Source organism: Nicotiana sylvestris, chromosome 8 (genome assembly GCF_000393655.2).
Source record: "Nicotiana sylvestris chromosome 8, ASM39365v2, whole genome shotgun sequence".
In the NCBI taxonomy this organism is placed as follows: Eukaryota; Viridiplantae; Streptophyta; class Magnoliopsida; order Solanales; family Solanaceae; genus Nicotiana; species Nicotiana sylvestris.
This window is the reverse complement of record NC_091064.1, coordinates 186486460-186558548: the sequence shown is the minus strand read 5'-3', so window position 1 is coordinate 186558548 and position 72089 is coordinate 186486460. Positions and strand designations below refer to the sequence as shown.

Genomic DNA, 72089 nt, shown 5'->3' with positions numbered 1-72089 from the left:
TAAAAGACAAGCCTTGAATTTCAAAAAGGCTACATATTTATCTTACAAATTAGAAGATTTATATCTTCAACATTTAAGAGGTTAGCAAGGCTTTTCATGAAAGCAATCTGAAGCTAACGAAATGCTTCTTAAAGCCAAGAGCATGAGCAGAAACATTTCATTTCAAACGAAAGCTTCATTTGAAGCAGTTTCGTCCAAATTTCAACAAATCAAAGCAAGATTTCGTTCCTCAATTTTAAAGCGCAGAAGCTTAATCCGATTTTTAGGTATTAAGTTCAATCCACGAAGGTTTTCAACGGAATATTATACGGAGTTTTTCCTACTCCAGGTATGTTAAGGCTATCCCTTCTATTCTTTTGGTATGATCCATACGATACGAGCAAAACGTGCAAATGCACAAATTCCATAAATGACTTTATTCATAGAAGTATTCTTGAATTTCCACGTGTCATAATATTTTATCATCTGTTCATGGGTCTCAAAAAAAATACGAAAGCTGAAAAGAGGTTACTTTATGATATTACTCAAAGGCAAAATGGTCTTATGACAATTCCGAAAGATTTTATTAACGTACTTTTCATGCATTGCATTCATGTATATTGACCCGTGACCAATATATATATATATATATATATATATATATGTATGTATGTATATTGGACATGAGAAAGGTTATGGCGTTATATATGTATCACCACATGATCAGCTGGTATACATAGATGATTTTGCCAACAGTGGCCAAAATAATATGATGGGATGCCTTCAAAGGCTGATGATATTATGAAACATGTACCTACGCACGACATGACATTCATACGCATATGCATGATACTATAATTATTTCGTGATTTACAAAGTTACTCAAACTTACAAGTTGAGTCATGTACTCTATATTTCTTCCATGTCTCTTATGTATTTGCTTATGTGCCTTACATACTCAGTACATTATTCGTACTGATGTCCCTTTTGCCTAGGGACACTGCGTTTCATGCCTGCAGGTCCCAATAGATAGGTCGAGAGGCCTCCAAGTAGGCTATCAGCTCAGCGGAAGATGTTGGTGCGCTCCATTTGCTTCGGAGTTGTTCGTTTGGTTAGTATGATTTAGACGTGTATTGTTTGATATGGTGGGACTTTGTCCCGACCTTTATGACATTTATGTACTCTTAGAGGCTTGTAGACATATGTCCTGTATGTGAAAGATTGTACGGCCTTGTCGGCCTATGTTTTCAGCTTATAAATGATCATGTTGGCCAATTAGGCCCATATGTCACGTGTATATGATGATGTAATAAGAAAGATACATTACGTTGGTTCGGTTGAGTAAGGTGTCGGGTGCCCATCACGGCCCATCGGCTTGGGTCGTGACAAAAGTGGTATCAGAGTCATTCTGTCCTAGGAAGTCTACAAGTCGTGTCTAGTAGAGTCTTGTTTATGAGCGTGTCGTGCACCACACTTGCAAGCGGGAGGCTACAGGGTATTTAAGATTGTCACTCTTTCTTCTTACTCTAGATCGTGTGGTAGAGCTCATTTATAGGAATTCAAAATACGAAATTCTATTTTATTCGTAATAAGACGATATCTGCATCCGGAAAGAAGGTTGGAAAGAGAGATGGTTGTGGAAGAGTTGAGTCAGAGGAATTGAATTTTTGTATAATGCCTACGATAAGTAAATGTGAGGTCTCTAGCAGATCATGAGTGTACTGAAAGATGTAAGTTTCCTGATAAGAAGCCTTAAGGCAAGAATGCCTATTCATCTTAATGGTGAAAGATAATGAGAGATTGAGAAGATAAATAAAAGTTTCAACAAGCAAAAGAAGCAAGATGAAGAAGGGTACGAGGCGCCTAGTTAATGAAGGTTAATAGTGTTTATAATTCAGGCAGGGGAACCTGAGCTTTTTGAGTTATATTCAGCAGTAACAAAGGTATGTACAATTGGTCACACCCATTCCAGTTATGCCCTGTGGGGGCTAACATGTATAATATAGAGAAGGACGGGATATCAAGATCCGGTTGGGGTTAGGGTAACCCAAATTGGTAAATGGATGGTTTGCGTTAGTTGACAATTTCGAAGGACATTGCAAAAAGTGCTAATAGATCTCCTTGTGAAACACCTAGATGGTGCATTTTAAAATAGTACCACTAGATATGAGTGCTACAAAGATAGGCGCTGAAAGGATGGGAAGGATAAATATTATCTTAGTATAACTCCTGCTAGTAAAGAGATAATGGTAGGCAACCCGAAGAGCCAGTGAATAAAGCAAAGGGAAGCTAAAAGCGAAAGAATGTCGAGTTGAAATTTTCAGGAAAAAAAAGGGGGATATGCAGAAATATTAGCAGAGTAAGGAGAAGAGAGATAAGGAAGTATTATGAATAAGGTGTGATACGTGGATGACAATGGTAGAGTGTTACAGAACCTATAGTCAAATGAAGAAAGAGACGAAAGGTGATGGGCCTTAAGAAAACAAAATAGTATAGGCCATACAGTCACATCCTCAATTCAGGGAATAAGTTCGTGACTCTAACAAGATTACCAGAAGGGAGAACTAAACCCTAGAATAATAGAAATCAGTATGGGCAGGTGAATAAGATAAACTAAACATGAATTAGGGACTTAGTGATTTGATAACGGTCGGCATCATGAGAATTTCATATCACGATCCGACAATAATAAAATGGACAACAAAAGAAGATTCATGGGAAATTCAGAGAATGGTCATTCAGGAAGACGTTTCCCTAAAGCAAGCAAGGGGAGCAAAGTTAAGCTTAAGAGAATATATGTGTCAGTTACACTATGGTCACCATTGTGAGTAAGGAATTTTGTTATCCTTGGCACATAAGGATTACCGCAAGGAGAGTAAGGGTCATCGATGATGTAAAAGGCCGTTAAAGATGAAAATGTGAAACATCTATAGACAGGTCGTCATAGCTCCAACTCTTAGTACTCCCCTAAAAGGGGGAATATGGGATGATAAAGGAAGAATGCGATAAAAAATGAGAAAGGGATGAGATTGCACTTATCCAAATGCTACGATTCCAGAACATTATGCAAACGCGACGTCAAGGAAAAGAAGTAAAGGTTCCTGCCCGAGATGTTATTGATAATTAATGAGCCAGTGCGAGACGTAAGCCAAGACCAAGGAAATAACCCAATAAATATTTCACAGAATATTGATATGAGAATGGGCCAATGAGTAGTTAGTAGTTGATTCAAAAAGAGCCTAGTTATGGCTAGTCAAGATGATACAGACAAGACAGCAGGTCGCGCAAGATAAAGATAGTAAAACCCAATATAGTGGATTTAGCCTCGCAGTTATGACATTGTAATACTTGAGAAATATTAAAATAGGAGTTGGGGTAGTTAAAGGTACCGTATGAGTGTTACGAAAATAAAAGAGTCCACTAGGAAGACAGTCAAAACTTCAGTTCAGAAACAGTTGTACGAGCAGATGAGTGTGGAGGTAAGTAACTAAGGATAATTACAAGTGAGCACGAACATCAAAAAAATTCTATCGGGAATACGATATAATAAGCTCATATCTTTACAAGAGTCAGAGGATCCTCCCTAAGTACTACAGTAAAGGACTAGCTGATGAAATGAGGAAGAAGGCTTCAACCTAAGCACAGTGACCTAAAGAGAAAATAGTCTTGTAATAACAGTTTCACAACAACATTGTACGTCCTCCATAAGAAAGAGGAATCTACCGTAGTTAGTGAACGGGAAGTAAAAATCAAAAGAAATATTCGAAGATCATATGAGTTGCACAAAAATTTCGGCATGCGTGAGAGCTAAGATAAGCTAAGTATGCACGCAACAAGGGGAAGAAAGATCAGGAAAGGTAATAGCTTACATTAAAAGAAAACTGAGAAGGAACGAAAGGAATTATTTGATCAATGATCCCAAGTTGGTGACGTTATGAACGCACTTAAGAGTTTGGATTTTTATATATGCAGCATATATGTTGACAATCATACAACTGTAAAAGATTTCGGTATAAGTTAAAAGAAACAATTGAGCCTAGGTTATAGACAAAGGAATGAATTGTTAAAAGATTGTATCATGGATATTCCGTAGCGTCCTTGGAGGGCTAAAGTAATAACTAATACCACAAGCCGCAGATTGGAAAATAACTTAAGCCAGCATAAAGGCCGATCGGAAGAAAAAGGAAATTAAAAGAGTTACATCAACAAAGTAAATCAGGAATCTGATTATTGAACCCAAAAGTTATATGAATCATGATTAAGAACATAGCAGAATCACTCTTAATATTAGAGGTGCAAGAGAGATAGCACAACAACTATGTTCTATAATGGCTCTATGATAAAGCCAGTTAGAAGGGTACCAGTCTCATAAGAAGTCAGTATGAAACTCTCACGGGATTGTGTATATACCAGAGGTGCAAGTATTATAATAGAACTTCAAGTTATGGACGTGGATTACACCTAGGTGAAAGGGATGTCATGAGAGAGATAGAAGATACGATGCGGAATTTTAAGGTAAGTAAGGTAAAGGTGAACAATGTACGAGATACTCAAAGGCAGAAGATCGTGAATAGTCCATACTTCGGATAGAAGCTATAAGCACGGGGATTCAATATCCAAGAATGATAGCGGCATCATCAGTGGCATATCTTCTAGTCAATGATTTCTAGGTATCGAGAGTTCTAGTTAAGAAAGTAAAGAAAAGTTAGAGACGATGTGATGTCTCGCTTGATGTTCTAAAATAATACAAGGAAATTCAAGCAAGTTGAAGAAAGATTACGAGTAGTATAAATAGATGGGTATAGGTCGCAAACTAAAGTATAGAAAAGCGACAAAATTTTATGACATGATGTAAAAACGAGAAAAGGCGAGTGAGAAGGTGACGAGAATGGATTAGTCCTCAGGATTAGGCCCATGAAAATAAGGGAGCTAATAGCTCCTCTATGTTATAGTAAGCTCAGTATAGCCTGAATGGACTCAAAGGAGTTACTCTTCATAAGTAGCATTTAGAAGAGATGGAATGCTGCCTAATAGTAGAATAAAAGTGTAATTATGATAGATAAAGAATTACATTTGGGCTTTCGATTGAGTAATAATTTGAATAAAGGGGATTCATGAATTGTACGGGATTAAAATATTCACGTAAGAGAATCACCTTGGGATGCTATAGAATACGGTTATTGAAGTACAATATCGCCGCTAAGTGGATCGGGAAAATTACTTCGAATATTCCTTGATGTAACGTAAGCCCTAAGGGCAAAGTATTACGTAAGAGGTTTCAAGTTAGCAGTGGTATATTGTAGATCAATATGGAGGTGAATCAACAATGGATGGACAAAAGTCACAAAGTATGAGATGAGATTAGGCCGTCATTCTAAAAATGAGTAGTAATGAGGAACATTAAGGGACTTAAATTTATACATATAGAATAAGCAACGAGAGTAAGCTGGGATTTAGTAGCAGACCTCAGCAACGATAAATTAAAGTAAGAGTTATGGAAGTAAATTCATACGGAGGGATAAACGGACTTATGCGATGAGATAAATATTCGTGAATTCAACAAAGTACCGAGCAAAGAACTTCAGTATACTCATAGATGCCCAAAAGGACATCTTATCAAGCTCTACATATGAACACACTTACAAGGTCAAAATAACACAGGTTGCATGATGAAAGGTAGCAACAGTTATGAGATTGGAAGGATTCCGACTACAAGTTGTCGTGTGGGAAGGAGGCCTAAGGGGGAATGCCCTGGACTTTGGTCTCAATCATAGAATAGTCGCCTAGATATAAAAGGAAGTTCTAAATTACTCAGAAGACATAAGTTATGAAAATGATAAGTGCATCAGTCAACATTTGAGGACGAATGTTCCAAGGGGGGAATAATGTTACGCCCCGCAGTATTACAATGATGTTACCCTCTACAGTAATATATTACGATGATGTTACGTCCTACAGTAATATAGTACAATGATGTTATGCCTTGTAGTATTACATTACGGTGACGTCACGCTTCGCAGTATTAAGTTACGATAATGTTGCACCTTGCAATATTGTACTTTGAATTTGTCGTAAGGTAATTGGCATCAGTCCAAGGAAAAGATTATTTGGGGATTATAAGGATTATAAGTGATGAGTAAATTCGTGAAGGTAAGAGGGTAAGTAATATCGAAGAAAATGAATTTTCGTCGAAGTTTGGCATTTTGAGATAAAATACGGCCCGAGCTAAAATATTCGGTATTTATGGACTAGTACCATTCAAGGTACCCCATAGCCATAATAGTAAGGTGTATAAAGTATATTAAAAATAAGTAGAATTTTAAGTAATTTGAGATAATTTTTAAATTATGCGGGTAATTGATTAATTACCGGATAACAAGATATTAGCCAGTTAACTATTAAAATTGGGATAAGATTAAAACCCCACCCCCAAAATATGGCAGCAACCACCACCCAAAATAAATGACTCATTAGTCATGTTGGGATTAGGTGGAAACAAATTAAAAGACAAGCCTTGAATTTTAAAAAGGCTACATATTTATCTTACAAATTAGAAGATTTATATCTTCAACATTTAAGAGATTAGAAAGGCTTTCATGAAAGCAATCTGAAGCTAACGAAATGCTTCCTAAAGCCAAGAATGTGAGCAGAACATTTTATTTCAAACGAAAGCTTCATTTGAAGCAGTTTCATCCAAATTTCAACAAATCAAAGCAAGATTTCATTCCTCAATTTCAAAGCACAGAAGCTTAATCCGATTTTTAGGTTCTAAGTTCAATCCACGAAGGTTTCCAACGGAATATTATACGGAGTTTTTTCTACTCCAGGTATGTTAAGGCTATCCTTTCTATTCTTTTGGCATGATCCATATGATACGAGCGAAATGTGCAAATGCACAAATTCCATGAATGAATCTATTCATAAAAGTATTAGAAATATCTATGTTCCTGAATTTTTATGTGTCATAATATTTTATCATCTATTCATAGGTCTCAAAAAAATACGAAAGTTGAAAAGAGGTTACTTTATGAGATTACTCAAAGGCAAAATGGTCTTATGACAATTTCGAAAGATTTTATTAACGTACTTTTCATGCATTGCATTCATGTATATTGACCCGTGACCAGATGGCGTTATATACGTGTATATATGTATGTATGTATATATATATATATATATATATATATATATATATATATATATATATATATATATTGGACATGTCTCTTATGTATTTGTTTATATACCTTACATACTTGGTACATTATTCGTACTAACGTCCCTTTTGCCTGGGGACGCTACGTTTCATGCCCGCAAGTCCCGATAGACAGGTCGAGAGGCCTCTAAGTAGGCTATCAGCTCAGCGGAAGATGTTGGTGCGTTCCATTTGCTTCGGAGTTGCTCTTTTGGTTAGTATGATTTAGACATGTATTGTGTGGTATTTCGGGACTCTGTCCCGACCTTTATGATATTTATGTACTCTTAGAGGCTTATAGACATATGTCCTGTATGTGAAAGATTGTACGGCCTTGTCGGCCTATGTTTTGAGTTTATAAATGATCATGTTGACCTAATAGGCCCGTATGTCATGTATATATGATAATATAATAAGAAAGATACGTTACGTTGGTACCCGATTGAGTAAGGTACCGGGTGCACGTCGCGGCCCATCGGTTTGGGTCGTAACACTTACATTCCAAAATTTTCATTTAAGAGTTGGTTTTCTTTGTTGTGACATATGTTCATATATTTAGGGATGCATGAAAAGGCAAAAATACTCACGTTCTTAATAACTTAAAATATATTATTTAAGAATGCTTCAAAAATACAGTTGTGGAAAAATAAATTTAACTTCTCAAATATTAACGAATTGAGAAATTAATCACTTTTTAAATTTATTAATATTTTTAATGACCGTGCAAAGCGCGGCTAATTATCACTAGTTAAATAATAAAATAGAACTATTGAGTAATAAGTAAGGGTATAATAGAAAAAGAAAATTGGAAACGATACCATCACTGTTTGACCAAAAGATATTGAAACCTTTTTAATTAAATCAATTAATGAAGATGAAGAGGTAAATCTCATCCAAGTATAATAAAATCTAGATTAAAAGATGCAAGAGATGAACAAGGTGAATAATTCTTCCTCGTATGTCGAAACCAATTGATTAAGCATAAATATGATAACTTCGAACGTAGAAAAATATTGCAATGGATCGCTTAGCCAAGATAAAAGATGATGTATGGATCTCAAAACTGTCATAAGCAAAGTTGTTCCCCCTTGTATTCACTTTTTCCTCTCCTATTTATAAGGGGCAATCCCCTTTTAAACCCTAAAATGATATAACATAAAGAATATTCGAAAAGTATATTCCTACTGTCTCCTGCTACGCTTACACTACTGCAGACGTCGTACGTTCGCTTACCACTGTAGGTCGTCACCCTTTATAACGACCAAAGGATGCTACATCGTAAGGATCTCGTTCCTTCTCGTACTCAGTAATGGCCGTGGTCGTCCAAATTTGGACCTATACAGTTAGTTCCTCCGCTTGTCAAGGTTGCGGCCCGATGCGTCCTTGATAAGTGGGCATCGCCTATACTTGCAAAGAAATTTGGCTTGCGAATCATGACGGTTTGGCCAACAATGGAAGAGTTGTGCGCTTCATGATACCCTGGGTGGTGTGTCCTATTGGAAAATGACGTCACTTCCACATGCATCATCATTACGCGTCTTCCCGAGACAGAGGCTGAGGGTTTGTCGCTTCGATTTTGTGCCATTGGCAGCCTTCCGCTTTAATTCTGGCGCTACCCAACCCTATAAATAGGTGAAGGGTTTGTTTTTTCAAAAACTCTTGGCCATTTCTTCTTTGGTTATTCCTTCTCATATCTTCAACTTTTCCGTTCACCGTTCTTGACTCTTTTTCCTTTTTAACACATCTTCTGCCATAGACATGCCTAGAACACATCGGTCATGTGAGGGTGTTTCTGACGCCACCCCGTTATCCATAGTGTTTCCTTCTGGTGGCGAGGACATGACAATAGAGGAAGGGGACAGTTTTCCCACTATGGATGAGTTACTGCCGAGACACCCCATGTCTCGAAGTGACTTACTTAAAGAACCTGCTCCTACTCCCACTCCGGTAGTATCTAAAACTGAGCAGGCCCATATAGATGCCCTCCGTACTAAGTACAACATTCCTCCTCATGTTGAGATAGTTCCGGCTAGGAAGGACTTTGTGGAGGTCCATAGACCGGGGTATTGTGCTTTTTATGAATAACTCTTTGTGATTGATCATTCCTTCCCCTTTCTCCCATTAGAAGAAGAATTCTATCGATTTTATCAGGTTTGCCCGGTGCAGCTTTCTCCGTACACGTACAAAATACTTTTGGTGTTGACAAAATATGCGGAGTTGGCGGGGTGTGAAGTTAACATTCACCACCTCTTGCACTTGTTTCCCCTAGTTTTTACAGGGGTAGTATGGTGCATTTGAGGCACCGTGGGACCAAAGGGCTGGTGGTCGGAACCGACGACTGGGCGAGCCGTAAATTTTGGCATAAGTATTTCTTTGTCAGAAATGAACACATTGTGTCGGATCCCATTGGATTCCAGAGCGGTGGAATGATAATCGTAGGTGTTGTAACTTGTTTACTCTTTTTTTGTGTGTTCAACTTAGTATTTATCTTTGACTTTCTTTTGCAGCTGTTGGGCATAGACCCCGTCCCATTGCCGGTATAAGGGACTAGGTATCCCGCTTACTACTTCACGTAGTGGAGACTCGAGACTGTCTCACTTTTGTGAAATGTTTTGGGCCAGAGGTCTCATCCAGTAAGTGTTTTCCTCTGTACCACTCTTCAATTGTTTTCCATTGTCTAATGATATGACTCTTTGTGATGGCAGGTCGTGGAGCTTCTAGGCAGAGGGCCCCAGTCCCTGCTTTTCGCTAGGTCGTCGCCTCAACGGGAATGCAATTTACTTTGGAGGAGTCCGTTCGAGAGGGTCGTGCTCAGCCAGTATAGGTGAGAGACTCCTCTCGGGATATGGTTGTGAGGGAAGAGATCTCTTCTTTACCGGTGTATCACCTCGTGGATGAGTACTCTAATGGGGATGAACCTTCATTGAGAAAAAAGAGAAGGGTAGAGCTCGGGAAAGGCGTGGCTGTTGACACTGGTAAGAGTGGGATGGGTGCGTCGGAAATAGCACTTGTGCCCGCATTTATGGCGAACGCCATCTTGGCGGGGAGGTCTCCCCAAACAGAAGGGGTATACCAAGAAGTGGGTCAATGCGCTCTGCTAAGGGTGGCGCATCATTTACTGTCGGAGTAGGCTTATGCACCGAGGGTGATGGCTCGAGTTCCGACGTCGACCTAGGGGTTGTTCGCAAATTTTTGGAGCGTCACACTCACGTAGAGGTCAGAACGGAGGGTTCTAATTGACACATAGTCGTCCCTAGGGACTACGACTTACTATCGAACTGTCAAGTGGCGTCCGTTTTTGCCCCTTTATGTGCTGCTCCTGAGAGCGAGGCACTTAGAGCGATGAGTGATGTAGAGTAGTCACGGAACGTTTTCGGTATGGCTCTACGGGTAAGTGACTCTCTTTTCTTTTCGTCGTTGGATCTGTTTTATTGTTCTTGGCACATCTCTTTGTTTTAACTTTGTTTTTCATATTAGACACTCATCATGGAGATCGAGCGTGAGCGTCGAGAAAGGAGGAGGACGACCATTTATGGGAATATGTCCTCTAAGTATCAAGAATACTGTACCAAGCATCGTGCGATGGACGACATCTTCACTTAGGATCGTGACTTTCAGCTATTCCGCGATGGGCTTAAGCAGAGGGAGGATCAATTGGCGTGTAAGGTCGAAGAATTGAGAGAGCGAGACGAGGACCTTATGAAGGCCATCGCCCGTTGTAGTGAGCTTGAGGCGGCCTTTAAGGTCAAGGAATATGAGCTTGAGCTAAATAAGGGAGTGATGGCCGAAAATGCCGACCTCCAAGCAAAGGTGGCCAATTTGACTGCCGAACTAGACACGAAGGCGCCGGAGGTCGTTGACTTTAAAAGTGAGTTGAGCGCAACTATTGATGGATTGGCCCATGCCAAAAGGGATAGGTCAAATGTCGTCTCTGAGGCAGTGACTTTAGAAGACGCCCTCCGTATTTGTAGATTAGAGCGGGGCAAGCAGGTGGAGGCGTCTACTCTTAAGGTAGCGTGACTTGAGGGGCATATTCAAGATTTGAAGGTGGAATTGTCCGCGTTAAATGAGCAGGTGGCTTCTTTGAAAACAAAGGACGTGCGACGTCAGTCGTAACCCTCTACATCCCATGTTTCGGCTGATTCTGTCGTGCCTTGCCATTTGTATGAGCTGTGGGTTCACGCTGAATCCTGACTTGATGTGTATAAGGCTCTTTATGTTGATGGGAGGGCGTCCGAGATAGAGCTTCAGGGTGTGCGTGCCAAGGCCCCGTACAGCTTGTGAGGCATGCGGGTATGACCCTATCACGCCTGGCAAGGATGATATTAGTTCTGGTGATGCAGAAAAACTTGCCTCCGATTCTTGGTATGAGGAGGTGTATGCCACAGGGAATGATGTGGCGTAGTATTCAGTTGTATTTACTTTTGCTTCGCCATTTTTATGAGGGCATCTTTGAGCCCTTTTGTAAAAACAAATATTTGTAATATATTTGCTATAATGAAAATTGTATTGGTCGTGTACCTCTGAGTTGTTGTTTCCTTTTTCCAGTTTGTTTGACGATGACTTTTGCCGCAGTCATGTAACTCCAAATCTTTGTTGAAATGTTAAACCCGTTGTGTTGTGAGTTTAGTTGAACTATTTTCGTTAGCAACGGCCTTGGCCGTAGGGATATTACTTTCAAGCTGATGCCGAAGTAGTATCCCGTCGTAATTTACCAATGTCGAACTCTTTCCCTCGATGATGACCTTAGCTATTGGGATGTTACTTTCGAGCTGGTGCTGAAGTGGTATCCCGTCGTGGTTCGAGTGAAGTTAAAAAAATTTCCTTGACGATGGCCTTAGCCATTGGGATGTTACTTTCGAGCTGGTGCCGAAGTAGTATCCCATCGTGGTTTGACTGAAGTCGAACTCTTTTCTTTGACGATGGCCTTAGCCATTGGGATGTTACTTTCGAGCTGGTGCCGAAGTAGTATCCCCTCGTGGTTCGAATGAAGTCGAACTCTTTTCTTTGACGATGGACTTAGCCATTGGGATGTTACTTTCGAGTTGGTGCCGAAGTAGTATCCCGACGTGGTTTAAATGAAGTCAAACTCTTTTCTTTGACGATGGTCTTAGCCATTGGGATTACTTTCGAGCTGGTGCCGAAGTAGTATCCCATCATGGTTCGACTGAAGTCAAACTCTTTTCTTTGACAATGGCCTTAGCCATTGGGGTGTTACTTTCAAGTTGGTGCCGAAGTAGTATCCCGTCGTGGTTCGAATGAACTCGAACTCTTTTCTTTGATGATGGCCTTAGCCATTGAGATGTTACTTTCGAGTTGGTGCCGAAGTAGTATCCCGTCGTGGTTCGAATGAAATCGAACTCTTTTCTTTGACGATGACCTTAGCCATTGGGATGTTACTTTCGAGCTGGTGCCGAAGTAGTATCCCGTCGTGGTTCGAATGAAGTCGAACTCTTTTTTTGTTGATGGCCTTAGCCATTGGGATGTTACTTTCGAGCTGGTGCCGAAGTAGTATCCCATCGTGGTTTGACTGAAGTCGAACTCTTTTCTTTGACGATGGCCTTAGCCATTGGGATATTACTTTTGAGCTGGTGTCGAAGTAGTATCCCGTCTTGGTTCGAATGAAGTCAAACTCTTTTCTTTGACGATGGACTTAGCCATTGGGATGTTACTTTCGAGCTGGTACCGAAGTAGTGTCCAGTCATGGTTCGAATGAAGTCGAACTCTTTTCTTTGATGATGGCCTTAGCCATTGGGATGTTACTTTCGAGCTGGTGCCGAAGTAGTATCCCGTCGTGAGGGTGGCTTTCTATTTTATTTACTGGAGTGTTGTATATGCCGGTTTTATTCATTTATTGGAGACACATGTTGATTTCATATACATAATGGAGTGATTTTATTCATATGTCGGAGATACATGTTGACTTCTTTTGTACAGTGGCGGTATATGTTGATTTCGTACATACAATGGCGGTACATGTTGATTTTGTACATACAATGGAGATTCTTTATATCTAGTTCCTTTATTGCTCGGCTTGGAGATGTCATCAGTAGGCGGGGCAATGAATAATACTTCGAACCTCGAGACGTAACCCTCGTCACCTCATTAAAAAAACCCCTGAGAAAACCCGATTGGGACAAAACCCGGGTAAGGGAAAAAGAGTACGACTTAGGCGGCTTCTCTTTTCAGAAGTAGAAGTACTTGAGGTGGCAACATTCCAGTTATTTTGTAGTAGTTTTCCTTCCATTGTCTCTAATTGGAACGCTCCTTTGCTTGTTGCTGCTGTGATTTTGTATAGCCCGTCCCAGTTTGTTCCCAAATTCCCTTCATTCGGGTGTTTCGCTGCTTGTGTTTTGGCTTTTAGAACGTAGTCCCCGACTCTGAGTGGTCGTACTTTGGCTTTCTTGTTATAGTACCTTTCTGCTTGTTGTTTTTGGGCCACCATCCTTATGTGTGCCATATCCCTTCATTCTTCGACCTCATCTAGGTCTTGTAATCTGCTTTTGTCGTTGCTTGGTCCACTCTCATTGGAGTATCTCAGGATAGGTTCCCCGACTTCAACGGGTATAACTGCGTCAGTGCCGTAGACCAGTGAATACGGAGTCACACCCGTGCTGGTTTTCGGCGTTGTGCGGTAGGCCCATAACACCTCTGGTAGCAGTTCCGGCCATAGCCCTTTGGCGTCCACGAGCTTTTTCTTTAATATGTTCAATATTGTTTTATTAGAGGATTCCGCTTGACCGTTGCCGGCAGGGTGATATGGCGTGGAGAGTATCTGCTTGATGTGCCATTTTTTGAAGAACTTAGTTGTCTTTTTCCCGATGAACTGGGGTCCATTGTCGCAACTGATTTCTTTGGTGATGCCGAAGCGGCATATGATGTTTTTCTAGATGAACGCGATGACTTCTTGTTCACGTATTTGAGCGAACACTGTCACACCTCCTTCTTCCGCCCCCGCGAGGGGCGTAGGAGTTTTTTCCAATTAAAGGACAATCAAAACGGGATTTGTTTATTTATTTTAGAGTCGCCACTTGGGAGATTTAAGGTGTCCCAAGTCACCAATTTTAATCCCGAATCGAGGAAAAGAATGACTCCATATTACAGTCTGCGTACCAGAAATTCGGATAAGGAATTCTGTTAACCCGGGAGAAGGTGTTAGCCATTCCCGAGTTCCGTGGTTCTAGCACGGTCGCTCAACTGTCATATTTGGCTTGATTATCTGATTTAATACATGTTGAACCTATGTGCAAAATTTAACTTTTAACCGCTTTTATCATTATTCTTATTATTATTTTATACAAGAATTGCAACGTCGTGAAAATGCATTTCGAACCACGTCACAACCAGTGTACACGTGATTTGTTGACGCATTTTGACTCCGTCAAGATCGGGATTTGGGTTACATAAATGCACACCCATATTTAAGAAAATAACCTTATTAAATATGCGCCAAAAGACTACGCGTTATTATACTTTTAGGTAGGACCGTGAAATTTACTAAACGGCCCATCCCGGGATCTAAGTATTTTTTTTAAAAATAAATAAATAAATGAGATTGGAGAATCCTGCAAATTTTTGTATTGTTTACATCTATTTATTTTTAGCGAAATCCTTCCTTATTTTATGAATATCCTTTAATGACTACATTTTATTATTACTAAGTTTTTCTATAAATATAAAATCAATCTCTACATACTTAAAATAACATATCAGATACTAGTTTAAAACAAATATTAATGGAAAGTAATATTACTAAAATTATAATTATAAATACAACATAGAATTGTCAAATAATTTATTTTTTTTTAAACAAAACTAATTATCCTATAATCGGACTAAAAATCATATTGTTAGATGACTTGAGCTATTGAAATTAATTATTTACAAATACTTAAAATTAGAAATAATCTTGATTACTAAACCGTATTTCTAAAAATTAAATAATTTAACCTTAATTATCCTTGTTTTAATTCAAATTATGTCCTAATACTTGATTCGCAAAATTAATTCCTGTTTTAACTGAATTTAGCTACATGATTTCGATTAACTTAACGTTGGCGATACTAAAACCCTTATAAATAAGGAACTTAATCAATTTTGCCAAACTGATTTAATAAAGCCATTTTTACATTATTTTCTTCTATTTTTATTATTTGACAGTTTAATCAGTAATGAACATGCTTAAATATATACTACCTAATAATCAGGTTAAAGCAAAACATTATTTAATACATCGCTACAATATGCCTAATTATGCAAACGACGGCGATTTACAGAATAATAATACATGAAATGACCTAAATACAATTAAAAAAAATTAAACTAAATTAGAAATTTAACATTCCATTCTTCATTCAGCTTACAAAATGCCAAAATTACAGTTGTGTACCCGATATTGCCAATATAAGAAGAAGAAAGTCAGTCACGTAGTACGTAACACAGCAACAACAATAATAACCAGCAATCCAGTCAACAGAAATCCCAGTGACAGATTTGAAAATCAAAATAAAATCCAGAAACACTGTCAACAAACAACGGACAGAAACCAAGGAAATTTTCAGATTTGAAAGGCTAATTAATGTTTAACCCTTCTTTTCTAAACCCGTATATCAGAATATTTATCAGGTGTGTACTACTCTCTCTTCTAATTTCCAGCTCTTTTTATTTGTATTTTTTTCTTTTCTTTTTCTTTCTTGAAAGTTTTAATATTTTTCGGATTTTTCTTTCTCTCTTAAATATTCAGCTTTTTTTTCTCTCTCTATCTATCTCCCCTAAAATCTGATCAAGTCTCCTATATATATCACATCCCCAAACCCTTTAATTAATTAATAAAACAACCATTTTCTCCTACCAACCCATTATCTTCACACTCATCCCCATTTTAATCCCACTAAATTAAACAAATATATCAACCCCACCCCATTACATCTTGTCCCCCATGCTTATTATAAACAATTACCATATTCTCTCCACTACATTATGTCTTGTCCCCCATGCTTAACATAAAGAATTACAAAATGTACAATTCCTAAACTACCCCTCCGACCTTATTGCAATTATCATTTTACCTCTGAATGTACTGCAATTTACCAAACTATCCCCATCAGCTATAACCAATCAATTAATCAAACTCAACCAAAATATAGCCAATATGACCAATTTCTACACAAATTCAAACAACAAATCACATGAACACGATTTCTGAACCAATTCAACAACAATATCACATGAACACAAATTGAACAACAAAGAACAACTAAAATTTTGATTGAACAATATTTTTAGCAACAAACAAACCTACTTTCAGATTCAATCAACAATAACAACAAACAAGTATATTCAGATTTCTAAATTCAATAATCATTTGAACTTAAAATCAACTCTAACAACATTACAACCAACAATTCCTATATTAAACTTAAACAAGATTATGAGACAAACTCAAGAAATAATCATAAATGATGAACAATAAACAAGAAAAAACAAACTTATACTAATTTCGGATTCAAGAACAATCAAACAAAGTATGAACATAAATGAAAAGGTTCAACAACAATAACAAGCAAGTTTTATTCAAATTGAATTAAACTTGTATTAAGCTTAAACAAAACAAATAAACTTATTCAAATCACTAAACTTCAAATAATCAATTGATCTTTTAAAATTAAATCTAACAAAATTATAACAAAGATACATCATTCCAAAAAATTAAAGCATAACTTCACATTAAATCACTGAATTAAAAACGAACTTCAAACAAAGATGAACATGAATTAAATCTATTTTTAAACAACAAAACATGACGGATTCACATGATTAAACCAACATACTCCCCGACTACAACTAAATTCTTTTTAGACAAATAACAAGATCGAACAAGAACCAATTATGAGCTTAAACTTGAATCTAACAATATTAACAATTTCTGAAAAATACATAAAATACATGAAACAAATTGAAGAAATAATTAATTAAATTTCAATTTGAATCTAACAAATATTAAACTAACAATTTCACATGAACAACTGAAAAATTAACAAAACAATGAACATGAACAAAACAAAAATCAAACATCTACCGATTTTAGATTCGAGAAATATCAAAACGAAATACGGAAAAAAATAAAACTCAAAATCTACTAACCGGATCGAAACGACGAACAACGACTAACCAACGACGACCTCGGACTATGTAGGGACTGTTTTGACGGCCCCCAACCAAAACTCGACGTACCGGACCTCGACTCAACAAAAGACCCTCGAACTTTGACGAAACGAAGAAGATGAAGCAACAGCAGAAGCAGAAACGTGAAGCAGAAGCAGCTGGCCATGGCGAAAAAGCAGCAGCGGTCGCGAGCAGCAGGTGAAGGAGCAGAAATAGCAGCAACAGTCGCGTGGTTGCAGCAGCAGTGACGACGATGCTCGTTTGGACGAAGACATGGTCGACGTCGGCAGCCATGAAAGCTTGAGCTTGAGCTTGTTCATGGCTGCTCGGAGACGAAGAAACATCGAAGGTGGTCGACGCGACGGACTGTGTGCGACTGGCTGGACGGAGCAGTAACATTGCGATGACAGTAGGGTCGTTTGGTCGTTTGGATGAAGAACGAAGAAGAAGCAGCAGCCATGAAAGGCTGCTGCGTGTGTGCGTTTTTTACTGTGTATGTGTGTGTGTGTGTGTGTTGACGTGTGTGTGAGTGTGACGGGGTGAGGGGGAAGGGCTGGAGGGGTGGTCGTTGGGCAAGGGGAAAGGGCAGCCATGGTTGTGAAAGCTTGAAGAAGGAGAGCAAGAGAGGGGGCGGGTGGTTTTTTTTCAACAGTGAATATTTTAGGGTTTTGTTAAATGAAAGATAGGGAAATAGGGGTGTTGGTCTTTGGGGTTATGGACTGGGTCGACCCGGTTTGAAATGGACCGGGTCGTTTGGGAAGATTGGATAATTTTTTGGGCCTGTGGCTTACAATTGAAGAAGTGGCCCAATCCGATTTTTCTTTGTATTTTTGCTCTCTTTTCTTCTTTTATTTTTCTAAAACTAAATTATAAAAATACTTAAATTATTATTAAGAACTAAATTAAGTTATAAAAGCGCAAATTAACTCCCAATAACAATTAACGCACAATTAAGTAATAATTAAGCATAAAATTGTATATTTGGACATTAAATGCTAAAAATGCAAAAGATGCCTATTTTTTGTAATTTTCAATTTTTGTAAAACAAACTTAATTACTAACAATTGTATAATTAAATCCTACATGCAAAATACGACATATTTTTGTATTTTTATTAATTTAACAAATAAACATGCACAGACAAATACAAATAATTATTCAAAAATATCACAAAATTGCACATCAAGGAAAATCATTTTATTTTTTAATTTTTTGGAGTAATTCTCATATAGGGCAAAAATCACGTGCTTACAGTTGCCCCTCTTTGCCCGAAGACACGAAGGGTTTTCGTGCAAAGATAAAGCGAGCGATTTTTGCCCATCCGAGTACTCCGTGTGAAGCATTTTTTGAAAAAGATTTAACTGAACCTTTGCTTCAAAGGTTTCCTACATATCCTGGGCTAAAACAGGAATCAGGTCAATATAGTTCGGAAAGTTTTGGTAGCTTGGACTACCATGGGACTGCAATGTTACTGTTGTTGTATGCTACTTTTACTTGTTTGATGACCTCCTTATTACACCATGCTTAAAAGAAAACAAGAAGCTAGGCTAGACTACGGATCATAAGATCTCCTTTATCTACAACTTGTTCATGTTGCCTTGCTTTCTTGTCGGCTTGCGTTTCTTCCGATGCTTTTCTTCCGAGACTTTGGGGATGACACTGGCCTTTTGCTTTTCTGAATACCAGTTTTCATTATTCCGTTCTGTCTGCTGGGGATATGGCTTTCTTCATTAAGCTTTGTTATGCTGGGCATAATTCAATGTTCACATGCCACTTCTTTCAAGACGCGTCTTTTCTTCCTTTTGACTCATGCGCTTGAGTTTGTGTTGGGACCTCTTGTTGCAATCTTCTGTTTTCCGGTGCTGAGGATTTTTTATTGTTTCCTGCTGGGAATTCCTGTTGTAACCTTCTACTTTCCGGTGGGTTATTGATTTCAAGATCTGCAGTATAAGACTGAAAAGTATTCCTCTCGTTATACTGGTGGGCGACCTAGGACATGAAATGAAAATGTATACCCGCATTATACTGGTAGGCGACCTAGCACACGAAATGAAAAACAGAAATATATTCCCGCATTATACTGGGGGGCGACCTAGAACAGAAATGAAAAGACAGAAATGTATTCCTGCATTATACTGGTGGGCGCCTAGGACATGAAATGAAAAACTGAAAGGTATGCCTGCATTATACTGGTGGGCGACCGAGGACATGAAATGAAAAGACAGAAATGTATTCCCGCATTATACTGGTGGGCGACCTAAAAATGAAAAACTGAAATGTATACCCGCATTATACTGGTGGGCGACCTAGAACATGAAAAAAATAGAAATGTATACCCGCATTATACTGGTGGGCGACCTAGAACATGAAATAAAAACAGAAATATATACCCGCATTATACTGGTGGGCAACCTAGGACATGAAATGAAAATGTATACCCGCATTATACTGGTGGGCGACCTAGAAATGAAAAACTGAAATGTATGCCCGCATTATACTAGTGGGCGACCTAGCACACGAAATGAAAAACAGAAATGTATTCCCGCATTATACTGGTGGGCGACCTAGAACATGAAATAAAAACAGAAATGCATACCCGCATTATACTGGTGGGCGACCTAGAATATGAAATAAAAACAGAAATGCATACCCGCATTATACTGGTGGGCGACCTAGAATATGAAATAAAAACAGAAATGCATACCCGCATTATACTGGTGGGCGACCTAGGACATGAAATGAAAACATAAATGCATACCCACATTATACTGGTGGGCGACCTAGAACATGAAATGGAAAGACAAAAAATGTATTCCCGCATTATACTGGTGGGCGCCTAATTGGTAAAGAATAATTTGAATTTGTTTCCTCGATTCTCCGAGAAAATTTTCACTTGTGGCAAAAAAATTTCTGCCCCAATTCTGGCGATCTTTCTTATGGCGTATCTTTAGGCCATCATCAACACTTTATTTTCCTGTTCAAATCAAAGAAAATTTAGTTAGTTTTTTTTTCTTGAAATATGGCGAGTGGTCATGTCACTCCTAATGGGGATGATTGTTCCCTTTCCCTTATTCCTATTCGGCGTTCCCAAAACTTGTTGGGGATGATGTTATTTGCTGGGGATAACATTCTGCTGGGGATAGTTTTTCCATTTATCCCTTCCCCATTTGTATCTCAAAAATTGCTGGGGGTTATTTTGCTGAAGATGGATTTTCCTTTCTTCCCTTCCCATTCTGTGTTGTCCGACCACCTCGGAACTTGGGCGATATTCGGTCGGAGTCCTACTGGGGATCATCTTGGAACTTGGCCCACAATTTCCTCAACATTTTTTTCAGCTCTTCCCCGTACTTTCCTTGCCATTTTAGGACAATATTATTCGGTCTGTCAACCAACATCTTTTGTCTTATTGCCTTGTCTCTGGACTGCCCTTTTCACATTTTATGTTGTACCATTTTGGCAACTGGTAGTAAGCTCTGAAAGACCTTCCTTAAAACATAAATTTCTAGAAAAATTCTTTTAAACAAAGAAATGAAAAGATAGAAAAAGAGAAAATCTTTCTGAACAAATGATGGGGAAAAGAAAAGAAATGAACTTATCTAGGTGATATAACCGATTCCAACGATCATGTTGTGCATTCCGGATTAATCAACCCAGTCTATTTGTGTCGATCAATCTTTCTGATGCCTTCACTTGCTGGGGATAAATAGGTGCCCAATTCTTCGCAAAATGCGAATCCTGTCCGCCAATCTATCTTGTCGCCTCATAGTGCCCTTCGCGAGGTTTTCACTAACAAGGCTCTCTCATTTCTCTCAACTCCCGTTGCCTTATGGTGCCTGTGAAGGTTTTCACCGATAAGACTCTCTCATTTTGTATTTCTCAGCTTACATCGCCTTATGGCGCCTGTGAAGGTTTTCGCCGATAAGACTCTCTCATCTTATTTTCTCAGCTGGGGATTGGAGTGTTGCCGATAAGATTTTTCTCTGCTGGGAATTCTTATGGCTATCAATTCTTTCAACTCATGATCCTCATTCAGTCGGGGACCGGCGTTTTATTCTTGGTTTTCATTTGCCTGTCTTAACACCTCTCGGATACTGATCGGGAGGTCTTTTTTGGACATCAATATAGGTTTTAGAAGAAAAGGATATAAAATTCAAAATAACTTTGATGGGTAAAGTATTATAACTCTTGGAATCAAATTCTTTTTTAAAAAAAAAATTTAGAAACATAATTTCTGCCCTAGTTTTCTTGATTGGGGATTTTTTCTTTTGATTTTTTTCCCTTTTTTTTGTTACCTTATGACCGAGCCGTGAGGCGCCTACGTATCCTCTTTAAGGAATCAGGTCGAACGTAGTTCACTCGATTCCTTTGTCTTTCTTGCGACCTTCCCTTTTTGTTTTTGTTATTATTTTCCTTCTTTTCTCTTTTTTTTCATTTTTCGTTTTCATTAACGATTCCAAGAGAGGGGTATGAAAGAATAAGTAAGGCACAAAGGGGTAAAGCAAAGGTTAAAAGTGTTTGGATAGAAGAAAGAATTGCCTCCGTCATTTCATTATCCGATAAGCACTAAGTACAAACAAACAAATAAACAACAAAAGAAATTACACATAATATCTTTTGACTGCATCAGAATTGATAGCCATGTCGACGCATCTTCCTTCAACATCCGTCAGACGTAAAGCGCCATTGGATAATACTCTGGTCACAATATACGGCCCTTGCCAATTCGGGGCGAACTTGCCTTTTGCCTCAATCTGATGTGGGAGGATCCGTTTCAATACTTGTTGCCCTACTTCAAATTTCCTGGGGCGCACCTTCTTATTGTATGCTCTTGCCATTCTCTTCTGATATAACTGGCCATGACATACTGCTGCCAATCTTTTTTCATCCATTAAACTCAGCTGCTCTAGTCGGGCTTTGACCCATTCATCATCGTCAATCCCGGCCTCAGCGATAATTCGAAGGGAAGGAATTTCAACTTCTGCTGGTATTACTGCTTCAGTTCTGTATACCAACAAATAAGGAGTCGCACCTATTGAAGTACGAACAGTAGTGTGGTATCCTAACAACGCAAATGGTAGCTTTTCATGCCATTGTCTGGATCCTTCAATCATTTTCCTCAATATCTTCTTTATATTTTTGTTGGCTGCCTCAACCGCTCCATTCACCTTGGGCCGATACGGGGTGGAATTACGGTGTGTAATCTTAAACTGTTCACATACTTCTCTCATCAAGTTGCTGTTAAGATTAGCACCATTGTCCGTGATTATTATTTTTGGGATCCCAAATCTACAAATGATATGGGAATGGACAAAATCCACCACTGCCTTCTTGGTTACAGACTTGAAAGTTTTGGCTTCAACCCACTTAGTGAAATAATCGATGGCTACCAGAATGAACCTATGACCGTTCGAAGTCGCCGGCTCGATAGGCCCAATGACATCCATGACAAATGCCACAAATGGCCATGGTGCTGACATTGTGTGCAATTCCGTTGGTGGAGAATGAATCAGATCTCCGTGTATCTGACACTGATGGCATTTTCGTACGAAACTGATACAATCATGCTCCATAGTGAGCCAATAATATCCCGCTCGCAGAATCTTCTTTGCCAACACATATCCGCTCATATGGGGCCCACAGACTCCAGCATGTACCTCTGTCATCACTATCGTGGCTTGACCTGCATCAATACATCTCAGCAATCCCAGATCTGGGGTTCTTTTGTACAACATTCCTCCACTGAGGAAAAATCCATTTGCCAGTCGTCGAATGGCTCTCTTTTGATCTCCGGTTGCCTGCTCCGGGTATATCCCCATCCTGAGGTATTCCTTGATATCATAAAACCATGGCTCGCCATCCATTTCTTCTTCTATTATGTTGCAGTAGGCATGCTGATCACGAACCTGAATATACAATGGGTCAACATGGATTTTGTCTGGATGGTGCAACATCGATGCTAAAGTGGCCAAAGCATCGGCAACCTCATTGTGAACTCTCGGGATGTGTCTGAACTCCACTGATCGAAATCGCTTGCTCAGATCGTGCAAACATTGTCGATATGGTATAAGCTTCAAATCCCGTGTTTCCCATTCACCCTGGATCTGATGTACTAGGAGGTCCGAGTCTCCCAAGACCAAGACGTCCTGAACATCCATGTCTGCAGCCAATCGTAGGCCCAAAATACATGCCTCATATTCAGCCATGTTGTTGGTACAATAGAAACGTAGCTGAGCTGTAACAGGATAGTGATGTCCTGTTTCTGAAATAAGTACTGCTCCTACTCCAACTCCTTTTGCATTAGCAGCCCCGTCAAAGAAAAGCTTCCACCCTGGTTCCTCATTCAGTTCTAACTCCTCTATATGTATCACTTCTTCATCTGGAAAATACGTCCTCAAAGGCTCGTATTCTTCATCAATAGGATTCTCAGCCAAGTGATCGGCCAATGCTTGGGCTTTCATGGCCGTCCTCGTCACATAGACAATGTCGAACTCTGTGAGTAATATCTGCCATTTTGCCAATCTTCCTGTGGGCATAGGCTTCTGGAAAATATACTTTAATGGATCCAGACGTGAAATAAGGTATGTAGTATGTGACGACAGATAATGCTTAAACTTCTGTGCTACCCAAGTTAGAGCACAACATGTTTTCTCAAGTTGAGTGTACTTATTCTCATAGACTGTAAACTTCTTGCTGAGATAATAGATGGCTTGCTCTTTTCTTCCTGTGATGTCGTGTTGACCCAACACGCAACCAAACGAATGATCCAGGACCGTTAGATAAAGGATTAATGGCCTCCCCGACTCAGGTGGAACCAATACAGGTGGATTGGATAAATAACCTTTGATCTGGTCAAATGCCTCCTGACATTCTGCCGTCCATTCTATCGCGGCATCTTTCCTCAGCAATCGAAAGATGGGTTCACAAGTTGTTGTGAGCTGAGCGATGAATCTGCTGATATAGTTCAACCTTCCCAACAGACTCATTACTTCTGTTTTGTTCCTCGGTGGCGGCAATTCCTGGATGGATTTGATCTTTGACGGATCCAACTCAATGCCTCGCCGACTGACGATAAATCCTAACAGCTTTCCAGATGGAACACCAAATGCACATTTGGCTGGGTTGAGCTTAATGTCGTACCTTCGAAGTCTTTGGAAAAACTTCCTAAGGTCTGCTACGTGGTCTTCCTGACGCTTGGATTTGATGATCACATCATCTACGTACACTTCGATCTCTTTGTGTATCATATCATGGAACACAGTAGTCATTGCTCTCATGTACGTTGCCCCAGCGTTCTTCAAACCGAATGGCATTACCCGATAACAATAAGTCCCCCATGGCGTAATGAAAGCTGTTTTCTCTGCATCTTCTTCATCCATCAAAATCTGATGATACCCAGCGTAGCAATCCACAAAGGAGCCGATTTCTCGCCCGGCGCAATTGTCGATCAAGATATGGATATTGGGCAATGGAAAGTTATCCTTTGGGCTTGCCCTGTTCAGATTACGGTAGTCGACGCATACCCTGATCTTCCCATCTTTCTTTGGTACTGGCACCACATTAGCCAACCAATCAGGATATCGAGTGACCCGAATAACCTTTGCTTGCAGCTACTTGGTTACTTCTTCTTTAATCTTCACACTCATATCTGTCTTGAACTTCCTCAGTTTCTGCTTGACGGGAAGGCATGCCGGGTCAGTGGGCAATTTGTGAACCACTAGCTTGGTGCTTAAACCCGGCATGTCATCATACGACCATGCAAAAACATCTTTAAACTCAATGAGTGCTTTGATTAATTCTTCCCTGATGCCAGGCTCAATGTGGATGTTGATTTTGGTTTCTCGGACATTATCCGCATCCCCTAGATTTACAGCCTCGGTGTCATTCAGATTAGGCTTGGGTTTCTCTTCAAATTGGCATAGTTCTCGGTTTATTTCTTCGAAGGCTTTATCCTCATCATATTCAGACTCATCGTCACAATCGATCTCTTGTATCATTAAATCAGAGTCAGATTGATTTATTAGACTAGGTCGAAGATCCGCCATGCATGCCATGTCATTAGAACCAGTAAAAAGAGAATTGTTCAGAAAGAGAAAAGAATAAAACAAAATTAAAATGAGACAAGAAGAAGAATTTTATTAAAATGCGGGATAACAGGGTTCACACTTTTACAAGACAAAATGAGATTTGGATTACACCCTGAATAATCCGAAAAACAAGAAAGCAAAAATCAAAACCTACTACCAGGACTCTCCCCGAGTAGGAAGAGGAGTAACCGTCCAATTGTTGGTTTTGGCCTCAGGCCCCATAAACTGTATGTCTGTTCCGCTGGAACCTTCTCCGACTTCTACCATATTGACATCAGTGAACAATCTTTCGAAGCTCTGATTCAGATCCCCGTATATCCCAATCAAAGGCCCGAGAATTTTCGGGACCGGTGACCCCTTGGCGCTTGCTCTAACAAAAGATCTTGAGAGACGTGGCACAAGTTTGGGAAGAAACCAAACTTTCTTCTTCATTTTCCGCGCTCGCTTTACATCTGCCGCAGTCGGTTTGAACCCCAACCCAAAGGTCTCCAAAACTTGGGCAAGGAAACAAGTTGAACAATTCCCTGAAGCTCAGCTCCCAAGCCTTTCCCTGGCACAAACCCATTACCCAGCATTTCTGAAACCATCATGACCGTTGCGGAAGCTACCCTATGGGTGCTGAATGATTTTACCCTCAGGGATCTTGTTTGCTGACACTGCATCAAAAATCTGGTAGACCCAGGGACCTTTATCATCATTGGTCTCTATGAAGGGTACAATGGCGCCTCCTATGGTGCACGCAGTGTCCTCGCCGTGCAACACGACCTCTTGTCTATCCCACTCGAACTTGACCATCTGATGCAAGGTGGATGGCACTGCTTTGGCTGCATGGATCCACGGTCGTCCCAACAGAAGGTTATAAGATACCGTAGCATCTAATACCTGGAATTCCATGGTAAACTGGACTGGACCGATGGTCAACTCAAGTACAATATCCCCCACGGTGGCTGTTCCATTTCCGTCAAATCCTCGGACGCAAATGCTATTCTTGTGGATTCTTCCGTGGTCGATCTTCAATTGGTTCAGGGTGGATAATGGACAAATATTGGCACTTGAGCCGTTATCCACCAATGCCCGAGTAACTGCCGAATCTTCACATTTGACAGTTAGGTAGAGAGCTTTATTATGCTCCGTGCCCTCCACTGGCAGATCATCATCTGAAAATGTTACCCTGTTCACCTCGAAAATTTTGTTGGCAATCGTTTCCAGGTGATTTACAGAAATCTCATTGGGCACATGAGCTTCATTCAGTATCTTCATCAGGGCCCGACGATGTTCATCCGAATGGATTAATAATGATAGCAGTGAGATCTGGGCCGGTGTTTTCTTCAACTGTTCGACCACGGAGTAATCCTGCACTTTCATCTTCTTTAAGAAATCCTCAGCTTCTTCTTCTGACACAGGTTTCTTTGTTGCAGCTGGATTGGGTCTTCTCAACTCCGCCGGAGCAAAACACCGTCCTGATCGAGTCAGTCCCTGCGCCTCACAACTATTCTCCTCCACTTGTTGTCCCTTGTACATCACCACTGCCTTCTCATACTTCCAAGGCACAGCCTTGCTATCAATCACTGGTGTTTGGACTACTGGTTTTATGATGACCGGTTCCCTGCAGACCCCCTTCACAACAACCACGGGTGCAGATGATGCTCCCGTTATTACCAACTTGGCTGGTTCTGGTTTCCTTGTAGCGGCAGATGGATTCTTCCCCAATATCACCACTGGCTTGACATCTTCCCCCTTCAACTGTACCCCTGCTTCCTCATTGATCGATTTTTCTTTTGGAGTGGCACGGATCATCATCACTGTCTGTGGGGGTTTCTTCGGCTCCCCTACTTCGTGCACAAGCTCGATCATGTGGGCTTCAGGGTGCTTTGGCAATGGGTTCTGGTTAATGTTAGGTGCCTCCGGTGCCTGTACCTCGATCTTGTTGGTATCAATAAGATCTTGTATCGCATGTTTCAGCCTCCAACATTTCTCGGTATCATGTCCGGGAGCTCCCGAACAATATTCACATCTTACCGAGGGATCCATATTTTGGGGTAAGGGATTTGGCAATCTAGGCTCAATAGGATTTAATAAACCCAACTGCCTCAATTTGTGGAACAAGGCAATATAGGTTTCCCCCAACTCAGTAAAAGTTCTTTGCCTCTGTAATCTTTCATTTCTGGAGGCCGGATTTCCCCTGAAACCCATCCCTGGAGGGTTCCTGTAGGCTCTTGGCGGTGGATAGGTGTTTTGTGGTGGTGGGTAGGTGTTATGTAGAGGTGGGTATGTATTGTGGGGAGCCGGCGCGCGCCATTGTGGGCGAACCGGAGGTTGGGTGTATGTCTGGGCTTGATGGACGGTGAAATGTTGTTCTTGTGGTGGGTAGTAGGGTTGTGGAGGGTAATTTGGAATGTGTGGGTAGTTTAGACGATGGGGTCTGGGTTGGTAATGAGGGGAAGGACCTCTAGATCTGGACCAATTGTCGGCCTCTATTGTCGTGACCTCCTCTCTCCTTTTCTTTCCGAGCGCACCTCCCGTGCCGCTCTGAATGGCCTGAGTTGTTGCCTTAATTGCCGAGTAACTCAGGATCTTATTGGACTTAAGTCCCTCTTCTATCATACCTCCCATTTTCACCACTTCATTGAATGATTTGCCAACTGACGTCACCAAGTGACCAAAGTAAGTTGGCTCGAGAGTTTGTAGAAAGTAATCCACCATTTCTCCCTCTCTCATTGGGGGATCAACTATGGCTGCCTGTTCTCTCCATCGGAACCCAAATTCCCGGAAGCTCTCTCCGGGTTTCTTCTCAAGCTTTAGCAATGTGAGACGGTCTGGGACTATCTCAAGGTTGTATTGGAAATGTCCTGCGAAAGCCTGTGCCAAGTCATCCCAGGTGTACCACCTGCTCGGATCTTGTCTTGTATACCACTCTAATGCCGACCCGCTCAAACTCTGGCCAAAGTAAGCTATTAATAGCTCATCTTTGCCCCCTGCTCCCCTCATTTTGCTACAAAAACCCCGTAGATGTGCCATAGGATCACCATGCCCTTCGTATAAATCGAACTTGGGCATCTTGAACCCTGCTGGTAATTGAACGTCAGGGAAAGGGCATAGATCCTTGTAAGCCACGCTGACCTGGTTACCTAACCCGTGTATGTTCCTGAAGGATTGCTCCAGGCTTTTAAATTTCCGCATCACCTCGTCCTGCTCTGGGCTCTTAGCCGGCTTTTCAATCTCCGCCGGGACCTCAAAGTGGGGATTATAGGTATGTGGCTCGGGTGCTTTGAATGTGAGTTCAGGGGGGTAGTATTGTGTATCGTGAGCCTGAAACAATGGCTCACTAGATGATCTGTGCAATGGGGCTGGGGGAGGTGCCACAAAGACGGGAACATTTGGTGGAGGAGGGTTTTGAGTGGGTGGTGGAGCTTGGGAATCATAAGCCTCTCTTCCCTGATAATAGTGATGGCTTGGGAAACTTGTTGAAGGACCGGGAGAGGGGTATTCCGGCGTGTGTACTGGTTGGAGGGTAGGAGTAACGGGTAGTTCCTGCCCCTTCTAGGCTCTAGCTAAGGCTATCTGCATTTCATTTATTTCCAGCCTCATTTTTTCCATTTTTTCCAGGGCTTCCTTCAGCATCTGATTGGCTGTCTTTTCCGACTCAACACTGTTGTCTGACCCAGTCATGCTTTCTGGTATAGGACCTTTCGATCTTATTTGATAATGGTATGGTGCCAGTACGCTCTAACAAACTAACTGATATGATTGGAAAAACAACAAACTTGTCAGTATTAGAGTCTTAACAGATATTGTAATTGCACGTTGGGGGATGCAATGCTCCTAGGCAGTTAATCATTTCTAACATGCTTTTGCTCTGACCGCATGCATCATCCCGGCTTATTTTGTTCTGACAGATATATTTATATTTTTTTTTTAATTTTTTCATAATTACGGTCGAATCCTATAGAGATTGCCTACGTATCGTGACCCCGCACGAATCAGACCAAGCGTAGTTCGTGTATCCATAAAATAAAGACCCAATTTTACATTTTGTTACCCAAATATGCGATTACAAACTGTTATTTGAAAGAAAACAAACGAAATACAGACTCCACATTATTAACAATGTTTGAAGAGAACATAGGGGTAGACAACAAACTCTGAAAAACAAACAAGTGCAGACTTAAACTAGGGATACATTAAAGATTTCAATTTAGGTGCCCGCGAGGCATCGTTCGGCCTTTCCGCGGGCTTTGGTGTAAGACCCCTTTGCAAGTTCTTCAACTCATTCATGATCCGGTGGACGTAGCCCATGATGGAGGCAAGAAGGGTATCACGAGGTATTTGCTCACATGCTAGGCTTCTCATGTAGATGTAGTGCCCAATCTCATCAATCCTACCTCGGATATTATCCCTTTCTATGCACAGCTGTTCTATCTGTTGATTCTTTAGTCCCAATATTCGAGTATTGTCAATAAGCTGATCTTGGAACCTCTCCATTTGTTCTTCCATTCGGGCTATTGTCTCATAGCAGCGTTCCCTATCTGTTCTAGCATCCCGGGCTTGTTTAAGGACCCGATTATGGAGAATGGAGTTTATTTCTCTCAATGTTGTAACACTCATTTCGTAGTCCCTTTTCACTTGCCATAGGTGCTCTCTCCGCGCCGCTGTAACTCTTGCCCACCTGATCCGCATTCTTGCTATACAAGCCTCAGATCTCTCCAAGTCTTCTCGGCTTTTGCTGACCTGACTCCTCAACTCTGCTATCAACCTCGTATCAGCCCGGCTTCTCAGCTGGTTGTTGGCATCCATTTTCATCCTCCGGATCTGAGCTTTGAGGTTCTCGCTTTCTCTGGTTAATCTGTTCTTTTTTCCCTTGTCGGCAGCAACCTGCACTTTGTTCTTAAATTTTAGATCCTTAATCTGTTGTTTCAGTTTGCCTATTTCGGCAAGATATTCCCGCTCTTTGGCCAACCGGTCCCAATGTTCTTGTGAAGCCTTGGCAAACTCTTGAAGGTGAGGTCTTTTAGCCGGCCTTCCAGACGACATTTCCCCTTTGTACCAAGCCTGATATCCAGGTGAAACTTCCCCTCTTGCTTGATTCAACACACAAGTATTTGCCTCTAAGTATTGACATTGGCTCCAAATCTAGCGGACCCTCGCTTCAGGAAACTGACCATCGGAACTGATCTCAATTACCTGAGTGCTTAAATCCTCATCTTTGGGCACTATCTGACACCTCCCAAGTTGCCTCAAAACCCGATACGGCGTATAAGGTTGAATGCTATTAAGTCCCATCAAGAGAAAATGGGGTCTAGCTGCTGGCATGTATATGATTCGTCGATCGGTAACCATCCCAGTGTCCACTGTATTTGACCGGCTTTGAGGGTCCGAAAATATGAAGTCCATGCCGAGACTCCTTCAGGTAGGCGGGCCTCATTAATTCTGGTGTAGAACTCCTTTATGCATGTCTTTTCAGAAGACCCATGGCTTAGGAACTGGGCTCGGTGACATAGGTGTTCGGTCATCCACATTTGCAACAAGTTACAACCTTCAAAAAAGTTTCCTCCGGCTTTGCAGGCCGTGAGAGCTCGGAACATATCAGATACAATCATCGGTGCCAGCGTGCTATCTTTTTGAGTGAGCAAAGTACTGACGACCCCAGCTATCTTTATGTCAATATTCCCGTCTTTCCTCGGGAAAATTAAAAGCCCTAAGAAGGTTATCATGAAAGCAACCCGTCTATGTTCGTCCCACTTTCGACGGTTACTTTTGCTGCACAACTTGTTTTCTGGCTTGTCGAATCCTCCTATGTGGCCATATCTTTGGTATATGAAGCTCAGAGTGCAAAAACCTTTTGCCAAATCAGGGTTATGGATTGTTCTGACTATCTTTAACGAGTCCAGAAACTGGTGCACTGCTACAGCTCTTGGAGCAACCAGGTATTTATGCCTCAATGGAACCTCAGTACTGCCGATGTACCCTGCTATTTCTTCTAAAGTTGGGGTGAGTTCAAAGTCCGAGAAATGGAAGACATTGTGTGCAGGGTCCCAGTAAGGGACAAGGGCTCTTATAATATCTCCTCGAGGCCTGATGTCCAACAAACTCGTGAGACCTTTCAAATGTTTCTTGATTTCGCCATGCCCTTCTTTGCCTAAATCACTCCACCATAGCTGCAACTGGAGGGGAATTTTATTCAAGATTGAAAAAGATTCATTCTGAATCGTGCTCATTCTGCACATTTATTAATATGATTAAACAAAAGAAAAATTATTTGACTCAAAATGATTTGATTATTTTCTAAAAAAAAAACAGATCTTCCGAACACGACCTTTCAGCACTTCAGGGACGGAGATTTTAAGGTTGTGCGAGTAAAAAAAATGACAGAAGTGGCCATTTATACAAAGTCAGCCTTCCGGCGTTCCTTTTGGGAGCATTCGGCTTTTGATAAAAAACGTCATCACCCGACTCTGTGACAGAAAATTAAAATTTTGACATATATTTTTTGATTTTTTACAAAATGGGAGGTTGGACCCGAAGAGGGTTGCCTACGTATCTCACGTCCTGTGAGAATCAAACCGGCGCAGATATAAACTAAACTTGTAAACAAGACTCCTTTCTTTCTTTTTTTTCCAAATAAATTAAACTAAAAAAACAAAACATTTTTATTTTTCTTTTTTCAAAATTTTGGCAGGGTTTTGATACTTTTTTGGACTTTTGGCTTTATTTTTCTAAAAAGTAGTTATCTCCCTACACTGCTATTTTTCTCTTTTTTTCATAATTTATCTTAAAAATTGATGATTTCAGAAGCCGGTCAACATGCAGATCTGAAGCAAATAAATATGCAAATCAAACAGGATGCAGCAGGATGGTCTTTTTCTATTTCAGGTTGCTAGTCCTAGACGGACCCAACCCCTGTGTTGAGTCCCCTAAGTCAAATGCAACGTGATGCAAATAAGCGTTCCTACTAGGGATCCGGCATGAAGTCACGTTATTCTATGTTCAAAACCTGGGTCGGTGTTCTAGACAGTGTACCCGAGCGGACAACTCGAGCTGAGGAAGGAGCTCCTTTCCGGGAACCAAAAGGCCAGCCGGCTTAGAAACTTTCCGAGCTTCTTTTATTCAGGTTATGACACTAACAGAATAGGGAGTCTTAACCAGTAAGCACATCCCCAGAGATAAGAAGAGAAGGTTTCGGCACAGTTTATATGTACAGTTCAAATAATATCAAAGCAGTAAAAAGCATCATTTTGCACATTTAGGCCAAAACATGTAATAAGATCAGATAATAAATAAAGCCAAATATAACAATTCATCTAAGCTCGAATTTCTAACCCTGAACCAGTGGTTCTGGGTATAGTCCCCAGCAGAGTCGCCAGAGCTGTCACACCTCCTTCTTCCGCCCCCGCGAGGGGCGTAGGAGTTTTTTCCAATTAAAGGACAATCAAAACGGGATTTGTTTATTTATTTTAGAGTCGCCATTTGGGAGATTTAAGGTGTCCCAAGTCACCAATTTTAATCCCGAATCGAGGAAAAGAATGACTCCATATTACAGTCTGCGTACCAGAAATCCGGATAAGGAATTCTGTTAACCCGGGAGAAGGTGTTAGGCATTCCCGAGTTCCGTGGTTCTAGCACGGTCGCTCAACTGTCATATTTGGCTTGATTATCTGATTTAATACATGTTGAACCTATGTGCAAAATTTAACTTTTAACCGCTTTTATCATTTACTTATTAATTTTATACAAGAATTGCAACGTCGTGAAAATGCATTTCGAACCACGTCACAACCAGTGTACACGTGATTTGTTGACGCATTTTGACTCCGTCAAGATCGGGATTTGGGTTACATAAATGCACACCCATATTTAAGAAAATAACCTTATTAAATATGCGCCAAAAGACTACGCGTTATTATACTTTTAGGTAGGACCGTGAAATTTACTAAACGGCCCATCCCGGGATCTAAGTATTTTTTTTAAAAAAAATAAATAAATAAATGAGATTGGAGAATCCTGCAAATTTTTGTATTGTTTACATCTATTTATTTTTAGCGAAATCCTTCCTTATTTTATGAATATCCTTTAATGACTACATTTTATTATTACTAAGTTTTTCTATAAATATAAAATCAATCTCTACATACTTAAAATAACATATCAGATACTAGTTTAAAACAAATATTAATGGAAAGTAATATTACTAAAATTATAATTATAAATACAACATGGAATTGTCAAATAATTTTTTTTTTAAACAAAACTAATTATCCTATAATCAGACTAAAAATCATATTGTTAGATGACTTGAGCTATTGAAATTAATTATTGACAAATACTGAAAATTAGAAATAATCTTGATTACTAAACCGTATTTCTAAAAATTAAATAATTTAACCTTAATTATCCTTGTTTTAATTCAAATTATGTCCTAATACTTGATTCGCAAATTAATTCCTGTTTTAACTGAATTTAGCTACATGATTTCGATTAACTTAACGTTGGCGATACTAAAACCCTTATGAATAAGGAACTTAATCAATTTTGCCAAACTGATTTAATAAAGCCATTTTTACATTATTTTCTTCTATTTTTATTATTTGACAGTTTAATCAGTAATGAACATGCTTAAATATATACTACCTAATAATCAGGTTAAAACAAAACATTATATACATCGCTACAATATGCCTAATTATGCAAACGACGACGATTTACAGAATAATAATACATGAAATGACCTAAATACAATTAAAAAAAATTAAACTAAATTAGAAATTTAACATTCCATTCTTCATTTCAGCTTACAAAATGTCAAAATTACAGTTGTGTACCTGATATTGCCAATATAAGAAGAAGAAAGTCAGCCACGTAGTACGTAACACAGCAACAACAATAATAACCAGCAATCCAGTCAACAGAAATCCCAGTGACAGATTTGAAAATCAATATAAAATCCAGAAACAGTGTCAACAAACAACGGACAGAAACCAAGGGAATTTTCAGATTTGAAAGGCTAATTAATGTTTAACCCTTCTTTTCTAAACCCGTATATCAGAATATTTATCAGGTGTGTACTACTCTCTCTTCTAATTTCCAGCTCTTTTTATTTGTATTTTTTTCTTTTCTTTTTCTTTCTTTAAAGTTTTAATATTTTTCGGATTTTTCTTTCTCTCTTAAATATTCAGCTTTTTTCTCTCTCTCTATCTATCTCCCCTAAAATCTGATCAAGCCTCCTATATATATCACATCAAAAACCCTTTAATTAATTAATAAAACAACCATTTTCTCCTACCAAACCCATTATCTTCTCACTCATCCCCATTTTAATCCCACTAAATTAAACAAATATATCAACCTCACCCCATTACATCTTGTCCCCCATGCTTATTATAAACAATTACCATATTCCCTCCACTACATTATGTCTTGTCCCCCATGTTTAACATAAAGAATTACAAAATGTACAATTCCTAAACTACCCCTCCGACCTTATTGCAATTATCATTTTACCCCTGAATGTACTGCAATTTACCAAACTACCCCCATCAGCTATAACCAATCAATTAATCAAACTCAACCAAAATATAGCCAATATGACCAATTTCTACACAAATTCAAACAACAAATCACATGAACACGATTTCTGAACCAATTCAACAACAATATCACATGAACACAAATTGAACAACAAAGAACAACTAAAATTTTGATTGAACAATATTTTTAGCAACAAACAAACCTACTTTCAGATTCAATCAACAATAACAACAAACAAGTATATTCAGATTTCTAAATTCAATAATCATTTGAACTTAAAATCAACTCTAACAATATTACAACCAACAATTCCTATATTAAATTTAAACAAGATTATGAGACAAACTCAAGAAAATAATCAAAAATGATGAACAATAAACAAGAAAAATCAAACTTATACTAATTTCGGATTCAAGAACAATCAAACAAAGTATGAACATAAATGAAAAGATTCAACAACAATAACAAGCAAGTTTTATTCAAATTCGAATTAAACTTGTATTAAGCTTAAACAAAACAAATAAACTTATTCAAATCACTAAACTTCAAATAATCAATTGATCTTTTAAAATTAAATCCAACAAAATTATAACAAAGATACATGATTCCAAAAAATTAAAACATAACTTCACATTAAATCACTGAATTAAAAACGAACTTCAAACAAAGATGAACATGAATTAAATCTATTTTAAACAACAAAACATGACGGATTCACATGATTAAACCAACATACTCCCCGACTACAACTAAATTCTTTTTAGACAAATAACAAGATCGAACAAGAACCAATTATGAGCTTAAACTTGAATCTAACAATATTAACAATTTCTGAAAAATACATAAAATACATGAAACAAATTGAAGAAATAATTAATTAAATTTCAATTTGAATCTAACAAATATTAAACTAACCAATTTCACATGAACAACTGAAAAATTAACAAAACAATGAACATGAACAAAACAAAAATCAAACATCTACCGATTTTAGATTCGAGAAATATCAAAACGAAATACGGAAAAAAAATAAAACTCAAAATCTACTAACCGGATCGAAACGACGAACAACGACTAACCAACAACGACCTCGGACTATGTAGGGACTGTTTTGACGACCCCCAACCAAAACTCGAACAGAAAACTCGACGTACCGGACCTCGACTCAACGAAAGACCCTCGAACTTTGACGAAACGAAGAAGATGAAGCAACAGCAGAAGCAGAAATGTGAAGCAGAAGCAGCTGGCCATGGCGAAGAAGCAGCAGCGGTCGCGAGCAGCAGGTGAAGGAGCAGAAATAGCAGCAGCAGTCGCGTGGTTGCAGCAGCAGTGACGACGATGCTCGTTTGGACGAAGACATGGTCGACGTCGGCAACCATGAAAGCTTGAGCTTGAGCTTGTTCATGGCTGCTCGGAGACGAAGAAACATCGAAGGTGGTCGAAGACGCGACGGACTGTGTGCGACTGGCTGGACGGAGCAACAACATCGCGATGACAGTTGGGTCGTTTGGATGAAGAACGAAGAAGAAGCAGCAGCCATGAAAGGCTGCAGCGTGTGTGCGTTTTTTACTGTGTATGTGCGTGTGTGTGTGTTGACGTGTATGTGTGTGTGTGACGGGGGTGAGGGGGAAGGGCTGGAGGGGTGGTCATTGGGCAAGGGGGAAAGGGCAGCCATGGTTGTGAAAGCTTGAAGAAGGAGAGCAAGAGAGGGGGCAGGTGGTTTTTTTTCAACAGTGAATATTTTAGGGTTTTGTTAAATGAAAGATAGGGAAATAGGGGTGTTGGTCTTTGGGGTTATGGATTGGGTCGACCCGGCTTGAAATGGACCGGGTCGTTTGGGAAGATTGGATAATTTTTTGGGCCTGTGGCTTACAATTGAAGAAGTGGCCCAATCCGATTTTTTTTTGTATTTTTGCTCTCTTTTCTTCTTTTATTTTTCTAAAACTAAATTATAAAAATACTTAAATATTATTAAGAACTAAATTAAGTTATAAAAGCGCAAATTAACTCCCAATAACAATTAACGCACAATTAAGTAATAATTAAGCATAAAATTGTATATTTGGACATTAAATGCTAAAAATGCAGAAGATGCCTATTTTTTGTAATTTTCAATTTTTGTAAAACAAACTTAATTACTAACAATTGTATAATTAAATCCTACATGCAAAATACGACATATTTTTGTATTTTTATTAATTTAACAAATAAACATGCAAAGACAAATACAAATAATTATTCAAAAATATCACAAAATTGCACATCAAGGAAAATCATTTTATTTTTGAATTTTTTGGGAGTAATTCTCATATAGGGCAAAAATCACGTGCTTACAAACACACCTACTTTTACCCATTTGGAAAAGTAATCAGTTAAAACCAAAAGGAAGCGTATCTTACCTCGCCCTGTTGGGAGGGGTCCGATGATATCCATCCACCATTTTATGAATGGCCATGGAGAGGTGACGGAGTGCAGGAGTTCCCCTGCCTGATGTATCATAGGGGCGTATTTTTGGCATTGCTCACATTTTTTGACGTAATCTGCGACCTCTTTTTTTTTATAGTGGGCCAGTAGTATCCTGCACGAATAAGATATTTGACGAGGGCCCGGTTGCCTGTATGGGCACCGTAGTGGCCTTCGTGTACCTCTTCGAGCACACGCCTCATCTTATTTGGTCCAAGGTATTTGGCCAAAGGACCACCGAACGTCCTTTTTGTAAAGGTCGTGGTTTATGAGGCTGTACCTGGTAGTTTGTATGCAGAGCTTTTTGGCTTCTTTTTTATCTTGTGGGAGTGCTCCCTCCTACAGATATGATATGACGCGATTATGCTAGTCCCAAGTTAAATTTATAGAATGTACCTCGACTTGGTCTATTGATGAGTGGAGGAGGGTGACCACGTTCTCCTTGGTAATATTTTTAGTTGCTGCTGCTAGCTTGGCGAGACCGTCCGCTTCGATGTTTTGTGCTCGCGGTATTTGGTCGAGTAGACATTCGTCGAATTCTGGCAGCAGCTTGTGGGTTTCGGTCTGGTATTTTTGCAACCTCTGCTCCTTAACCTGGAAAGTCCCAGTAACTTGGTTTATGACGATTTGAGAGTCACAACGGAGGATCACTCGTCGAGCACCATACTTGAGGGCCAACCTCAGTCCCGCAATTACAGCTTCATACTCGGCCTCATTATTAGTCATTTTAGGGCATCGTATAGATTGGCGAATTACTTCGCCCATTGGGGCTTCGAGTACGAGTCCCAGTCCAGATCCCGACGCGTTGGATGCGCCGTCGGTATAGAGGACCCAGAGGTCGGGTCGTTCAGGTGAAGTGCGAAGCGCTTCTTGCTCAACTTTAGGTAATATTTCTGCATTGAACTGCATTTACCACGACTTTGGAGACAGCTAGGTAGAGTAGGAAGCACTCGCCTGGATCCTCTTTGGCGAGTAAAGGTGGTGAGGACAAGTATGCTTTCAGTTTCCTTAGGGCGTCGATACATTCTGAATTCCACTGAAGTCCATTGTCCTTCCTTAATACATTAAAGAATTTATGGCATCTATCTGATGACCGTAAGATGAACCTCGACAGGGCGGCTATCCGTCCTGTCAATTTTTGTACTTGTTTTTTGCTGGTCAACATTTTGGGTATTCCTTCGATGGCCTTAATTTGTTCTAGGTTGACCTCGATGCCTCTTTGTGATACCAAGAAACCAAGGAACTTACCCGAGGTTACGTCGAAGGCACATTTTTCGGGATTTAGTTTCATGTCGTACCATCTTAATATGTCGAAGGCTTCCTTCAAATGATCGATATGATCTTATTTCCTTTTTGACTTAACCAGCGTGTTGTCGATGTAGACTTTCATATTTTTACCGACTTGGTCTTTGAACATCTTGGTGACCAACCTCTGGTACATTGCCCCTGCATTCTTTAGTCCAAACGGCATGACCTTATAACAGTACGTTCCTCGGTGAGTCATGAAAGTGGTTTTCTCCTGGTCTTCTTCTTCCATGAGGATCTTGTTGTAACCCGAGTAGGCATCTAAGAAGCTTAACAACTCATGTCCTGTCGTTGCATCGATGAGCTGGTCGATGTGTGGCAATGGAAAGGAGTCTTTTGGGCATGCCTTGTTTAGGTTTCTGAAATCCACACACATCTGCCACTTTACGTTTTTCTTCTTTACCATCACCACATTGGCAACCCACTGGGATATTTTGACTCTCGGACGGAGCCATTGGCAAGCAACTTATCGATTTCTTCGCTAACAGCTTCGTTGATTGTGCCATTGAACTTTCTTCTTATTAATCGTACTGGCGGGTATAAGGGGTCGACATTTAATTGTGTGTGGCGATGTCTTTTGGGATGCCTGGCATATCTACATGGGAGAAGGCAAACATATCGGCATTATCAGTCAAGAATTTATGAAACTTACCTGATTCCAAGAGGTTGTGCCCAATATAAACCTTTTTGTGCTGCCGTTGCTGTCTAGTGGGTCGGGATCAAGATCCTCTATCGTTGACTCAGATGCTTCCACGATGTTGGGGTCCTTGATAACGTCTGTCTGTATATTAAGTTTGGCTCCCGACATCTCTGATTGCTATGCTTCCGCATTTGCCCCTTTTAGTTGCTGGGTGTGGGTACAATCATGGGCGATGCGATAACATTCTTGCGCGGTGCGTTGCTCGCCTTGGATGTTGAATACCACCCATGGAGTAGGAAACTTGATCACTTGATAGAGACTGGACGAGACCGCTCACATGGCATGTATCCACGAGCGCCCTATAATGGCGTTATAGGCTGTTTCTTGGTTCATGACTTGAAACATCGTTTCCAAGGTGACTCCTCCGACTAGAAAGGGTAGCACTATCTCTCCAGAAGTCCGCTCAACTGCATTATTAAAACCTGTTAGCGTTATGCAGCGCAATATTATTTTGTCTTCGAGTCTCATCTGTATGAGGACTCGAGGATGGACAATACACGCGCCGCTCCCATCATCTACCATTATTCTTTTTACATTAGTATCTGTAATACGTAAAGTGATAATAAGAGCATCATAGTGAGGGAAAGACAAACCGTCGGCATCTGACTTATCGAAGATGAAACTATCTTCGAGGTCATCATACCGTTCATGGGTGATCGATCGTTTGAGTTTATGTGTGGTGGTGAACTTACATGATTGATTGCTGCGCTATCACCCATGTCGATGATCATCTGTATAGTGCAAGCGGGAGAAGGTGATTTTGGAGGTCCTTGGGGCTGTTCGCATCCGCGAGCGAAGTTAGCCCCTCCTCGATCGCTTAATAATTTTTTCAAGTGTCGCTAATTTAGCATTCACACTACCTCATGTCGCAGTCCTATGCAATCTTCGGTTTTGTGACCCCTTTCTTGGTGAAATTCGCAAAAAGTGTTTGACTTCCGAGTGTTGGGGCCTGACCTCATCTTTTACGGTCATTGCACCTTTGTACCGAGTTTCTCTAGTGCATACACTATTTCTAAAGGAGAAACACAAAAATTGTGAGCAGATAGGAGCGGAGGCATACATTTCTCATGTCGATATTGTGCTGTATGTCGAGAAGGAGCATCCGTTTGCCGCGGTGGAGGCAGAATAGACTTCCTGACGTAGGGCTAATGCCTTTCTTGGCCGAGACGAGGCCCCGACTGATCTCTTCGACCGTCGTTGCGATGATCTTTCCTTGCTTCAGTTTGAACTGACGTCAACCATTGGGTCGGACCGTTGAGGTCGTCCTCATCGACTCTTACCTCGGCGCAGTAGGCGTTATGGATTTCTTCCCAAGTGGTTGGAAGGTATTTCATGAGCCTGCTTAGCAATTTTCTGGTTGCTCTCGACCCGTTCCTGTTTAGTCCATTCTGGAAGGCTGCTACTGTCATTCCCTCTGACACATTCGGCAAGCTCATTCTCACCCTGTTGAACCGAGCTAAGAAGTCCCTGAGTCCCTCGCCGTGCATCTGTCTTACGACAAATATATCGTTTACCCTGGCTTCTGCCTTTTTGGCTCCTGCTTGGGCGGTGACAAATTTGTCTGCCATTTCCTCGAACGTTGCTATCGAGCGTGCTGGTAGTTGAGAGTACCATGTCAGGTCTCCCCCTGTTAGGGTTTCGCCAAACTTTTTCAACAGTACCGATGGTACCTGCTCTTTTGAAAGATTGTTACCTTTTACGGCTGTGACGTAGTGGATGATATGATCTTCTGGATCGGTAGTACCATCATATATGTTTAGGTAGGGCGGCATTTTGAAGGTCTTTGGAATGGCGTATGGGGACGCTTCTTCGTTGTATGGTTGCTCGATGAATCGACCAACATCGCATTTTGGCAACAACTTTGGGGCACCTGGTATTTTGTCAACCCTCTCTTGGTGTTCCTTCATTTGGTCACGGAGTGCCTTATTCTCATTTTCTATCTCCTCCATTTTCTTTAAAACGGCTACAAGCATATCATTACCCGCATCGTTAGCAACATGAGTGTTACATGTACCGGGGGGGGGGGATCTTGCTCATCAACGTTTATTGTGACATCTGCATGTGCAACATTCATGTTATCCCTTTGGGCAGGTTTATCAAGTATGTTGTTCAGAGTACTTGTTAGCCATTCTTCCAGCAATCTTCTTACTGCCGGTGGTTCCTCTCCTGTTGTAGATGTGGTTGCTTCCTTCTCGCGCGAAGTAGTTACGCTTTCGTACGGGAGAGGTGAATCGTCTCCCCTGGGTGTGGTGTTCGGTGTCCCGTTTCGTTATCTTCCCTGCTGTTTTCATGGATGGTGTTTAGGAGGTTGGTTGTGACGCCTGCTATTGCTTTTTGCCTTGCATCTCCTTTCCCTGCCATTGTTAATTTGTGCAAAGCTAGGAAAAGGTGATTATCCCTTTCAAGGGTCTAGATGAGACTAAAATCTTAGCTAAAGAAATCCCCGCAGACGACGCCAAATTGTTTGACCAAAAGATATTGAAACCTTTTTGATTAAATCAATTAATGAAGATGAAGAGGTAAATCTCAGCCAAGTATAATAAAATCTAGATTAAAAGATGCAAGAGATGAACAAGGTGAATAATGCTTCCTCGTATGTTGAAACCAAATGATTATGATAACTTCGAACGTAGAAACATATTGCAATGGATGCGATTAGCCAAGATAAAAGATGATGTATGGATCTCATAACTGTAATAAGCAAAGTTGTTCCCCCTTGTATTCATTTTTTTCCTCTCCTATTTATAAGGGACAATCCCCTTTTAAACCCTAAAAAGATATAACATAAAGAATATTCGAAAAACATATTCCTACTGTCTCCTGCTACGCTTACATTACTGCAGACGTCGTACGTTCGCTTACCACTGTCGGGCGCCACCCTTTAAAACGACCAAATGATGCTACATCGTAAGGATCTCGTTCCTTGCCGTACTCAGTAATGGTCGTGGTCGTCCAAATTTGGACCTATACAACCACACCAAATCAGTTATTTCATAAAATGAGGCTTTTGGTTATTCCGGAATAATGAATTTAACAATACGATACAACTAGTTTTAAATAAACAATTAAAATAAATATTATTTTGGGATAACAATAACAATACAATGGATAACAACCATCCAAACAAGCTGTAAGACTATTCATAACTTTAGAGCCGGCCTTTGCTCGATCCATATACGTTTGACAAAGTTTGCGTACGCATAGATCCGCCCTGTCCTCGACCCATTAGAGGAACCGTTTTTTAGAGGTACAGGAACCCGGTTTTTAACCCCTTCTAAACCGCCTCTGCGCTAAGCCGCTAACTAATCTTAAACCCTTTCTTCTCCCCAGTAGAAAAGAAAAGCACAACCTTAAACCTTACTCCTTCCTTCTCCTCCCTCTGCAGCTGCCAGCCCAGAGGAGTTCAATTTGTTAATTATTCAGCACAAAAATGGCAACTGCTTCAGATGCCTACGCTGTTAAATCTCTCAACAAATCCCCTGGTCGCCGCCGCTTTACTGTAAGCTCAATTTTGTATTTTCTTGATGCTCGTGAAATTATTCTAGTGTTAAACCTCTTTAATATGAATACTCTTTAGTTTCGTAATTATAGTTTTAGTGATTAGTAGTAATTTTTTGTTAATGGGCCCTTTGGAGAGCTACTGTTTGCTAAATGTAGTATGCATAATAAGTAAAATATATAGTACTACCATTTTGTACATATGAATAAGCTTTAAACTACATATGAGTACTTACTCTTTGGGAAAGATTGGAAGTTTACTTATCAGGTACATGAGAAGAATTTACCTAGTTCACCTCTATTGGAACTTTAGTTTCTGAGGTTGTTACTCCAGCTCCTGGCCGCTCTTTTGGGGCAAAAAAAAAACAGTGTTATTGAAACCGACACGAGGAAACAAGCGAAGCAAAGGGCTGAGCTTCATAAGAATAAACTCTAGACTACTTATTTCCGGGTAATGTGATTTTCCAGCCAGCTTGGCCGCACCTTAACTAGTTCACTGAGTACTTACTCTTAGGAAAAGATTGGAATTTTAGTTTCCGAGGTTGTTACTCCAGATCCAAGCCCACCTTTTGGGGGCAAAAATCAGTGTTATTAAAAGCCATAGTAATGTAAAGAGAAGGGTTATCGCTTCATAGATGAGGGGATGCGCTTCAGGACAAGTGTGCATTTCAAATAATGACGCGCAGATTGGTCTAGATGAGAAGAGATCGGTTCTTTGAATCTCAACTTTGAGGAGTTGGACCAATATCGAGATTATTGTATATTGGATGCTGAAATTAATGATACTAGTTGCAATTTTGTTATTGTAGAACCAAATTTTATATAGGTTTGGTAATTTTTAATTTTCAGAAATTGTGCGCTTCATCATGGGCTTCGCTTCAAAGTGTGTGCTTCACGCTTTTTTGCTTCAAACCTCATGAACCTTGTCGTTGTTTTGCGCTTTTCGCTTCTAAAGAACACTGGCTGTCATGTATGTTAAACCATTTACCTCATAATAGCAAACAGTTCCAGTAGTTGTTTTTCTAGTTAACTAGTTGAACATCTCAACTTATTTGCTTCTTCTTCTTCTTCAATCTTAAGAATCTGTCTCTATACCAATACTAGCTATATTTTGCACTGTCACTTGTATTCGAGCCTACTAAATGTGCAATTACTGATTGCGTTCTTGCTTATCTATGATGCAAAAAGTATGAATAACCATTAAGCATCTTGCTTTGTCTAAATTTTTTATATGAACCCTTCGTACTCATCTTTGTTGCGCCTTGCTGTTTCTCTTTTGTGGGAATTGAATTTATTGAGTTTTATGTATGGTGCAGTTCAAGACATTTTCGGAGCGGATTGAAGATGTTGAAGTTGATGTGTACAGAAGTCTTGACCCTTTAAAAGCTGAGCCGTCTGAAGGTTCCTCCTTCTTCCGGGATTGCCTTGTGGAATGGAGAGTATGTATTTTATATGATACTTTTGTATACCATTTTGTAAAGAGTGTTGAACTTTTGGTTAACTTGTGGTTTTGGGAAAGTTTCTTTGTTAAAATAATTTCCCTTTTTTGGTTTTGTGAGGGTGACATTTACATATCTTTTGTTTGAAGATTCTTAGTAGGGGCTTGAATTTGATGTTTGTCAGAAAATGTTAGCAGAACAATTCTGTTGAGAAACGGGAAGAGGTTGTCTTTTCAGAAAGTTTACCTAGAGAATTTTGTTTTGGATAGTGTTTACATATTTTTGGTCAGTTGATAATGTGTACGTTTTGTATAAGAAAATTCAAACTATTCATAAGGGTACAAGCACGATTTCTTTTCCCTATCAGGCTGTTAAACAAAAACACGAAAATGGTTGGTTTAGAGTTTATAAGTTTCTCCTTTGTCCAAAAGTTTTGGACCGTGTACGTGGATTTGGTTATGGTTTCAGCGTGTATAGGCATCCAGTTCAAGTACATTCAACTGTTAGACAAGTTTTAGTTTAGTTCTAAGGACATGCAAGAAGTACCCATAGGCATCACACCCCGTTCAAAACAGATATGCCTAAGAAAATGAAGAGTTATGCAATATAGCTTTTGACTGCTTTGCCATTTGAATTTGTAGTTGGTTTTTGCTACTACTGGTTGTGCTATTCCTACTTTTTAAGGATGTTTTTTTTCTTTTTTTGATTTCCCTAATTCTCTTTTTCTTTCTTGGACAAAATAACAGGAATTAAACACTGCCGAGGATTTTATTTCATTTTACGAGGAAATATTTCCCTTGGTACAGACGCTACCACAAATTATACTGCACAAAGAACAGATAGTCGCAAAACTTCTTTCAAGGTTGGACATGAAAGGGAGACTATCCCTTGAGCCAATCCTCAGGTATTCTGCGAACTTACTGGGTTCTTTTAAGGATGATTCACTTGTTTTTGTTTTTATTTCCTCTTATGAGCAGTACACCTTATTCTATCTAGTTTGGAATTTCACCACCTTTTATATCTGAAGAAGATTCAAAAAACTAAAACCAGATTCTGATTAACCAAATTAAGAGCTTTTATAACTGGGAAAGACTTATTCAGGTTCCTTGATTTGTTCCCATCTGAATATAACCCCTTTGCTAGTGATAAGAGCACAACACATGATGCGTGGGTTAGGCGCACGTTGTGGACTCGAACCCTGACACATACAAAAGTATGGTATTTAAGTGGAGAAGACTGAAGAGTATAGGGTCAGGCACGAGTTTCGAACTATGCGCCACTGACCCTTAGAGATTTCTCGGTTATCCAAAATAAATAAGAAAAGAAAAGAAAATATAGCCCCTTTGCCTGTTTTGGAAGCGGAAATGTTATTTTGTTATTTGTTTAAGAATTATGTTAGGCTCTCAAAGCTCATAAAAAGTTCCTAGAACTGTAAATTTTTCATTCATCAATCTCCAGAAGCTAACTGCTAAACATGTTCTTTTGCGGCAGACGATGAGTATTTGACTTTTGCTAGCTTTAGAATAAAAATGGTGGAGTGAAAACTTTTTGCTCTTATGGTTCTTGCTATTTGTTTGCTACATGTATTGTTTCCATCATTTTTTCTGTAGAGCGCCGGAGATGAACTGCTTTGCTGTTTCTTTTTCCTCTTCATTGTTAAGTCCCTTTATTGACTAATTATAGTTTTCTGTAGGTTAATTGCAGCCCTATCTAGAGATCTCCTGGAGGACTTCTTACCGTGAGTGCTGCTTCTATCTGGTTTTCTTCTTCCTTCACGCATATCAACATCGTCGGGGGATTCTTTAGCACCTTGCTTATAGTGTGGAAATAGTAAAATTTGGAAATAGTATCGTCATTTTTGGGAACAATTCCTTGATATTGTAACCTCTGCTATCGACTTTTCTTTCTTATCTTGTTTGGTTGTCTTTTCATTTTTATCCTTATCCTTTCGCGGGTCATTTTCTTCTGATGTAAATTGATACATTTCATTGGCTTCTGTTCGTCATTATGTCCATTTTAATTAGAATGTTTTTCATTAGTTTTTTTATGTTTCCCTGTGCTTCATCTGTCTAATTCCATGATGTCGGGAACGATAAAAGTTCTTCCTTATGAGCTTGAAGACGTCAAGTATCTGGTGGAGTTTGCTGATCAACTCTGTCCTAGGACTTCTACAAGTTTGGGCATAAAGAACACCTTTCAACAGTTTTACCCATGTCTTTATGCCAGCTTACTCCACTATGTTCTTGTACTTTAGTAAGTTTGTGCAGGCAGAACAGTTTTTAATTGTTGCTTTAAAACTTCTACTCATATTTTGTTGCCAGCTTTCTCCAGAGGATTGCTGACTCTTTAGCGTGTCTTCTCAAAAGTGGTGCTGATAGAGAACCAGATATAATTGAGCAGGTACTGGGTTTTCCGGAAAGTAATCTTTAGTATACCAGCTTCAAGATTATCTTCATATCAGATCTGACTTCAACTTTTTATTTTTTATTTTTTTGCAGATTTTCAAATCGTGGTCTTTTATTATGATGTACCTGCAGAAATATCTTGTTAAAGATGTTGTTGATGTTCTGAAGTAAGTTTACCCTGCCACCAAAGCTTCACTTTGCAGATATGACTATGATTCTCCCCTATTTCAGCAGATCATACTTAAAGTTGTTCCCTGTAAATATAAATAATTGGAGTTTCCACCTGTTTGGTTGTTAGTAAGTAGCTTATCCATCTCTCTGTCGCTCTGTCTCTCTCCACAGGGTAACAGTAAAATTAAGATACTATTCCAAGGAGTACGTCCACGAATTTATGGCTGACTCAATATCATTCATATTGAGGAATGCTCCTGTTAAGCAGCTTATAAAAGGTATTCTACCTGTGTGTCTTTCATTTGTGTTCTCGGAGAAAATTCTATCTATAAAGATTTAGTTATGGCAAAAGAATGTTTGACCTGTTTTAAGCTATCAGTTTCAGAATGTAATAGTCAAATATTTCTCTGTCTTAGCTTCTTATATCAGTATCACTCCTTTATGAGCCTTCTGTGATGACTTTCTATTTTATAGCTGTTAATGCTTCCGGGTTCAACAATTTCATCATCTCCAAGAAAATAAAATGCAGGGGAACTGCCATAATTTGTGTTCAAGGCCAGAATTTTTTAGATGAACTTTTTAGGTGTCCCTTAAGTATATCTGATATGGCTGATTCTTGTTTGCCTTTTTTGAGTCTGATTCACTACTATATATTAATGCCTTTCATCATAGTTAGACTTTTTTTTGTGTGGTTGTACCCCCCTGTTGGCTAAGCTGGGAGATTTCATCTAATGTCCGTCATCGCTATCTTCCTTACTCCCTGTCCTATTTATTTCATGCTCTTTTGTCCTTGTCTGCTGTTCCTGCATTCATATGGTTACATAGGCAATGAAGATATGGAAGAAAAGAAACAGAGAGTTAACATCATCAGCTTTTGCCTTCTTATTTTGCCTTAGTAGATCTTATCCTGCTCATTATTTAGACCTTTAGTGATACTTTCATGATACAGCCTGATGCAGGACTGTATTATGTCAATTCAATATTATTTTTCTTAAAGGGTTGTGGCAGAGAAGTGTAGAAATATCAGACTTCAAACAGTCAAATGTTGTGCAATAAGTTAACTGTTGTTTTGAGACAAAATGTTGATGAAGTGAAATGGGTTTTGCTCTTTTAGGTGCTAAAAGCTAATGATCAGCGAGGTAGTTGAGAAGACTAGGAAAGAAGCAAAATACCTGTTATGACTCGGCTTCTTATGCATTGGAACTGGGTTTGACATCCCATTGTGCATATCAAGAATTAATTATAGAAGTGTCCTGATGAAATCCGATGGATAAGAACTTATATGACAATGACCATAGTCCATATTTGTTTTTAAATCAAGAAGTAATAAAGAACTGACTAATAAACATGCGTGTACCAAAGATATCTGCAGAAACAAACCCAGTAAAGAGATGCTGAACGCTTTTGGCAATTTTCTCTGAGATGCCAGCATCCTGGAAAAATAGGAGTAATAATTCTAGGCTGAAATTAGAAAAATTCTTCGAAAAAAGTGCTAAATACCACCAAATTCACTATGAAAGCTCTAGCTTTCTCAAGCATCTCTATAGTTCTAGAGAAGTGGTTCGGGCGTATCGTGGCTCTTCCTGTGCCTAGATAGAATAAAAATGCAGTTGTTGCTTAGATATTCAGATTTTCTGGAAATCAACTCAAGAGGTTTTTCTTTGCAGTTCCTTCCAGTTCTGATCTCTTTTGTATATCTCTCTGTTCATACATTTCTTTGTTTTCATGATGGGTGAGAAAGGTAAGCATTCTGTTATATTTCAGCTAAACTTTTCCTCATCATTGTTAACTTCTTGAAACCAACAGGGGTGAGGAAGCTTATGTTTGAAGTTGCGAAGAAACCATTGGAAATAAGAAAATCCGCTGTCAGTTCATTGTTGTGGTATGTTGTTAGAGGAAGCTCCTCAAGGTTACACTCAAGGGCTGAACAAGTGTTACGCCTACTGATTGACAAGTCTCTGTTTGTTATAGGTGATCAGTTCTCCGGGGGTAAGCTCTTCTATCATTCCGGTACTTTATATTTTGTTGCCTGCAGAAAATTGGAATTGCTAGTTTCGCATAAAATTGTGCTTTGATCTCTCTGTCTTCTATATTTTCTGGGTGGTACGATATACAAAATTTACTGTGATTTACCCGTGAGCCGGAGGGAGAACTGTCTAAAATTTTTTTACTCCCTCCGTCCTAATTTCTATGGCATACTTTCCTTTTTAGTCTGTTACAAAAAGAATGTCAGTTTTCTATATTTGAAACATTTAAATTTAAAATTCCCCTTTTACCCTTAATGAGATGACTACAACCACAATCTGTATATTGTTGGGTCTAACTTTTCCATTTGGCTTGTGTTTTTTTTGCAAAGTGTAGGTGCTGAGACCATCCTTGAAGTTCTTGTTCTAGCACTGCAGAGGTTATGTGCGGAGTTAGAAGCTTCAGAGTTGGAGTTGATGTGGGCTTGCTTATATGAGGAGATAACTGAGTGTGTATCTCAAGGCCACCTATTGCACCTTGGTCGCCTTTTGTCCCTTCTTGCTTCTACCCTGCAAGCTAGTTACATTCGGAAAATTTCTGGTAGGTTAAGTGTTGTCCATGTGCTTTGCCTCAGTACATTATGAGTTTTCTAAGATATTTTGCTTATCCCAGATTACCAAGGGGTGCTTCAATTGATCCAGTTGATTGTACAGACTTACATTCTGCCTTATCCTATTGTGAAGGCAATTGATCAAACATCAATCATTGTTGAAAAAGCTTTACAGTCAATGCTTTGCATTCTTGATGGTCTATATAGAGCTAATAATATTTCTGCTCTCTCTTCTGTTTCGATGCAATGGGCTCCTGTGTTTGATTTAAGGAATAAGAGGTATTGCCTTCTTTTGCAAGTGCGAGCTTGTCTTCCAGAAAGACATTTCTTGCTTGTTTCCCTAACAATTGCCTATTGTTGTAGTTTGTTGTCTTTTATCGGAGATCTTCTATTGAAGGACCCTTGCATTGTCCAGTTCTTCAGAGCTAGCATTATAAGGTAATGTTCCTTGTCCCTGACTTTGTTTTTGCATGTGAACGCACACTTCATGGGATGAATTGTGGTTGCTTACTGGTGTCTAATATTTCTTTCTTTGTGATAATTAATGGTTGCTAACCGATTTTAATCTTTGAATGGCTTTTCAGTGCATTAAATGATATGATAGAGATGTCAGAGGAAGAGGTTATACATTTGCTGCAGATCTTTGTTAAGAGGCTTCCAGCACAAGGACATAGCTTCTTGGATGAGGTTCCAAAAGAGAAGCTTTCAAGAATTCACAATTTTCTCCAAGAAGCCATCGTTCGTTGGATTCAGCGGATACAGAAGGAACCATATTCTACCCAAATTGGAGAAAATGAGTTAGCCATACTGTGGGGAGTCATTGGCTGTTATCCGTATGTAGTAGGTGCTTCAGCGAATGAGTCATTGCTAATAGACTTGGTTAATGCTTTAGATGAGCTTTTGAGTACTGAATCTGGTAAGGCATGTTATCCGAGATGAGTTCGATTCCTTAGGGAGAAATTTAGCTATTAAAGTCTGTACCACCTTTCGCATTTGTGGGGCCAGAAATAACAAATATTTCATGCACACAAATGCTAACTTTTGGTTGGGGAATTTAGTTCCATGATATGGACCTTAGTTGCCTTATGCTAGAACTGGTGAAATCTGTTTCTAAAAGAAGTGAGTCTTTGATGACCGAGTTGTTGCGACCTTTTCCTCCCCATGTGTCGTGATTTTTTTGTCACTAAAACTTGTTACATGCCTTTCTTTCTAACTGTCCTTTATACGCGTTGCTTTTCCTAGCTGACATTGCTGGGCATCCTAGAACTACCTGGCAGAGCTTGGTTGGTGCTGCATTGGGTTCTTATTATAAGTCGCTGGCTAATCAAAATTCCAGATCTGATGATTCCATCATAAGCAGATTCTTAGATCTGTCAAGGAAGCACAAGACATGTTATCAAGTGTTGTCTCCAGTAGCTGATATTTTGGATTCAGTTTGTGGGTATGTTGGTATTTTATTTGAAAATCAGGTCTTGGTAACCCTTCTTGCTCCTCCTCCATTCAGTTGGTAACACTTTAAAATTATGCTTCAAGGTCCATAATCCAAGCTGATGCAAGCACTAAAAAATATCACCCGGAGCTGGTAGCGAGTAAGATGGTGGATGCCCTAGGCGCGTTTGCTGCAAATTTGAGCCATCCCGACAAGAATATGCGTCTTTCGACCTTAAGAATATTGTGCCACTACGAACCTTTGACTGATGTCAACTCTATTAATGAACAACCCGTTGAGAAGAAAATGAGAATGGATAATCCTGAGACTACTCTTGTGGACTACCATGGCAATAATGTATGAATGTGATACCTTCTCCTTTGTTAATAATGTCTTCAGTCGCTAAAATTTCCTGGTTATTTTCAGGTGATGCATCTCCTACTTTTGATTGAAGAAACGCCTCTTTCTATTGCCACCAGTAGAAAGGTCATTCGACTGATTTCCAAAATACAGATGAGTCTATCTGCTGGACAGATAGCTGAAGAGTATATACCTGCTGTTCTTGATGGAATTATTGGAATCTTTCATAGCCGTTTTAGCCATTTGTGGAACCCAACATTGGACTGCATAGCTGTCCTCCTCAGTCAATATTTTGGGTTGCTGTGGGACAGATATATTGAGTACCTTGATCATTATCTGTCTGTTTTTCTTGGTTCTCATGATGAAGCTGCTCAAAGCAAGGAGGAATCATTAGAGACAGCTCATAGTATGTTCCATCTATTTTATCCCAGATATCAAAGATAAATTTGATCTGTTGGCTAGCTTCTCTTTTAATTCATGTAGTCCAAGCTTGCTATTTTGCTAAAACGGCTATTCTTTTTGATCCACAATGGTTTCTCACTTTAATGTTCATTACTGTGATATATATCTGCAGATTTGACTGGAAGCTTCAGGTCCTATGTCTGTCCGGTGTCTGAAACTGCGTCACGTGCAACAATTTTTTCTTTATTGATTCAGTGTTTGCAGAAAATTCCATCTGTTGCTGAATCGCGTTCACGACAAATCATACCTCTGTTCTTGAAGTTCCTAGGCTATAATATTGAAAATCTTGAGAGGTGCATTTGATTTTTCAACTATAGTTTTTTTAAGGGTTCGCGAAAGTGTTATTGCTTCTATCTTTTCTAATTGACCCGTACTTATCTGCTCATCCTGGAAATGCAGTGTGGAATTATACAATCCAGAGGGTTGTAAAGGGAAAGAGTGGAAAGACGTTCTTCAAGAATGGTTGTCCTTATATAGACTGATGCGAAACCCTAGGTCTTTTTATCTCAATCAATTCTTCAAGGAGGTTTTACTATACAGGTTTACATTTTGATTATTCTCCTTAGTCAAAATTAGTATACTTCATTGAATGTTGTTTGAGGTTACTTATGTATTGCATTCTTCTTCGTTTTTTTTTGGGGGTGGTGTGGTTCAGACTTCTTGAGGAAGATGATGCTGACTTGCAAATTAAGGTCATTGATTGCCTGTTAAATTGGAGAGATGACTTTTTAATTCCGTATGATCAGCATCTAAAAAATCTGATCAATTCAAAAAGTCTGAGGGAGGAGCTCACAACATGGAGCTTATCCAGGGAATCAGATCTTGTTGATACAAGGCATAGAGTTTTCCTTGTGCCTGTTGTTATCAGAATACTGGCTCCAAAAGTCAGAAAGTTAAAGGCGCTCGCTTCTCGTAAGGTATTTATTAATTCCTCTGGCCTCTAGTAGCATAGCTTGTGGTTTCTATTCTTTCAGTTTTCTTCTTTATCTACCACTTCCAGTATAATACAGTAACTTGATGCATTATTTGTCTTAGCATGCAAGTGTCCATCATCGAAAGGCGATTCTTGGCTTCTTAACGCAGCTAGATGTTGAAGAGCTTCCTCTTTTCTTTGCCTTGCTGATAAAACCACTTATATCTGCTTCACAAGGTGCTGCAGCAAAGAGTGCACGGCTCTGGACAACACCTGAAACTCTAAAGCATGGGTTTGACTCATTTGGTGTCCTGGAGCATTTTTCCAGAGATTGCATCAATGCCATTTCATGGAAGAAGAGATATGGTTTTCTGCATGTAATCGAGGATATTGTAGCTGTTTTTGATGAAGTGCATATTAGCCCTTTTCTTGATCTGTTAATGGGATGTATTGTACGCCTCTTGGAAAGCAGCACATCAACTCTTAAAGGCACAAGAAATGAGGGGGGGCTAGCTGATCATGATCACCAAGTGGAGGTAATGTCATCAATTGCTGTAATTCTAGCAGGCTTAAGTTCAGAAAAGAAAATGACTGATGCTGTTGCCCCATAATATTGTATTAACTGGTTAACACTAAAATATTAAATGATTTTGTATATCCCTTGATTTGGTTTTTGGTGGTTGACAGTGTTAGTCCTCTTTTTCTTGGTCAGATCACCCTTGAGCAGTAACCTAAAATAGGTGGGTGTTCGAGGGTGGTTTGGTCAAATAATTCCTAAGATTGATGGCTTAAAATTGGGAGGGAGTGGAAGGTACTAATTTGCTCATTTTTTTCGTCAGAGCAGATGTCCTTTAAAAAAAAAAAAGGCTACAGGAACAATCTGTATAGTGCACCCTTTCTTTTCATATGTATTCACGTTTGATCTCGAAAGGAATTCCAGGAATTTTTAGCTGCTGAATAAACGTGGTTTTTCCTCTATATATCTTTTGAAAAAAAATAAAGATGGTTCTGTGTTTATGGTACATTGTAAATTGAATTAAGTAATACTTTTTAACCAATGTTTGAAAATGCTATATCAAAAAAATGCTTATTAACCAATGTCTTTTTTTAATGCAGACAAACATAGTTGCAAAGCAGTCCAAGGATTTGAGATCTTTATGCCTGAAGATCATCTCTTTTATTCTTAGCAAATACGAAGATCATGATTTCAGTTCTGAATTTTGGGATTTGTTCTTTATGTCAGTAAAACCTTTAGTTGCTAGTTTCAAACAGGAAGGTGCTAGTAGCGAGAAGCCAAGCTCGTTATTTTCTTGTTTTCTGGCTATGAGTAGAAGTTCCAAACTTGTGCCTCTGTTGTCCAGAGAAAAGAATCTTGTACCTGATATATTCTCGATGCTAGCAGTCTCAACAGCATCGGATGCCATCATTTCCTCTGTTCTTAAGTTCGTTGAGAATCTGTTGGATCTTGATATTGAGCTGGGTAATGAAGACAACCCTCTTAGGAGATTACTGCTTCCTCATGTTGATGTACTTGTATGCAGTTTGCATCGTCTTTTTGTACATGATGGTGCGCAAAAGAGGTATGGCGATGTGAAATAAATTCATTGCTTTATTTTTCCCCTCTTCAGTGATTGTGTCAATTTATAGACTTCACCATGGGTACTATGCTCAAAATTGTCCCATATGCTGAAAACAATTTCTTTGCTTAGTATAGCTTATTGCACAACTTATTGATGTGCAATAATAAACAACTACTCTGTGTAAATTTTGGGTTGTGGCTTACCGGCCTCAAAACTGTTCTTTAGCTGATATTACAAATTTTGACAGTCACCTAAAAAATGTGATGTTTTGTTATGTTTTATGATGTTTAAACTTGAGAGCCTACCAGAAGAGTGTTATCTGCACATCAAATGTGGATGGGTAATGTAATAATGTGCATAATGCTGAAGTATCGTCTGTAGCCTCCACACAGTTGAACTATGGAAGTTATGTTCTCGAACTATTTCTTTTGACCACAGTTTTACTTGCATTGATAAGTTTTCACATAGGACTTAGATATCAGCTTAAAGAATGTTGTGGCACTCTTAAACAACTATCCAGGTCAATGAAGGAAAAAAGAGCTTCAAGAAAAAATTCTCAGTTTGTGTCTGGGCGTTCTTTGTTTTATGAATGTATCTTACTTTGCACCTCATACATTAATTTTTAATGCTTCCTCAGCTTCCTGTCCTTTATCACTATGGATTTTCTTTGCTGCTATTTGGAGCTACCAACTCGATTCCTCATATCGGCTTTTCTTTTTTTATTCGTTTCTTAAATTGAGGGGGATTAGTGAATCATTTCTCCCCCAAGACCAGTCTCCTTAATTCTTTGCTTATCCTGTACTCTCCCCCCAAGACCAGTCTCCTTAGTTCTTTGCTTATCCTGTACTGAGATTTGTATATGAGCCTCTAAGTTGCTCGGACACAAGGTGTGGATCTAGAGGTCGGATCCTTCGAGATGTAAATTCTACGATTCGGGAATACGGATCCTAGTACGGATACGGGGCGGGGATCCGGCTAAAAATAATTCAAAAAAATAAAAATTATCTCGAAATTATGAGAAATTTTGTGGATTTTTTTTATTCTCAAGTTGTAGATAAGTAAGGAGTAATTTTCTAGATAAGATATGCTATTTTCGTCAAATACCCTAGTTTTGGTTCTGATTTCGGGAATCAAATTGTATCTTGTCTCAAATTTTTCCGTCCCATGGTCAAAGTATCCAAAACTGTTTAACCAGATCCGGTACGGATCCCATACCCACACCCATACTATAGTGTCGTGTCGACACGGCTACGGCACCTAAACTGTCATGTCATAGCAACTTAGATGAGCAGGAGAGAGTGGGGAGGGAGGTAGGGATAATAAGATTGAGATTTTGATGGTTTTTTCATATATCATAAGGTATTCTGACTTATGTGCTTGGTAACATGCTCCCTATTTATCCCCCCCCCCCCCAAACACACACACAAAAAGAGCATCTGCATGCTTCCCCTCCTTTTCTTGTAATTCTAGCTTTATCTTCCATAATTCTTCCACCTTATAACCAAGAGAGAGAGCGAGACTGCATGTCATCCACCATATATGGCTAAGTGGACTTAGCATGCTGTTTATGTAACTAAGTATCATATGATATGCACAGGCATCAGTTCTCCTATTAACTGAACTGTTCACTTTTTCCAGGAAGCTTGTCAGATATCCTGGGGAAAAAGAGTTCAATGTTTTCAAGCTGTTATCAAAGCAGATAAAGGAACCGTTGGCTGCAAGGAAGTTTCTTGATATCTTGCTTCCGCTTCTGTCAAAGAGATCCAATGACCCTGGTCTGAGTCTCTCTTAGTTTTATCTCACAGTTTAGTTGGACCTGTTTGGTCTCATTCCCTTGGCTCTTTTTGTAAGATTACTTTGCTTTCTGCTTGCAGAGATTTGTGTAGGCACTTTACAGATTATTAAGCATATTGTAGAGCCATTGGGTAGTGAGAGCAGTAAAAAGATCGTCAAATCAGTTTCTCCGCTCGTAATTTCTGCTGGCTTGGATGTTCGCACTTCTATTTGTGACGTTCTTGATGCTGTCGCAGCGAACGATTCTTCTATACATCCTGCGGTAGTGCTAGCCCGTCTAATTTTCTTTTACACCTGTTCTGTTAGGTGTTTGTTGACGTAAATGCACCTTTTAATTTCATACAGGCAAAACTTCTTCGCGAATTGAATGCCACGTCTATCGTGGAGTTGGGAGATCTTGATTATGATACTATAATTGCAGCTTATGAAAAGATAAGTGCAGACTTTTTCCACACTGTCCCGGAAGAACATGCGTTGATTATTCTGTCACATGCTATACATGATATGTCGTCTGAGGATCTTATTTTGAGACAGAGTGCATATAGATTATTGCTTTCGTTTGTCGAGTTTTCTAGTCAAGTGCTCGATAGAAAGTTGAAATCTGAACAAGAATCTTCTGGAGCCTGGGTTAGGCACATCCTAAGCAACTTCTTTTTGAAGCACATGGGTACTGCCATGAACAAAGAAGATTCAATTCAGAAGGTATGAAATACGAGAACTGAAAAGAATGCTCTACTTATCTGGCTACTTTCCTCTCTTTTACTTCCTTTTTGTGTTTCCCAGCCATCAATACTTGAAGCAGTTATTTGACTTACTAGTGGTTATTTACGTAACATATTTTTTCATCTATATGTCTCAAGGTTCCTCGCTCCTGTTGGTCAGTAGAGGACTGACCCGGGAGTGGAGGGAGGGACATTGTAGTGGGCAGAGAATATATTTTCTCAAGGATCGGAAGTTTTTCTAAAACTGGTTTTTTAATTTAGGTATGGATCGATCTACTTCGGGATATGGTCCTGAAGCTTCCAATGCTGGAAGACTTCAAATCATATGCAGTTCTTTTCAGTGAAGATCCAGAGCAGGACTTTTTTAACAATATTGTGCATTTGCAAGTAAGTTATTCCCATATTGCCATATAAATTTTGGTCTATGCTATATGTACTCCACAACTAAGTTGCTCGGATGCGGGTGTGGATCTAGAGGTCGAATCCTTCGAGATGTAAATTCTAAGATTTGGGGATACGGATCCTAGTATGGATATGGGTGCGGGGATTTGGCTAAAAATAATTCAAAAAAATAAAAATATAAAAATATCTCTAAATTATGAGAAATTTTGTGGAATACTTACCTATAGCTTGTGAAGTGTGGATTTCTTTTTAATTCTCAAGTTGTAGGCACGATTTCTTGAATTTCTTCCATTCTGGGATTCTCCTACAAGCTAACTTTTTTATAGTTATCTTTCATTTGTAATTAAATATTAATTTTAATTTAGATTATATCTCTAATTATTATTATAAAAATCAGACTTAGTGTGTGTCAAGCTTTCATTACAAAGGGTACAATATAATAAATATAATAATATCTAAATAAAGTCAAAGGTCTTGCACTTCCCCAAATTCTCGAACGCCCGTCTTCCCCATTCTCAATTGACGCTCTCTGCTGCTCTTTCTCCTCGATCAAGAGGAGAAGCAGAAAGTAAAGAATTGATTCCTAAATAAGGTATATGCCATTTTCCTCAAATTTACTTTAGTTTTTGTTCTGATTTCGGGAATCAAATTGTATCTCATCTCAAAACTTTCCATGGTCAAAGTACCCAAAATCATTTGACCGTACAAATCCCATACCCACACCCACACCAGTATCATGTCGACACGGGTGCGGCACATAAACTGCCATGTCGGAGCAACTTAGCTCCACAATTTACTCTTAAATAACTTACTGCTCTATTTTATTTATGCTTCTCCATTAGTAGCATTAGTAGTATTAGTTTATGTTTTAAAGGAAAGATTTTTCAGTCCTTGGACCTTCTCATGTTGCTCTATCTATTCTCTCTTTTTTTGAAAGAGTATAGCACATGGTCCAAAAGCTAGTTCTGTCCATGCTTTCTCACCTATGCCATTACATTTGTTTATTCAGAGACACAGGAGAGCAAGGGCTTTGTTACGATTTAGGAATGTCATCAGTTCTGGAAATTTCTCTAAGGTGGTTACTTGCCTTTTTCTTTTAAGCATCAATTATGTGCTCCATGTTGCTAAGTGGTACTAATAGTTGGGAATAATTCTGGTGCAGGTTCTCATAAATAAAGTATTTATGCCGCTTCTTTTCAAAATGTTGCTTGATGGACAAGTTGGAAAGGGTGAAAATATTAGAAGTGCATGTTTGGAAGCTGTTGCATCAATTACTAGATGTATGGAGTGGCGATTGTATTATGCATTACTCAATAGATGCTTTCGGGAGATGACACTGAAACCAGATAAACAAAAGGTGTTATTGCGGTTAATAAGCTCCATTTTGGACCAGTTCCATTTTTCAGACACTCCTTCTGATCATGACACTGCAGATTCTGTGCAAGATATTCAAACTACTTGTTTGATAGAGTCAGGCAAAGTCACTGGCGTTTCTGAACTTGCGGAGATACAAATGTGCCTCCAAAAGGATATGCTTCCCAGGGTACAAAAAATGTTGATTGCTGATACTGATAATGTCAATGTAAACATCAGTCTAATTCTGCTTAAGTTGCTTAAGCTACTCCCTGGAGACATTATGGAAGTGCATCTTCCATCTATAATCCATCGTGTAGCGAATTTCCTTAAGAATCGTTTGGAAAGTGTTCGTGATGAAGCCAGAGCTGCTTTGGCTGCTTGTTTAAAAGAACTAGGGCTGGAGTACTTGCAATTTGTTGTCAAAGTCTTGAGAGGCACTCTGAGGAGAGGATTCGAATTGCACGTTTTGGGGTTCACTCTCAATTTTCTACTATCAAAATTTCTTATAAATCCCAGTAGTGGGAGGTTGGATTATTGTTTAGAGGATCTTCTCTCGGTTGCAGTAAATGATATACTCAGTGATGTTTCGGAGGAGAAAGAGGTTGAGAAGATTGCTTCAAAGATGAAAGAGACTAGGAAGCAAAAGTCATACGATACCCTTAAATTGATTGCACAAAGTATCACGTTCAAAACACATGCTCTGAAGCTGCTTGCGCCAATTATTAAGCATCTACAGAAGCAGCTGACTCCAAAAGTAAAATCAAAATTAGAGAACATGTTGTCTCATATAGCTGCTGGAATACAGCGTAATCCATCTGTAAACCAGACGGAACTCTTTATCTTTGGATATGGTCTAATTAAAGATGGAGTAACAGATGAATCTCCTGGGCATGCAGAGACATCGACTTCAATGGAAAGTAAGCAAAAGAAAGATGGAGTAAACAGCCAGATTGCTAAATCAGATAAGTTGGTCAGCATTGATTCACGATATTCTCACCTTATTACCGAATTTGCTCTTGGAGTGCTTCAGAATTACATGAAGAACATGAAATTAGACAAGAAAGATGAGCAGTTGTTATCAATGCTTGATCCATTTGTAAGATTATTGGGTGAATGCTTGAACTCAAAATATGAGAATATCATGTCTGCTTCACTTAGGTGCTTGTCTCCTATGGTGAGGCTTCCTTTGCCATCACTTGAATCTCAGGCGGAGAAGATAAAGAATTCGTTACTGAATATTGCTCAAGGTTCAGTAGCCTCCAGTAATCCATTGATGGAGTCATGTGTTAAGTTGCTAACAGTGCTTTTGCGTAGCACTAAGATCACACTTTCTACGGATCAACTGCATATGCTAATCCAGTTTCCGCTTTTTGTTGATCTTGAAAGAAATCCCTCTTTTGTTGCTCTCTCACTGTTGAAAGCAATAGTGAGTAGGAAGTTGGTAGTTGCGGAAATCTATGATATAGTTAAACGTGTTGCAGAGTTGATGGTGACTAGTCAAGTTGAATCAATTCGTAAGAAATGCAGCCAAATTTTGCTGCAGTTTTTACTGGACTACCATATCTCCGAGAAACGTCTGCAGCAGCATCTTGATTTCTTACTTTCGAACTTAAGGCAAGAACATCTGCACAAACAATTCTTTCATTTGGTAAATTTTATAGATGGTCTCATCTCTGTAACGATGGTTTTGATTTTGCAGATATGAGCATTCGGCTGGGAGAGAAGCCATTCTTGAAATGCTTCATGCTATCATAATGAAATTCCCAGTTAGCATCATAGATGAACAATCTCAGATGTTTTTTCTGCATTTGGTGGTTTGTCTGGCGAATGATCGTGACAACAGAGTCCGTTCGATGACTGGTACTGTCATAAAGTTACTTATTGGACGAGTCAGTTCCCATTCACTCCAGTCAATTCTTGAGTTTAGTCGGTCCTGGTACCTGGGCGATAAACCACATTTGTGGAGTGCTGCAGCACAGGTAAAGGGGTGAAAGTCCCAAACTGTTGTTTTATTTCAAGTACATTATGTTGGATCAGCTTGATTGGGGTGTGTTATCATAGATGAGCAAGTTGGGAATACTGAAGAATAGAAGTTCCATATGAATTTCACTTTTTTCATTTTCATTTATCTATGAACATTGAATTAGACGAGAGGAAGACGGACGAGTTGACCTCTATTTTTTTTTGTTTTCATGATTCTGAGATATAACTTCTTCCTCATCAAAAATAGAAAAATAATGTTTCAAGGCTTCATCATTTCTTCTACAGGTTTTGGGGTTACTCATTGAAGTGGTGAAGGATGGTTTCCAAAAGTATATTGATAGTCTCTTGCCTGTTTTGAGAAACATCTTGCGATCTGCAGTTAGTGTTCTTACAAATAAGCAAGTGGATCTACCCAATGATGCAACGGCTTCATCTTGGAAAGAAGCATATTATTCACTGGTTCTATTTGAGAAGATATTAAATCAATTTCCTAAGTTGTGCTTCAGAAAGGATCTTGAGGTATTTTTCCTTTTCTTTTAATCTTCTATTTGAAACTAAAGTTACTATTGTACTGGTTACTATACTAACTGATTATTTCTGTAAATATGAGCGATCATAAAATTTGCCCGCCATCCGGACCTATTCTATTGGAATTACATGAGCTAATGGATATTCATAACTGGTTGAGTGCGTTTTGAAATTTTTTCTTGGTACTCTATAAAACACATTGGATGTTTGTCTCTGTAGAATGTAAAAAGATACAGTATCTTCTATATCTATCCTCTATAGAATGAATGTTTGTCTCTGTAGAATGAAAAAAGATGCAATATTTTCCGTCTCTATCCTTTATTAGTGCTGCTGTTGCTGGTGTACTAATTGGGTATCAGATGCACTATTGCTGTTGTACTTCGTTATTTTAGCTATAGTCCTAAAATGTGGGAGAGCTAAACCAAGTCATCCATAATATGTCCAACTTATTACATGTACGGGACCATGTGAAAACCACTGGGCCTCATTTTGCTTTGCGATCAATTTAAGAAATTATTACTTTTTTTTTTTTTTTGGTGTGTGTGTGACTAGGGCTGTTCATTCGGATCGGATATCCGAAATCCGAACCGATCCATTCAATTTCGGATTGTGTTTATTAAAATTTCGGATTCGGATTGGTATATTTTATTCTTATCTGAAATCCGAAATTATTGGTCAATGTATAAATACTACACTTTAATTTCGGATAGTCAGTACTTCCTTTACATTTTCCTCCAAGTTATTACCTTTACAATTGCTGGAATTAGCTATATTGGCACCATAGTACTCTCATAATTGCATAAACATGAATTTTCTTAATGTATTGCCTCTTTTACAAAGAAAATATATACATATTAGTTTGCAACTTTGAGGCATAATAATACGATCCGAAATCCGATCCGATCCAAACTTTAAAATCCGATCCGATCCGATATAATTTGGATCGGATTCGGATTGCATTTTCTAGAATCGGAAATCCGAATCCGGAATGTGCTAAATCCGATCCGATCCGTGCACAGCCCTGTGTGTGGCTAAAAGCACTTCGGTGAAATGCTCAATGGTCGGATTGGTATATTTTTATACGATCCGAAATCCGAAATTATTGGTCAATGTATAAATACTACACTTTAATTTCGGATAGTCAGTACTTCCTTTACATCTTCTTCCAAGTTATTACCTTTACAATTGCTGGAATTAGCTATATTGGCACCATAGTACTCTCATAATTGCATAAACATGAATTTTTCTTAATGTACTGCCTCTTTTACAAAGAAAATATATACATATTAGTTTGCAACTATGAGGCATAATAATCCGATCCGATATAATTTGGATCGGATTCGGATTGCATTTTCTAGAATCCGAAATCCGAATCCGAAATATGCTAAATCCGATCCGATCCGTGCACAGCCCTGTGTGTGGCTAAAAGCACTTCGGTGAAATGCTCAATAGGTAGTTTGCTACTAAAAACTAGGTGTGAAGTCAGGCAGCATTCGAGAATCAAACACTTGAATCTTTTAAGAGTATGTTTAGAAGTATACTGGGAAGTCTATCATTCAAAAAAAAGAAAGAAGGTATACTGGGGAAATTACGTTTCCACAGTGACCACACTCCCATTTCCAGATTGCCAATATCTTATTGTTTTGTGGACAAATTCATTTGGTCTCATATTTGGTTTCTAATTATTATTTTTACTGAAATCTCATAGGATCTGTGGGAAACAATCTGCGAGTTGCTTTTGCATCCGCATCTGTGGTTGCGCAACATATCAAACCGTCTTGTGGCTTGCTACTTTGCCTCCGTGACCGAGGCTTGTAAAGAAAACCTTGAACTGCCTCAAGGAACTTACTTTTTGATGAGGCCAAGTAGACTTTTCTTTATAGCTACTTCTCTTTGCTGTCAACTGAAGGTGCTGCAGACTGATGATGCTGCCAGTGATCTCATTACTCAAAATCTTGTCTTTTCAATTTGCGCTCTGCATTCATTCTTAGGAAAAAATGAATGTAAGCGTCAAAACAAGTTCTGGTCCACCATTGAACATGATGAGCAGGGTCTTCTACTTAAGGCTTTTCAACAGCTTGATTCAAGGAAAGGGAAAAACATCTACTTATCTCTTGTGTCTGACCTTAGCGATCAAGAAGATGAAAACGAGCGGTACTTGGTCATTTCCTATTTGCTTAAGACAATGGGAAAGATTTCCCTTCAGGTGGAAGATATGCAGGTGGGTGGTTAAAAGTATTAAGGTTACTTCTATGTGCTTGACTTGCAAAAGAATTCTTAGCTTTTGCAATTTTTTTCAAAATATATGATTTTGGGCCTTATTTTCTATACGTAGTACAAGGAGTGCCTGTCTCATGCTGCCAAATGTGCATATTTTTTTTGCAGATGAAAATTATCTTCAGTTGTTTCAAATCAATTTCACCAAAGCTTATAGATCAGAGTAGATTGTTGTCCCCTGAAGGTGAGGTTGATTCCCAAAGCTATGCATATCATATGCTGTTGCCGCTCTACAAAGTGTGTGAAGGATTTGCTGGAAAAGTTATTTCAGGTATGTCTCTCATGTGGATCCATTCAGTCTCTGGCAGGCTTATTGTTTTAACGGTTCATACTATGCAAAGTGGTAGTCGCACAAGTTTATGATGTTACCTTTTGTTCATTTGGTTCAATTATATCCCATGATTTGTTGGCTTGAAAGCAATTTTAGTAAAAAAATGTGGAAAAAAAGGATACACTTCATTTTTGAAAAAAAAGAAAGAGAGGTAACAAACAACAAACAACAACATACCCAGTGGGGGAGGGTGAGTGTACGCAGACTTTACCCCTACCCTGTGTGAGGTAGAGAGGTTGTTTGAGGCTAAGACTTTACCTCAAGAAAAGCATTTTCAAAACAGGTTTTAAAAATGCAATAGTAAAAGGCTAAGATGAAAATATTGATTACATTTGCATCTACTCCACAGATGACGTGAAACAACGGGCTGAAGAAGTGCGCGGAAGCATAAGCAATGTTATAGGAGTGCAGAGTTTCGTCCAAATCTACAGTCATATAAGGAAGAATCTCAAATCCAAGAGGGATAAGAGGAAACAAGAAGAGAAGGTCATTGCCGTGGTGAATCCAATGAGAAATGCCAAGAGAAAGCTGAGGATCGCCGAAAAGCATAAAGCACACAAGAAAAGGAAAATGATGTCAATGAAGATGGGAAGATGGATGTAGTTAGACTATGGACTATAGAGGTACAAAGCCATTGTTAGGTGTGAAGAATTGAGTATCTTCAATTGCAGTAGCTTCTATAGAAAATTTTGTTTTAACTTATTTGATCAAATTTTTTCATTGTATAATGCTGGTAGTTTGCACTAAGCTTAGTTAAAGTATGTAACTTGTATAGTGAATATAGTGGCCCTTTGATTAACCAACAATGCCAGAGAACATTGTAAGCGATTGAACAGTGTAATTTAATGTTTTAAGTATGGGAATCAGTTTGTAGCAGTTTTCTTCTTATTTTGGAGTGCAAATGAAAAAATGTTGTACTTCCTTCGTTCAATTTTACTTGTCCACTATACTAAAAATATATTTTTATCTTTACTTGTCCACTATACTGAATCAAGAGAAAGACTATTTTTTTTCCTGTTTTACCCTTGTCATTAACTATTCATTTCCCAAGACTTTTGGTAATGTTATCATTATTATGAGTAAAGTTGTAAAATATATATTTTATTTATTATTTCTTAAAGGGTATGAAAAATTTAAAATGAAAACCTAAAAGTGAACGGAGGGAGTATATGATTTTATCCAAGCTTGGCAACATGAATTTGATGGAGCCAAAGTCTATGTAAAGTAAATGGAAATTCAATCTCAAAATTGGATAGGTTTTGAAATCCTCATTTCTTTAAAGAGTTATGTGAAATTTGGACTTGCAGAGTTTTTCTTTTGACCAGATTTAATTGAGTAAAAACCACATAAACACTAATAATAATAAACCACATAAACACTAATAATAATATATAATTACGATTCAGTCCAAAGCGAATTGGGGTAGGCTATATGAATTAATGCTCCTCTTCCGTAATGGGGCCAAGGAGAGTTAAAAAGTGAAAGGATTCTGAAATTTACAGGGAGCATGAGAATAAAAATATGCCAGTAAAGGATTCTCAAGAGCCCGTTTGGCCATATTTTTTTTTTTTCAAAATCAGTGTTTGGTCATAATTTTTCAATTTTCACTTGAAGATGAATTTCAGAATTTTTCGAAAATTTTTAAAACTCCAAAAAAAAAAAATTCACTTAGATCACTTACAAAAATTCAAAAATAACCCAAAATTGTATTCATGTCCAAACACAACTTTAATTTTCAAATACCATTGTCACTTGATTTTTTTCTCCAGTTTTTCCCGGGATTTTATAATTCTTATGTCCAAACGCCTACTTAAAGTACTATAACAGTTTTTTACATTAAGGACTCTTGGCGTGTCTGCTTAGAATGTTATGACTCTTTTATCATACTTTTCTTGATTTTTTTGAGGTCGAAACGATACAATCTTCAAACTTTCGAATAGAACAAAAATCCAGAGTTGATTGAATAATAATGGATCTCGACTAATTTGGAATTGTGATGTACTAGTATTGATTGAATATTTCTGCAACTTTCTGTATACATATTAACACATACTCTATATTGTAAGTCTTCGCGTTTCCTTGCCTGCTACTAGAGGTGTCAAATGGACAGGTTGAGTTTATTTTGGGCGAGTCAAAATGGGCTAAGTCAATTGACCCGCCCAATAATAGCTTGAGTTGAGATGTGTTGGGTCAATTTAGGCTAAAATTTGGGTCATAGCCCAACCCTCCCAATTCTTACCAAACTTTAATTAATATGTATGATTTTCTTATGAATTGTTTAATTATCAAAGAACGTATTTTTTTTTATATAGTAATATATAACATATCAAACAAAAAAAAATATTTTAAAAATATTATAGCAAAGTTACTCGTAAATCAATCTGGGCTAAAAATTAGCCCAACTTTTCATGGGTTAAAATGAGTTGGGTCAAGATAGACTAAGTTCAACAAATGGTCGGGTCAATAACCAGCCCAACCTTGAGCGGGTTAGGCGGGTCAAATGGGTTTGAGCTCAAATTATCACCCCTATCTCGGTGCCATTACTTTAGTGGAAATATGGTTGTAGATAATGGATTTGTTTATATGATTATGGTTGAGAATGCCCACGAGAAGAGCATTATTCAATGTCTGTGTTTGGAAAGTGAAAAATTTGAAGAAATATTATTTTCAGATGAGGATATAATGATGAAAAATCCAGCTCTATATATTAACTGAGGGAGAAAACATTTTGGCTATTTGTTCGACACATATTAATGAGATGCAAGATTGGGAAGTTTGGTACTGTATGGAAAAGAATGGAATGAGTAGAAAATGGAGTAAAATATTTGAAATTACAAATCTCTCCTAATTACAACTCTATTTTACATAGTATTAGGTTTTCTATCACACTACCTATCATAGGTTTCTTTCATTTTGGTCATCCTACTGTATGTTGTACTTATACTAGGTTCCTTGCTCAATCTGTGATGATAGCATTTTAAAACTAGGATCCAACTTGTTCCCAGTTGACATTAATTTTCTTGTTTTATCGAGTGATGGTGGTTGTTTACTTTCTTTTCTTTAATAAATAATTTTCCTGGGGAGGGGCACTTAGAAGGTAACAATGTAAGGTAAAATAATATTTTGGATCTATAATCACTGTTCAAACTATTTGGAAAAGAAAATTTCTGAATAGTTAAAGTTTTCATTACTCATTTTTCTGTTTGTTATTCATGGTTTGCTATTCGATCAGCTTTTTGATCAACCCATAGTGTCTTCCTTTATTTGTACTGACTGCACCTTTGGATCTGGAAACTGAAAGCTTTTATGAAGTCAGAAGGGGTCTTATAGAAGCTCTTCTAGAAAAGATTGAGCATGGCATGGCATGGCGGAAGAGTTACTTATCATGTCATGGGAATCACATGCCTGTAGGGGAGTCAACTAGGACAAGCATTCTCTGTCTGAGCTGCGAGCAGCTGTACGTTACATGCATTGGTGGTCCTTGTCTTGCGCCAGTCTGTCTAAATTTGGCTCAAGATTACAGGAGCTGGTCTAGTGGAATGCCTGACTTGTTGCTGTCTGTGACGACTACAGAGGTGAAGCAAAGCTTGTTGAAGTGAAAGGCAGACTTTCTGAACAACAACGTGCTGCGTGCATGGTTACTCTTTTTAATGGAATGTGGTTTTTGTTGGGGCATATACTATTAACCATGCATTTGGATATAGTATATTCTAATAATTATCATGGTTAAAAGTCTAAGTGGGAGATTGTTGGGATATATACTATTAACCATGAGTTTGGTTTAGATATAGTATTTATTATGAAATAATTGTTTATTCAGTTTTAATAAAGTTTTAAATAGATCATATAATAGTCTGTGTCCTTTGCTTATATAGTAGATGATTTAGTGTATAGAGTTTAGCTTATACACGGAAGATTAAATCATCGGTTCTTATAAGTATAAAGTTTGAGTTCACAATCTAATGATGGAATTGGACAAACCATCAGGAATGATTGTAGCACAAGATTAAATATAATTAATCTTGATTATGGGAATGGTTTAATTCCAACTTCTTGTGCTAGTACATTTTGTATGTATTGAACGGACCAGGTAGAGATAAGTATTTTATACTGACTTAATAAAATAAACTCTCTAGCCATTAAATGTACTTATACTCTTAATCTTGATATAATTATTATTAGCTGTGTATATTATTATTGTTTTGATTTATTAAAAGGCGAGATTCTTTCGTGGGTCAATATGCCTGGTAAATTGGATAATAATAATATACATTGGCGAAGTAATAGTTAGTTGATGGAATCCATGTCTCGGTTTAGAGATTGATGATATACCTTTATGAAAGCTTATAAGTTTTCATGTGTAAACCCGGCCGGTGGATTTTGTATCCGACACATGAAATAAGTTAAGCGAAAGTCTAAAGGAAATAATCAATAAATTAAATCGTCAGTAATTTAATTTAATTGATTCGTATCTGAATCTTAACATGGGGAGTTAAATAAGATTTAATGGATGAATTTCGAAATTGAATAAGGAGTGTAATTACGAATTTTTAGTGGAATAATTCGTAATTAATTATGGTGGATATTAATTTCGAAAATTACAAATTAATTCCATAATTGGAAGCCTTGTTAATTAAATTCTGTGGTCCCTATTGTGCCTAAATAATAGGAAATAAAGGAATCCTTTTTCTGGTGGAAAAGAAAACCTAACAGGTTTTGGAAAAGGGTCTTAACCCTTAAAACTTGTGCTATAAATACATGAGGTTTTCCACCTAGAGGGATGAGTAGATGTTGGCTGAAATTTTCAGCCAAGTTTTCCTAGAAATTTCGCCCACACGAAATTGCTATTTTCGGGTATTATTTGGGTAACACAGTAGAAGATCGTGGAACGTTCGAGGATCACGATTGTGCGGGTGATGGAGATTCCATTGAGAAGTTATGGAACTGAAGGCTCACGTGGTAGAAGAGATATGTTCACGCTTCAAGAGGTAACCCGTGAAATCCCGTTTATGCTAGTTGTCTAAATTACATGTGATTTTGATACTGGGATTGCTTCCGCTGCATATAATAATCCATCAATTGGTATCAGAGCTCACTCACATCTAATTAGATAACTAAGTTTTTCATGAAACAAGAATATGGTGTTTATGTGCATTTTTTGAATTACATATATTTGTGGTTTTCTGAAAAACTGCACTGCTGTTTTGTGAATTAACTGTGCATAATTTATGGATTATTCTTATAATCATGAGATATATGTTTTCTTATTGATATTTGATTGAGATTATCTGAATTTTTTGGGGTAAATCCTAAAAAAACGCAAAACCTGTTTTTGACCGAATAGCCGGAATTTTCGGAGGTCAGCGAACTTGACGGACTCCGATTGAGCTGAAATTTGGTGGATCCATCGGAAACGCCGTGGTGAGAAAAACTCACTACTAGTGAATCATGGTATTTGTCGGCGTTTTGAGGTCGTTTGGACTGTGTTTTGGACGTTTTTCTATTTTCTGGAAATTATTTCTTAATAATTTTAATTCTTTTTTAATTCAATGGTGTTGGGGATGACTCCCCATGGTCCCCATGATTAAATACTAGTCATATAATAGGTTTACACATTGACTATTAGCAAATAAACGTGTTGTTGTATTAAATTCAATAATAGAGGTGTAAGATTTTATTGACTAGGTCTTACAAGGTATAATTCATATTGTGTAATGATATAATTATTTTGTAAGAAAGTAAAATTCTCTATTTGATATCCTGGATGACTAATGATTGGAGCGTTTGGCATGTTTGTGCATAAAAAATTTCTCAAATTTAAGTTTATATTTTCATGCCCTACGTGATTACTAGTTTGGATTTTCGATGAAGAATTTTGTTCTCTGATTGGAGGTTCTAATTAAGTGAAATATGACGGTATGTTGTATGAGTTTTATAATGTTGGTATGACTTTTAAGCTATGGTCTACCATAAAATAATTTTATGAGCTAAATATATATTCACTTGTAAATTGAGAATTTTATGAGTAATAAATAGTTACCACTGAAGTGGTTTGTTTATTTGAACTCATGAAAAATTCTTAGTAAATTTGTACATGTGAAATTATATCTATTCATGGATTGAGCATTATGATTAATAAGTAGGATCCACAAAATGGTCTATTTATTTGAGTCATTGAAATATGTTTAATATACCATGTGAAAATTATCCTTGAGAAATCTACATTAATGGTGGAGGTTCATAACTAGAAAAAGAGTATTTATCTTTGGGTACTAGTGAAACTAACTCCACCCATGAGAAGAGATATTGGGGTTTTCACTGAACGGGAGAAAATATAATATCTCAGGTTCTTATGTATTTAATAAAAGGATAATTTATTGCAAAAGGAGATATTATATATCCTAGAAATAGGAAGAAAATAATATATGCCTTGAGCTCATAGTGTAATTATAAGGAGAATGAAAATCAATATCATATTTATTTTAATTCATGAAACTACTTAAAACGGTTATTCTCCGAGTTTGGTTACAGGCTAGTGGTCATGAATTTGACGGACTCCGATTAACCTGAAACTTGGTGGGTTCATCGAAAACGATCTAGTGAAAAAAACTCCTTGCTATGCAGTGAATCATGTTGTTTTTTGGCATTTTGAGGTCGTTTAGATGGGTTTTCAAGCAGTTTATTAAATTGAATTTGTTATAAATATGAAAAATTATTCTTTATATATCGGCTATATTTGTGTTAAATCTGAAACATGATGATTTAACTTGATATGATATATAGCAAGAATGCAAATCACATGGATTTAATCCTGACTACGCCAAAAAAAATAATTTATTCGAATTTGGTCTAGTTTTTGGCGATCATGAATTTCACGATCTCCGAATGACCTGAAATTCGGTAGGATCATTGGAAACAATCATTTAAGAAGAACTCACTGCTATGCAGTGAATCACATCGTATTTTGACGATTTGGGATTGTTTAGGTGAGTTATTTGGAGGTTTGACGGATTAAAATATGATTTACATACGAAAAGTCATTCTTTCTATCATTTTATATGTCTAATCTGGAACATGATAACACATGTTGATTTGACATGAATTGGTATATGATAAAAAAAATGTAGGTCATATTTTAAATTCTTAAAAAAATGCTTAAAATGATAATTTTCCAAATTTGGTCGCAATTTTTGATTGATATGAAATTTGGTAGATTTATCAGAAATAGTCCAGTCAACAATAATCACCACTATACAGTGTGAAATATTAATTTTAGTATTTTAAGACTGTTTAAATGGGTATTGAGCATTTTTTTTAATATGGAACTTAATCCTCAGAGAAAAGTTCGTGGTTGTGATAAAGTGGTGATGGGAATAAACCCCTATGGTCTTCATTTTTTTTATTTATAGTGAGATAATAAATTTATGCGTTGACATTAGGTCTTCCTCCATATCGGATAAATTTATTATGAACTCACTGGCTATAGTTACTAGTTATTGATAACCAGTATTAACTCTCCATCTGAGCTTAAAGGGTTGAATCAATTTTGTAACTACAATACAATCATGATTAAGTGGTGATAGAAATATATTTCTATGGTCTTCCACTATTAATTTCAAGTGAGTAATAAATTTATGCGTTGACTTTAGGTCTTCCTCCATATCGGATAAATTTATTGTAAGCTCACTAGGTGAAATACTAGTAATTGATATCGTGTACTTACTCTCCATCTGAGTATACATGTTGGATCAATGAAACTAGAGCTATTAAAAATGATGTTCACTTGACTTAAATTAACAGTATACTCTCCATCTGAATTGGGTCTGTTTAATTATTGGAGTGAATAATCTGGCATTGCATATGTATGTTGCATGAGTAGTTCTTTCCCATCGAAATTGCTATTCAAGATGCATGACATATATGTGTAGTGTGTTTTAAAATTTTTGTATTAAAAAGTTATATACAATTGACTGAAAATAATAGTATGCTCTCCATCTGAGTTGGTTCTATTTATTTTTGGATTGTATAATTCTTGCATTATATAATATACTTTGCATGAATAATTCTTTTCCCATCGAAATTTATTATTCCAGATGCATGTATGTATATAAATATTGAATGCAGTCTGAATTTTACTATTCAGTGTTTTGACTTATTATGATCTATTTAATATTTTTATCTCAACTCCACAATAATTTTATGCAATTTGTCGTATTACTTGTTAAAATTTTCTTTTAGTGATAAGGCATTAATTTTAAGGATGCAATATATGTACTTTTGTTAGAAGGAATTTAATTCCGCTTTCTGGGCAAAATAAGAGATGGATATTTGTTTTATTTAATAAACACTTTATCTCTTGTGGTACATGAATGCATGACGTTGTTATTATATATTGATGTCTCTCCTGAACAGAACAATATTAGTCTACCTCATAAGAGAATATGTTCTTCAA

At 38.4% G+C, this 72089-nt stretch overlaps 2 protein-coding genes across 2 annotated transcripts; one reads left to right on the top strand and one right to left on the bottom strand.

Moving 5' to 3' along the window:
• Positions 1-40557: 40557 nt before the first annotated feature.
• LOC138876124 (uncharacterized) lies at positions 40558-41361 on the bottom strand. Its single transcript, XM_070155023.1, has one exon. The coding sequence runs from the start codon at positions 41359-41361 to the stop codon at positions 40558-40560; it is 804 nt and encodes a 267-aa protein (XP_070011124.1).
• Positions 41362-42675: 1314 nt separating this feature from the next.
• On the top strand, positions 42676-64525 carry LOC104219313 (uncharacterized). Its single transcript, XM_009769977.2, has 31 exons — positions 42676-42911; positions 44227-44349; positions 45096-45253; positions 46043-46087; positions 46671-46749; positions 46848-46921; positions 47097-47203; positions 48732-48914; positions 49287-49490; positions 49563-49779; positions 49864-49938; positions 50085-50416; positions 50743-50941; positions 51034-51286; positions 51356-51695; positions 51864-52044; positions 52151-52291; positions 52407-52668; positions 52787-53200; positions 53781-54244; positions 55883-56019; positions 56119-56300; positions 56384-56740; positions 57022-57147; positions 58172-58237; positions 58325-60132; positions 60218-60497; positions 60787-61020; positions 62738-63250; positions 63415-63577; positions 63987-64525. Exons 1-31 carry the CDS (start codon positions 42843-42845, stop codon positions 64238-64240), a joined length of 8040 nt encoding a protein of 2679 aa, XP_009768279.1. The 5' UTR covers positions 42676-42842; the 3' UTR covers positions 64241-64525.
• The last annotated feature ends 7564 nt before the right edge of the window (positions 64526-72089 follow it).

Excerpts from the sequence above, each read along its gene's own strand:
- LOC104219313 (XM_009769977.2), top strand. The coding sequence starts at position 42,843 with ATGGCAACTGCTTCAGATGCCTACGCTGTTAAATCTCTCAACAAATCC. Across the intron at positions 50,417-50,742 it reads GCTTTTGAGTACTGAATCTG|CTGACATTGCTGGGCATCCT; the intron begins GTAAGGCATGTT and ends TGCTTTTCCTAG. Across the intron at positions 54,245-55,882 it reads CATGATGGTGCGCAAAAGAG|GAAGCTTGTCAGATATCCTG; the intron begins GTATGGCGATGT and ends CACTTTTTCCAG.
- LOC138876124 (XM_070155023.1), bottom strand. The coding sequence starts at position 41,361 with ATGGAGGAGATAGAAAATGAGAATAAGGCACTCCGTGACCAAATGAAG.